A 72,089-nucleotide genomic window follows, 5' to 3' on the forward strand; every position below is an offset into this window, starting at 1 on the left:
ATACTGGGACCCGTGGTGATGGAAAATGGGCACTGGTGGAGGGATGGGTACTCATTCACTGTATAACTGAAACCCAAGCACAAAAATTTGTAAGTCTACAACTGTACCTCGTGGTGTTTCACTAATAAAAATTAAATTAAAAAAAAAAGACACTTTCCATATAAACACCTGAGCAACCCAGGGATGCACGAGAGAACGTGATGCGCTCAGCCCAAGCCTAAGCATACTCCGTGTGTGTGTGTGTGTGTTTGTGTGTGTGTGTGTGTGGTGTCAGCGTTCGAACCTGTCTCATGCATGCAGGGCGGGTGCTTTTCCTTCTGCATCACCTCTCTGGCCTGCTGAAATCACTCTTTGGCCGTGTTGAAGAGTGGGGGAACTGAGGACAGGATCAAACCTGGGACAGTGTTACCAACATCCAGAGAGCAGGGGCAACTTCCTGTTTCCCAAAAAGTGACAAGTTGTCTACCGGTTGGTCACCTACTTCCTGGCCACTGATGTGAAGTAACACTCCAGCTCCTTGTGTTACCTGACCCTGCGTGGGGTAATGTAACACAGAAAAGATGAATGTGCCGAGTACACACATTTGTATGACGATGTCACTGTCACTGTCCTCCCGTTGTTCATCGATTTGCTCGAGTGGGCATCAGTAATGTCTCCGTTGTGACAGTTGTTACTGTGTTTGGCATATCAAATACCTCACGGGGAGCTTGCCAGGCTCTGCTGTGTGGGTGGGATACTCTCGGGAGCTTGCCGGGCTCTCCAAGAGGTGCAGTGTAATGATGTAATAGTTAAAATTCCTATTTCCCCCTTCAGTCCAAACTCTAGTTGTCCCATGGGTGCTGCCTCTCAGATTGGAGTTTGCTGTGGACTCACCATGGCCTCAACTCCAGGGGTTGCTGGTCTGGGCTCTTCCGTGGAACCGGAACCGCTGTGCACTCATGTCTGGCTCTCTCCCTTCCTCTTCTCTTGTTGCTGTGATTTGTTGTGCTAACCAGGGCCTTGCACATCTGGTTGTGATGCCACAGTGCTCAGTGCTCACACTCAGCCACAGTGCTCAGGGGCCACAGACCGTTTAGGTGCCGTCGCCTGCCCCTGTGCTCAATGGGACTCACGTCCACTTCGTGGTGATGCATCACACCCCTTGGTGGTTGAGCTCAACGCTCACTCACTCACGTGCTGCTTACACAGGGCTCCGTGGGTCACCCACTGGCTGCCGTCCTGGTCCTTCTAGTTTGGTCTCAGTGCTTGTGACCCTTTAGGGTCACACATAGGTGCCTGAGCGCTGGAGCATGCACGCTCAGGGAACCCCAGACTGCCAGGGCCACACTCACATGTGGACAGCACCAAGGATTGAACTTGTGGCCTCATGCTTGCAAGGTAGACACTGCTTGACTCTGAGCAATCCCCCCACTTCTCTTTGCCAACTCTTTTTAAAAACTGAATCACCGAGAGATATGGTTACAAAGCTTTCATGTTTGAGTTTCAGTCATACAATGATCGAACACCCATCCCTCCACCAGTGCACATTCTCCACCACCAATGTCCCCAGTATAACCCTCCCCTCAATCCCACCCTTCCCCCTGCCTCTGTGGCAGACAATTTCCCCCATACTCTCTCTCTACTTTGGGGCATTGTGGTTTGCAATACAGGTACTGAGAGGTTATCACGTTTGGTCCCTTATCTACTTTCAGCACACATCTCCCATCCTGAGCGATCCCTCCTGCCATCATTGACTTGGTGATCCCTTCTCTATCCCAGCTGCCTTTTCCCCCAGCTCATGAGGCAGGCTTCCAATTATGGCGTAATATTCCTGGCCCTTGTATCTAGTGTCCTTGGGTGTCAGGCTCAGATTATGTTCTTTTATATTCTTTTATATTACAAGTGAGTGCAGTCCTTCTATGTCTGTCTCTCTCTTTCTGACTCATTTCACTTAGCATGATACTCTCCATGACCATTCACTAATACGCAAATTTCATAACTTCATCTTTTTTTTTTTTTTGCTTTTTGGGTCACATCCGGCAACGCACAGAGGGTACTCCTGGTTTTGCATTCACGTATTATTCCTAGCGGTGCTTGGGGGACCATATGGGATGCTGGGAATCGAACTTGGGTCGCCTGTGTGCAAGGCAAATGCCCTACCTGCTCTACTATCACTCCAGCCCCCATAACTTTATCTTTTTCTAACAACTGTGTAGTATTCCATTGTATAGATATACCGAAGTTTCTTTAACCAGTCATCCGTTCTCAGGCACTTGCATTGTTTCCAGATTCTGGTTAGCCAACTCTTTTTTTGTGAGGAGGTGGGGCCATGCCTGGTGGTGCTCAGGGCTTATGTCTAACTCTGTGCTCAGGGATCAGTCCTGGGCTTGCACAGAGGACCATATCTGGTGCTGGGGATTGACTTCGGGCCAGCTGCATGCAAGTAACTTCCCTACTGTGCTACCCCTCCAGCCCATCTTTCCCTACTTTTCAAAACAGTCTACCTGGTAGTAGTCTTAGTATATTTGTTCTAAATTCTCAGTTTTAACCTTTTTGAGCTTCTGTTCCATATTTTCGTCCTCTGCCTTGCTGAGCACTGCAGGAAGCAAAAGCTCCAAGCTCTAGGTCCTTGTGTTGGCTGTTAGCTTCTTGGTTGGGAGTATTCTCCCTCTAGACTCCTGCATAGCTAGCTTCTTCATTTCCTTGAGATCCTGATCCCAATATCTCCTTTTCAGCCCTGAAAATCATCCTGCTCGACAGCATCTGTATTTTCTTTTCCTGGGTTACTTTTTGTTTCTTGTTAGCGCATAATACACCAAACCTGTAATAGGTTTTACATATCTGACTTTTCCCTTTCTAAATTACAAGTTTCACAAGGACTGATATTTTAGTTTATTTGGTTGAGAAGTGTTTCCCCAGTGCTTAGCACACAGTAGGTATCCAATAAATATTTAACAAATCAAGGAATAAATAGATAGCAAAATTAAATAAACACAGTAGAAGTGAATCACAGCATATAGGCCTTGGATCCAAGCCTAGAAGTGATGTCAAGGGAAATGAAGGATTCTCTCCAACATGTGTAGGAGAGAACAAGCTAAATTAATTCACATTTACCTGGGCCTGTTATGTTTATAGAAAGTCTACTAATTGCTTTATTAATGTTTATTATATTGAAAAAATAAAGAATGAGCATATAAAGATTTCCAAACTGTTCCCACAGATCAAAAAGAAACATAGGCTTTTGCCTCCCGGATTGCCAGAGAAATGATTATGCTTCTCAGACATCTGTTCAGGTCGTCATTTTTTGTTTCCCCCTGTGGTTTGTACAATTGAGCCCATTGGTACATATTTGTTTACATAATAACGGCATATGGTATTGGTCAGCTCTGACCACAGAAATGTCCCGAAGATTTGTGGTGGTACTAGGCCTTGCAGTGTGGTTTTGTTACTAAAAAAAAAAAAAATTAAAAAAAATATTCTGGAAAACCAGTACAGAACATATTTTCAGGAATTTTGAATAAGCATATTTAGAATTCTTCCCCTGCTGTAAAATAGTGAGTTTCAAGACTTAGTGAGCGCCGAGAAGATTTAGTGAGTTCCCTGGAGATTTAGTGAATTCATACTAAATGAGCCCCTTTGCCAGTTGAAGGTAAGCTTAGATCTGGGCACGTCTGGGGAAATTGATATGCCAGGATAAAACTTGGAAAATATGGAGAATTTTAGCAGAACTTACAAAAAATAAAACCATTTCACTATTAACCGAGTGCAAGTATTTCTCAGAATGCATTGCTCTTGTGAAGTTTTTGAAATGTTATCTCAGAGGAAAGAAAAAAGATAGATGAAATAGGAATACACATTTCTTCAGAACCGTTGACAGTTTTGCTTCTGAAGTACAAAGGCTTTTAAAAAATAATCCTCATCTTTTTAAACAGGTCATTCCTCCTCTCTATAATAAAGGATTTTGGTTTTGTCAAATTGGAAAAAAAAAAACCTGTAAGTGACTGTTGTGGAGGTGAGGGTTGCTGCCTCAGGGAGACTCTGGGCCTGTGGGGTCTTGTCAGGGGCCCCAAGGGGGTCTTGATCTGTTTGTTTGCTTGTGTAATATCAGGGGTGAATAAGGCTAACAAGAAGTCGGTGGGGACAGTGGAACGATAGTAATGATGCCTGTGGGGTCCCCGGTGACCTGTGTGCAGTGGGGCAGAGAGAGGCAGCAGCCCCGAGCGGGGACTCTCCGGCTTTCTCTCTATCCACTTGGCCTCATGGAACAGCTGGGGAAATCCAGGACTGTGCTCCTTGCAGGAAAGAAAAGTTAGTCCTAGGCCTTCCCCAGGCCTTTAGTGGGTCTCTGCCTTTCCCGCACAGAAAAGAATTCCGAGAGGAGACAAGCAGTGAAGGATAACAGGTTGGATTTGGAAGTTTTGAGAAAAGGGGGTGCGGGTGGGTGGGAGAGTGATATATGTGTGTGTGTGTGTGTGTGTGTGTGTGTGTGTGTGTGTGTATCTATATATCAGGGAGAGAGGGAGGGAGAGAGAGAGCAAAGAGTGCTGGAGGGAGAGGGGGAGGGAGGGAAGGAGGAAGGGAGAGAGAGAGAGAGAGAGAGAGTGCTTAGGCTTCCCAAGGTGGAGAAGGAGCCCAGGTCCACAGCTCAGAATTAGAGATGAAAGTGTGAAAGTCCCCATCTCAAGAGGGGACATGCAGGTGACACATGTGCTCGGGCACCGTATGTGCTCGGGCAGCAACACATGGGCACAGGCAACACAGGGGCTGGGACAGCAAATGCACGTTTCCTTTGTTCGAGTTGGCTTTTAGAGGGTTTCTCCCAAGCTGCCCCACCTGGGCCATCTACCTAGGTGAGAGTCTGTTGCTAGGGTGGTTGCCAAGGGAGTAGAGTCGGAAGCAGCTGATGGTCTTCTTTGATACTCCTTTCCTGGCCTTTGTTCCAGCTGGAGCTTCTCTGGGAGGGAGTGGTGGTGGTGGGTGGGGGTGTTCTAGACTTCTCTGGTCTGTGCAGGGGTGGGGGTGGGGTCAGGGAACGGTCTGATCAGGCCTTTGTTCCTGTGTCTCCACAAGGTGGGGTTTTAACAACCTCAGGGCTAGTTGGTTTTATTACTTCCCAAGAACTCAGTGCTATAGGGGGGGACCTTTCCCTATCTGCCTGCCTACCTCAGTAGTCGTGACGGCAGCGTGTTTCTGGAGGACGCAGAATCAGAGCTGCATGCTGTCTCGTGGTGACGCAGAGGAAGATTTCCTTAGCGTTTGTGTATCAAGCAGTCTGTTCCGATTGATTTAAGGGATTTAGATATTTATATATGAGTAGAGATTGGCCTTATCGTGGGCAAACTAGAGGTGCATCTAAAGTCTTTTTTTCTTGGGTCATAGCCAGTGATGCATAGGTCTTTGCACTCAGGAATTACTCCTGGTGGTGCTTGGGGCACCCTATGTGGTATTAGGGATTGAACCCAGATCTGCCACATGCAGGCAAGTATCCTGCGCTTGGACTGTCTCTTCTACCTGTGGTTGCTAATTTTTTGACATTTAAATTTTCATTTCTTGTTCCTTTTTGTTCTCTCTCTACTTTGGGCATTATGGTTTGCAATGCTGAGAGACCACCCATCATGTTTGGCCCTTTGTCTATTTGCAGCACACATCTCCTATCCCGAGTGATCCCTCCCACCATCATTGACTTAGTGATTTCTTCTCTATCTCAGCTGCCTTCTCCCTCAGCTTGTGAGGCAGGCTTCCAATCTTCCTGGCCCTTGTCTCTACTCTCCTTGGGTGTTAGTCTGAGATTGTTATTTTATATTCCACAAATGAGTGCAGTCATTCTATGTCTGTCCCTCTCTTATTGACTCATTTCACTCAGCATGATACTCTTCATGTCCATCTACTTATAAGCAAATTTCATGACTTTATCTTTTTAACAGCTGTATAGTATTCCACCAGGTAGATGTACCATTGTTTCATTGTAGTCATCTGTTCTCAGGCACTCTGGTTCTTTTTATATTCTAGCTATTGTGAACAGTGCTGAAATAATACCTGTCATAGAAGCAGGGACTGGGGTTGGATGGGGGGGATATTGGGGCCATTGGTGGTGGAAAATGTACACTGGTGGAGGGATGGGTGTTCTATGATTGTATGACTGAAATTCAATCATGAAAGCTTTGTAACTAAAAAAAGATGTGGTGATTCAATAAAAAAAATTAAAAAATTTTATGTCTTATGTGTTCCTGGGGGAAAGAAGATGGATACACAAATTATCTCATTTAAATAAAAAGCACATTTACAGCTTTACATTTGCAGTAGATATCAAAGAATGTGGTTTACTGGTTTATACTGTAGATGACTTACAGAGGTGATATGTATTTAATTACCATAAATAAGAATTACAGAACATACTTTTTCAGAATGTTAATTAACCGAAATCAGTATTTAAAACTTTGCCCAAAAAAAGAGAATATCCATTCATTGTAAATAGTTTTATTTTTATAAACAACTTAAAGAATATTTCTTAACTGCCTAGGAAATTTCTTTCTACAAAGAATGACATTGCTATGGCAGAATGTTGCATAAGGCTAGATGGAATTTAAGATGAAAAGCTAGACATTTATTTTTGTTGTACTTTCTTTAAAAGGACCATAAAATCCCCCAATTTACACTTAAACTCTTTACAGAAACAACTTGTATTAGATCTGTCAACTTAGACATAAAATGCTCACTTTATTTTTTTCCCTCATAGTCATGTATTTCTATTAAATTCTGGAACCACTTTTGTTTTTTGGGGGTGCAGGGATTGGACCTGGGGGGAGACTTAACATATGCAAGGCAAATGCTTTCCCACTGAGTCACACTCCTGGCTCATTCTATTAAAATCTGATTTTCCTCAAAAGATCTCAGAAAAAAATAAGGAAATGATATGTGAAGAAACTATGTTACATAATTAAACCTCTGAAATTAAAAAAATAGTAATAAAAATAGGATGGTGGTGGGGTCAGTTCCGAGGGACCATCGGGATTGTCGATGCCTGGCTCACTGACTTTCTCTTCCTGGGATTTCTCTTTGAGGAAGCATCTAATATAGTCTGAGTTCTGTCACTCAGCAGCTGCATGACCCAGGCACCTAAGTCCTATATAGGGTTGTCTAACTTTAGATACTTAAAAAAAATCAATTTCTCTATGACTTATTTTTAGTAAATATTCTATTTATGGGCCGGAGCAATAGCATAGCAGGTAGGGCGTTTGCATTGCACGCGGCCAACCTGGGTTTGATTCCTTCACTCCTCTCAGCTACCAAGAGTATCTTGCCCGCCCAGCAGAGCCTGGCAAGCTCCCCGTGATGTATTCGATATGCCAAAAAACAGTAACAACAAATCTCACAATGAGACCTTACTGGTGCCTGCTTGAGCAAATTGAAGAACAATGGGAGGACAGTGCTACAGTGCCATTCTATTTATATGCCTATTTTTATATTTTTATTTAGAGTCTCCTGCCCCCACGCCTGGCTGTCCTCACCGGGGCCCCTTGGAGGGGAGTGGGTTGAGTTTTCCTTCTCGCCCCAACCAGGGCTCTGGCAGCCGAAGACCTCCAGAACCAGCCACCACTATGCTGAGACCACTCTTCGCACACATGAAGGTACTGGCAGAGGAACAAAGGCCTGCGGGTCCCAGGGCTGAGATCTCCAAGCCTACTCGGATTGGGGCTGAGCATCCTCCACCCAGATCCTCCGAATTCCAGTAGGCGGGGGTCACACCCACCAACTGGCCCCCTGGTGCCGTGTAATCCCATCAACGGCCAAGACTCAGAGACTATAAAACCCAGGTCCTCGAAGCGCGGCCGCGCAACATCTTATTATCTCATTCCTACTTTAGACAAACTGGCAGGCTACCGAATGTAGCCTGCCCACATGGCAGAGTCTGGCAAACTCCCCGTGGCGTACCCAATATGCCAAATACCAGTAACAATGATGGGTCTCATTCTCCTAAAGAGCCTTGAATATGGCACTTTCTCAAAAATCTCAGGGCTAGGATGAAGGAGACGTTACTGGGACCTGCTCGAGGCAATTGACGAATAACAGGATGGTTGTGATTCATGATACACACTTGGCCCTCCAAAAAACATTGTCACAAAAAGAAATGCAGTTTCAGAAGCCTTTTTCAGAAACCCTGATATGTTCTCTGGCCTTCAGTGTCCTCTTCTGTTTGTTGCTATCTGGGCTGTAAGGAGTAGTTCAACTTAAGAAGTTTATTGCAGGGGCTGGAGTGATAGCACAGCGGGTAGGGCGTTTGCTTTGCACGCAGCCAACATGGCCAACAAAGGTTCAATTCCCAGCACCCCATACGGTTCCCTTAGCACCGCCAGGAGCAACTCCTGAGTGTATGAGCCAGGAGTAACCCCTGAGCATCGCCGGGTGTGACCCAAAAAGCAAAAAAAAAAAAAAAAAAAAAAAGTTTATTGTAGGAGCCAGAAAGATAATACAGCGGGCAGGGAGCTTGCCTTGCATGTGGCAGACCCAGGCTTGATTCCTGGCATCCCATGTGTTGCCTGAGCCCTGCCAGGAGTGATCCCTGAGTGCAGAGCCAGGAGTCAGCCTGAGCACAGATGGGTGAGGCCCTCAAACCAAGTTCATTGCCTTATTGGAAAGCCATAAATTCCTTGAAGTATGAAAGCAATGAAAAAAACACCATGGATCACCCCAAAGATTTCTAGCTCGACAAGACTGGTAAGGGATGAACTACAGCACCCAAAAGGAGAGAGAGAACAAAAGGGAATGCCCTGCCATAGGGGTGGGGTGGGATGGGGGGTTTGGGGGGGTGGGAAGGATGCTGGGAGCATTGGAAATGGGGAATGGGCACAGGTGGAGGGATGGGTACTCCATCATTGTAAAAACTGAAACCCAAGCACAAAAATTTGTAAGTCTACAACTGTACCTCATGGTGTTTTACTAATAAAAATTAAAGAAAAAGAAAGGAAGGTGGGAAAGGAGAGGAAATTCACAGGAAGTAAACAGCACAAGAGAGATTTTATCCCAAGAGAGATAAGTGCAGAGGGAAAAAAATAATTTTTGCCCAAGATTTCTGCATCCTGCATCCTACCTCCTCCTTACCTTTGATGAACGTTTACCCTCGCCAGGTACACTGTGGGGTCTCTGATGCCAAAGAATCCCCTTCCCCCTTTGCTGGTTTTCTTCCCCTCCACTTAGCCTGTCACCGGCTCAGGCACTCGCAGGTTGTTAGAATTCTTTGCACCTGTGGCCTTCCCTGGCTCAGGTCCACGCAGCTGCGGTCCTGCGACGTCCCGTGCAGTTCTCATTTCCGGACGGTAGATGGCACTGTGCCACTTCCAGAAACGCCTCCTGCCCGCGTCCTCCGAGCCACCTTAGTTAGGAATGTTTGATTCTTCACTTATTTAGAACCCGATTCCAGACGGTAATCGCACACATTCGTGCAAGAGACGCAGTGATTCCCCCTTTCTAGATATTTCTGCAGAAGAGTTCTATGTTCAGGGTCTGGAGGGTCACAGTACAGGGGTAGGGCAATTGCCCACCCGGGTTCCATCCCTGGCATCCCATATGGTACCCTGAGCATCTCCAGCATTGATCCCTGAGTGCAAACCAGGAGCAAACCCTGAGCACCTGCAGGCGTGGACCCCAAACTCAGGGCTTATTTCTGGCTCTGCATTCGAGGATGGCTCCTGGCAGACCTGGGGGACCACATGCGGGGCTAGAGGGTGGACCCCAGGTCAGACGTACAAAGTAAACACCCTGCCCTCCGTCCTATCGCCCCGGCCCCTGGAGCACCAGTTTGTAAAAGAAACCTCAAAATTCTATGCTCCATTTGATTTGCACGTCGTTGTATATAATTCTTCGCATTTTCCTCTTTAGGGCGGAGGGATCTTTTAGTCTCAAAGAATGAAGTTCCAAGGATCAATTGACTGCTAAGCTTTGGCCATTTTCTCCCTAAGGTTGGGATTAGTCTCCAGTAAGCCAAAAGGAGCATTATAGAGAATATATATATACATGGGCTGGAGCGATAGCACAGCAGGTAGTGTGTTCGCCTTGCATGCAGCCGACCTGGATTCGATTCCTACCCCACCTTGGAGAGCCCGGCAAGCTATCGAGAGTATCTCGTCCGCACTGCAGAGCCTGGCAAGCTCCCCATGATGTATTCCATATACCAAAAACAGTAACAAGAAATCTCACAATTTGTTGTGAGACATTACTGGTGCCCGCTCGAGCAAATCAATGAACAACAGGAGGGCAGTGCTACAGTGCAGTGCTATACACATACATGTATATATATCCATGATAGACAAAATATTCCGCCATCAGAATGATCAACCTAGCTTGATCATTCCTTCCCCCCACCCCCTTTTTGGTTGACCACTTTATTTTTATTTATTTATTTTAATCAAATTATTTTTATTTATTTATTTATTTATTTGCTTTTTGGATCACACCCAGCGTTACACAGGGGTCACTGCTGGCTCATGCACTCAGGAATTACTCCTGGCGGTGCTCGAGGGAACCATATGGAATGCTGGGAATCCAACCCGGGTTGGCCGCGTGCAGGACAAATGCCCTACCCACTGTGCTATCACTCCAGCCTCCTAGTTGACCACTTTAGAAAAAATACATTAAGTATAAAGGACAATGTAAAGGGTTTTAACTTTCATCAAAATGTTCTTTGAAACTCAGAGATTTTCACAAAGCCTTGTATTATATTGACTTTATTGAAAAACAGTTATTTAGTGAAAAACAAATCCAATTTTGGTTCCATTGTTTAAGAAGATAAATACATTTTTGAGAGGAGCAAAATTTTTGATGAGCAATGAAGACCCTTAAATCCGCTCTTCAATTTGGTGATCTCCCATGGTCTCTTAAATTTGGTGATCTTGAGCCAGATGTAATCTAAAAATGATCTTTGGCATATTTTCTCTAACATTGGGGTAACCTTATTTCATTATTTAGCCTTCCTCGTCTCCAATTACCTAAGGCCTACACACTGCACACAGCGCCCCTCTAACTTGATGATGGATTTCTGTAGCTGTCAATTCTAGATTTATTGCTTAGTTGGAGAACAAGCTGTTCCAATAACACATGCCCTGCAGATCTCCCAGAACTAGCAGAAACTGTTCATCTGCAGCAAAATAGTAGTCTGCACCTCACATGCCTGTGATTCTTAGATTATGTATGGTTTTTTTCCTTTTCCTTTTTTTTGGTCTCCCTGAATGAAGTTAGAAGTGACAACAAAAATTTCTGAACTTCATCTTAACTCTGTGATTTGCTGTCTGGCAACTGGTACAGAAAAGCCCAAGGATTTAAATTTCAAACTTAGTAAGTGAGAAACCATCCCAGAGAGTCAGAACACACAATGCAGCAGTTGCAACAATACCCTCCCCGACACATGTTAGAAAGAACATCACAAACACATTGCTTAGATTATTAATTTCTGAAAGAAAAACACACGATGCAAGTGTTCTTGTAGAACTAATGCAGCACATGACTTGAAAATTGCTTTAACTAGCAATAATGGATAGTTGCTGAATTATCCGTTCAAGACACTGGAATGCTGGGTAATTTATCCTTTCACTGTGTCATGGCTAAGCATACATAGAAAACTATCTTTTAAAGTTGCAGTTCAGGAAGCTCAGAAAATTTTCTGGACTCGAGCTTGGGTCATTAAAACTAAAAACCTAAGGCAGGTCAAGAGGCAGATTCTATTTTCTCTCTCTGCTCCAATATGTCTCTCATAGCTAGACATGATTTGGAGAAGTGGTTTTGCTTTTGAGTTTCCTCTTCACGTTCACATTCCAGTTCTAAATGGATTGTGTGTAGTATTTTTTTGTTTGTTTGTTTGTTTCTGTTTTTGGGCCACAAAAACAGAACTGTTCTCGGCAGTGTTCAGGGTTTACTCCTGGCTCTGCACTCAGTGATAAGTCCTGGCGTGCTCTGGACACCATGCGGGGTGCTGGGGATGAATTCTGGCTTGGTCTTGTGCAAGGCAAATGACCTACCTGCTGTGATATCTGTCCAGCCCCTAACTGTAGTATTTTTTTTGTTGTTGTTGAATCACTGTGAGATACAGTTACAAAGCTTTCATGTTTGAGTTTCAATCATACAATGATCGATCACCCATCCCTCCACCAATGCACATCTTCCATCACCAATGTCCCCTCTATACTCCTCCTTTCCTACCCTCCCCTTGCCTCTCTCTCTACTTTTGGGCATTATGGTTTGCAATACAGATACTGAGAGGCTATCACGTTTGATCCTTTATCTACTTAAAGTACACATCTCCCATCCCAAACGATCCCTCCAACCATCCTTGACTTAGTGATCCCTTCTCTACCCCAGCTGCCTTCTCCCCCAGCTCAGGAGGCAGGCTTCCAGCTATGGGGCAATATTCCTGGCCCTTGAGTCTACTGTCCCTGGGTGTCAGTCTCATAACACTGTAGTATTTTTAAATCTCTTCCTTCTCTGTCTTTGGGCGCCTCCTTCAAATGCAAATGTTCTTTGGCCTCTCATCTCCCTCCTCCTTCTTCCCATCAACCCTGTGGTCACTGGGTTCTTTGGGAACGTTTTCTCTCTGCTGCAATTAGAGCAGACTTTCCACTCTTTCCCCTTCGTATCTGATTTTGACAGGTTAAAATGCAAATCAGTCTATTTAAAACCTTAAAAAGAAATATTTTCCCATCATCTTTTCCAGACTTTGAGCTCAGACACAGCTGTGGTTAGGAGCAGACACAGACTTTTCTGGTAGATTAAGAAAAATCCTCATCCAGTTGGAGGGTGCGATCCTGTTCTTGCCCGGTGACAAGGCCATTTCTGGGCCAGCACCTTCTTGCCACCTCTGCATGCCTGTCCTTGGTCAGTGGACCTCTTGGCCTCTATCCACACCGTCTCTGTGGCAGTCCAGTCTTGCTCCTTGGGGGTCACATCTTGGCTGTGGTTTCTCCTTGGCACTCTGACCCTGCTGGAGTTCTTGGCTGGCTCTGCGATCCTATATCCTGTGACTTTACGATTTTGTACTCGTGTGAATGTGGCTGCATCTACCAGAATATCTCAAACTCCCGATGATCTGTTTCAAATCAGCCTCCAGGTTTGGGGGTGGTTGTTTTTATTGGTGTTAACCTCTTCCTTCAGAATTCTGATGACTGCACCTCCAAGCTGTCTTCACACATGAGACCAAATGTGGCAACTTTTTGGTTTGGGGTTCCCTCCCTTCCTCAGAGGGCCTGGGTTTATGTGAGGCTAACTCAAAAATAAAAAAACTTTATGGGATATATCCACACCATAAAATGTGTGGTTTCCTTCCTTCCTTCCTTCCTTCCTTCCTTCCTTCCTTCCTTCCTTCCTTCCTTCCTTCCTTCCTTCCTTCCCCTCCCTCCCACCATTCCATACTCCCTCTTTCCCTTCCTCAAACCCTTGCTGAAGCTCAAATCCAGGACTCTTACACTTGCCCAGTAAGTGCTCTACAACTAATAACCCTCATGTCTTCCTTTGCTCTTCTTAAGCGTTTTCGACATAACAGTGATCTTCTTTTTCTTCTCTTATGCACACTTCATGGTTCTAGGTGGAAAAGCAACTATCTTTCTTCATGTATATATAGAATATAAATTTCTGTGCAAAGCACTTCACATTTTTCTATGTAAACATTCAATTAAAAATGTACAAGAGGGGCTAGAGCGATAGCATAGTCAAGTAGGGCCTTGCATTCCACTGACCCCCGTTTGATCCCTGACATCCCAAATGGTTCCCCAAGCCTGCCAGGAATAATCTCTGAGCCCAGAGCCAGGAGTAAGCCCTGAGAACCATTGGTGTGATCCAAAGACCAAAAAAAAAATGTACAAGAAATTATTATTCCCATTTTATAAGGAGATCGAGCCTCAGAGAGGTTAATTGCCCAGAGTCACACAGCTATGGGTTATAATAACTGTGACTGAAATACACACTTGTTCTCTTTTTTTATTTTTTGCTTGTTGGGTCGAACCCGGCAATGCTCAGGGGTTACTCCTGACTCTGCACTCAAGAATTACTCCTTGCAGTGCTTGGGGGACAATATGGGATGCTGGGAATCGAACCCAGGTCGGCCGCGTGCAAGGTAAACGCCCTACCTGCTGTGCTATCACTCCAGACCCTACTTGTCCTCTTTATTTACCCCACCCTCCAACTACTCTCTGCATCATCCACTGCTAACCAGAGTGAGCTACAGAAAAGGGTAATGCTTTCAATTTATACACAAGTAACTTAAACAAATGTGTGTAAGAAGGCCCGGGGGGGAGTAGCTCAGTGGTAGGGCACATGCTTTGCATGTGTGAGATCCTGGGTTCAATTTCCAGAGCCCCCACCCCCACAGTTAATATGTATAGTTTTGAAGGAAATGTAATGAATAATGCTAACCATTAAACCAAAAACATGTAAGGTTTGTACTGTGAATTGTGGTCTGCTAATTATTAAAAAACACTTGACATGATTTCATTTTCATGCCATTTTATATATGTATAAATATTAAAGTTCAGCTCCTTTGGTTAGAATAATCTGGCTATGCAAACTTGTGTTTTACATGTGTATGTGTATAGTGAATGCTCTATCATTGAATATTCATTCTTAACTGTTAGGCAATTTCCTGTGGGATAAATAGAAGGTTTACACATCTCATAAACTGAATCAAATAGAACGAAGTCTGGGAAATAAAATAGAAGTCCTGCTCTACAGTCTCAGTATTTTCCACCTTGTTTCACTGCTTCTTGGAAAAGCATTCCTGGAAGAAGAAGCCACAAAGTAGGTAAATTGTGATAGCAATGAAGTGGAGAGAGGGTAGCAGTCAAGGATCACTTGAATAGAATCAGGGTAGAAGTCAAAGGGCAGTACCAAATTTGGAGTGGCAGATTAGGTATCTGTGAGGCGAAAGGCAAAATGTTTTAGGGCTCTGAAATGGACATAAGAAAGTGTGGTGAGAGCCTTAATACCTCGACTGCAAACCACAACACCCAAAAGGAGAGAGAGAGCAAAAGGAAATGCCCTGCCACAGAGGTGGAGGGGATGGGATGGGGGTGGTGGGATGGGATGGGGGTGGTGGATGGGATGGGGGTGGTGGATGGGATGGGGGTGGTGGATGGGACGGGGGTGGTGGATGGGATGGGGGTGGTGGATGGGATGCTGGGACCATTGGTGGTGGAGAATGGACACTGGTGGAGGGATGGGTACTCGAACATTGTATGACTGAAACACAAGCATGAAAGTTTGTAAGTCTGTAACTGTACCTCACGGTGATTCACTAATAAAAAATTTTAAAAATGATCACTTAATATCCCATTACTCATTGATTTGCTTGAGAGGGCATCAGTAACATCTCCATTCATCCCTGTTGCGTGCTAGCATAGCCCAATGGCATCTGCTCGGTCTAGGAACACGAAGAGCCTCAAACCAATTGTTCAGGGTCTTGATGAAGTCTGACCATCTGGTAGGTGGGAGGCCACGTGATCTTTTGACGTCCCATGGAATCAAGTCGGTAATGGCTCTAGTCCAGTGGTCGTCTCTAAATCTCATTATGTGTCCAGCCCATTGATTTTTGATGCCTTGGCAAAAGAGACAGCGTCCCTGATTCTTGAGTGTTGACAGAGGAGGGAACTCCAGATTCTTTCTCTTATTTGAGTGAAGCGTGATTCTCCAAGCATAGCTCTTTCGATTCCTCTTTGAGAGATCCGAATAGTGTTCTTATCTGTTTTCGTAGGGCCCAGGTCTCTGAGGCATATGTTAATGCAGGAAGAACAGTGGAATCGAAGAGATGTGCTCGGAGCTGGAGGTTCTTCTTCCTCTTAGTTATTTCTTCGATGCTCTTGAAGGCATTCCAAGCTGCTCTCTTCCTCCTGCACAACTCAAGTGCCAGGTCATTCGTCATGTTGACTTCTCGACCTAGGTACACATAACTGTTGCATTCAGAGATGGTCGTTCTGTTGAGAGTGAATGGAATGTCAGGAACAAGACTGTTTCTCATGAACATTGTCTTTGTGAGATTCAGCTGTAATCCAACCTTTCCACACTCATGGTCGAAGTCGGTTAGCATCTGTGCCGCTTGACTGATGTTTGGTGTTATTAGAACGATGTCATCAGTAAAGCAGAGGTGGTGTGGTTGCCGACCATCTGTCTTCACTCCCATTCCTTCCCATTTCAGTTGTTGCATGACGTTCTTGAGGGTGGCACTGAAGAGTTTTGGTGAAATAGTATCACCCTGCCGAACCCCTCTCTTGACATGGATGATCACTTTTTTGTAGAATAATGAAATCCTGGTAGTGAATCCGTAATACAGCTCACGGAGGATCCTGATGTATTGAGTTTGAATGCCCTGATTGGCTAGGGCTTCGATGACCGCTTCCATCTCAACAGAATCAAAGTCCTTCTTTAAATCAATGAATGTTAGACAGAGAGGCATCTTGAACTCCCGAGAAACCTCAATGAGCTTGGTTATCATATGGATATTGCCGATCGATGGTGCTGAATCCTTTGTGGAACCCGGCTTGCTTGCATGGTTGTCCTTCATCTAGTGTTCTGCCAACCCTATTCAGGATGACTCAGGTGAACAGCTTGTAGATGACAGACAATAGGCAGATTGGGTGATAGTTGCCAAAGTCATGAATGTCTCCCTTCTTGTACAGTAGTACAGTCCTGTTGGTTTTCCATTGGGACGGAACCTTGCATTCAGACAGGTAGCGTGTGAAGAGCCGAGCCAGCGTATTGATGAGTACTGATGGCAGGTTCTTCAGGTGTTCAGGTCTGACCTTGTCTGGGCCAGGTGCTCTTTGTGTCTTTACCGACGAGATGGTGTGTTGGATTTCAGAAGAGGGAACATTGGGAACGACATATCCATCCTGTGGAATTTGGTATGTGGGCAAGTGGACGTGGCTATTAAAGAGATCTGAGTAGAAGTCATGGATAGTCTTCTCCATTGCCCTTCTGGAAGATGTGATAGATCCATCAGGATGTCGGAGGGCAGTCATCTTGGTCCCGTAGTTGGCGAAGGACAGGCGGGCGTTACGAATGCTTTTCCTGGCTTCTGCTGCCTCTATCAGCACTTCTGCTCTTCTCTCTTTAAGATCTTCCTTGATCACTTCTCTGCACTGTTTTGGGAGCTCGGACATTCGTTTGTGGTTGCCTGAGGCATGCACCAAGCTACGTTGGCGAATAAGCTCAAGAGTTTTCGAAGACAGACTTTTTTTGTGGTTATCTCTCTCTTGGCGTTCCTCGCACAATCATGGAGGTGCTGAACCAGTCGATCGTATTCCTCATCAATGTTGTCAATGGTGGCATCTTCTCATGTTGCCGCAACGGAGCCAAAGAGCTCCCAGTTGGTGGTCGTTTTGGGAGTTCTCTTCTTAAACTTTGCAGCCCTTTCTCCCCACTCTGTGAAGTAGAATGAAGTAGAATTTCGCACGAAGGAGACGGTGGTCCAGTCCCGTTTGGAATTTTGGGACAACAGCGACATCAGTCAGGCAAAACCGTGGATTGAATATGATGTGGTCAATTTTTTTTATGGAACTGTCCACCAGGAGACTCCCATGTCCAATGTTCGGTCTTCTAGAACTGTGAGTTACCATGGATGGTCTTGGTCGACATGATGAACTCAGATAGTCTGCCACCCTGTTCGTTCCATTCTAGGCCATGGGTCCCAATGTGGAGTTCTTTGGCTGATCCTCACAGTCCTATCTTGGCATTAAAATCACCCACAATGATCTTGTGGAAGGTGTGGTCTTCTTTATAGAACTTCTCCAGCTCCATATAGAACTTCTTAATTTCTTCTTCACCATAATTGGATGTTGGTGCACAGACAATGAAGATAGAAACTGCCAGCAGTGAGCCACGTCTATTCAAGTGTAATCATTCGATTTGGGTTGTTAGGCATTCGAATGAATCAATGCTCATGGCCAAGTTCATGTTGATAAGGACACTGACACCTCTGACACCTCTTTTGTTGCATGTTTTGAGGAACAGTTCTTCAGTGTCGAAAATGGCGTGATGTGATTGATACCTTCTCATCTTGGTCAGACCAATGATGTCGTACTTGTTTTTCGTGCTTATACCATCAGGTCCTCAATGGATGCATCAGATGTCAGCATATGTGCACTGAAAGTACAGACAGTCATTTTTGTCTTTCTTCATTTTGGCAGCTTAGTTCGGCCTTGAGATTTTATCAGCCTCTCCTTGCACATCCTTCTCAATGCTGCTGTATTCAGGGTCAGGGGAATGAGACCCATTGTATTTACGGAATTTGGCATATCGAATACACTATTGATAGCTTGCCAGGCTCTGCCATGTGGGTGAGATATTCTTGGTAGTCTGAAAACACAAATAAACTTTACAGGTGTTCCTATTCAGGCATATGTGCTGGTATGATACTCTCAGTAGCCTGCCGGGTTCTCCGAGAGCAAGAACTAGAGAATAAGAAGTCGCGTGGTCTCGTGCTTCTGGGAGCTTGGTGTTATAGTCTCTGGATCCTAGCCATTGATGGGGTTCCACGGCAGTTGGTGGGTGTAATTGTCTAGCTACTGAAAGGCCCAGTCCCAAACCAACCAGGCTTGGAGATCTCAGCCCCGGGTCCTGCATATTTTTATGATAATAATAATAAAAAAAAGAAAGTGTGGTGAGGGCAGCCAAAGATACACTGCATTTCACTGAGCAGTTGTTGCAGATTTTGTGACTTTTTTGGAGGGGAGGGGAGAACATAAAAGTAGAGTTGAGGCCATCATGTGAATCTTAAAAGAATTATGACAATATTACTTAAAAGCAGGGTACGAGAATTAGTTGGTAAAATATGGTAGCCTGTTTAACTCCCAATTTTGGAAGTAAATTAGCTATGAGAGGACATATTTTTGTAATTACTATCATCACTGTGAACTGGGAAAAATTATGAATGGAGGAGTTTTTATTCTTCAAATATTTTTTTTCCCAAAACATCACAAAAAGAAAAGAGAGGAAAAAAACAGAGAAAAAGGAGTAGAGAATATATAGATAAATAAAGAGGAATGGTTAGAAATAATTACTGGGTTTGTCAGTAGGAAGTTTTCTCTACAAAAATCAGAACCTCTTGCAGAAATTATTTCTTTCAAATACACTTTTGGAGATATGATTATACACATGCTTGAAGTTACTTTTTAAGAAAATTCATTTGACTTGACTTTAACTTCAATAGTTAGAAGACCTATCATCATCATCATCATCATCATTTTTTTTACACTTAGTGACTGTTTTGAGGTTCCATTTTCTCAATATTTGACCAAATTGTTGAAACCTAAGTGGAAAACATAGATTTCTCTGAGTAGAGTGAGGACTCCTTTATGATTTGGTTGGCATCTAGAGGTGACAGAATACCTTTTAATTTTGTTTGTGGTCCCTAAGTGTAGATGTTTAGTCTTGAGTGCCACTTAAAAAAGTCATTATATCACTCGCTTCTAGAATAAGTAAACAATTTGAAAACAATAAACCAGATTCTCTCTCTCTCTCTGCTCTGATATCCTGTTAAAAACTAGCTGGTAGATGAGATTCTTTGCATGTGAAATCAGATTTCAAATAATTATTTCAATTTGAAAAAATAGAAATGTACTGATACATTGTGTCATAGAAGGTTGTACAGAGGGGGCGGAGAGATAGTCCAGTGGTGAGTATGGCACTTGCCTTGCTTGTTTGATCCCCAGCACCCCATATAGTCCCTGTAGCAAGCCAGGAGTGATCCCGGAGCAAAGAGCCAGGAATCAGCCCTGAGAACCGTCATTTGTGGTCCACCTCCCAAACTACCCCATAAGTTGCATAGAAGCATTAACATTGCAGCGTGAAACACGAAGTACAATTCAAATCTAAATTTGTATGCTGTATGAAACTTACATGTAAGTGTTTGAGTTCTTATACATACACGTCTATTCTTTTTTTTTTGTTTTCTTTTGCTTTTTGGGTCACACCCGGCAATGCACAGGGGTTACTCCTGGCTCTGCACTCAGGAATTACTCCTGGCAGTGCTCAGGGGACCTTATGGGATGCTGGGAATCCAACCCTGGTTGACTACATGCAAGGCAAACGCCCTACCCGCTGTGCTATTGCTCCAGCCCCAACATGCACATATATTGTTATAAATCCATGCCTATTCTTAGGGGGAAATAAATACACATATATTCTTACATGTACATGTAAACTCACATGTAAAGAGTATATGAATAATGTGTACAGGTATAAAGAATATACAAGTATGTTTATAAATTACACTCATTTCACATAGCTGTACTTTTAGCTAAATATTTTTTTCCTTCTTATATTTATTTATTGAATCACTGTGGGAAAAGCTACTAAGCTTTCAGTTTTAAGTCTCGGTTATACAATGATCAAACACCTCTCTCTTCACCAGCACTCATTTTTTACCACCAAAATTAGCTAAATATTTATATAAAAGAGTATATTTAAAATATTTTATTTTAAACAAGACAAAAAAATAAAGACTCAGAAGAAAGAACAATGGGTAGAATGAACTTCCTTTGACCTGGGATAAATGGCAAAGTGATTTCTACCAAAAATAATGTTTCTCCCTGCAGAGTCAGAAGGTGATATATATAGATACCTTTGCAGGATCCAGATGTGTCATTTCAGGATGCTACCAGATGCTCTATGTGCTCCAGGAGACTAGACAGAATTGGGTAGAAGTGTGACATGTGCTTCCTGAGTCACACACAGGGCAGAGCCTGGGCCTAGAAGGAAAGATTTCTGCAGAAGTCATAACCCCTGGAAAGTGCTCTGAAGGAGCCCAGACACAGAGACTCCTTTAGTCCCACACACGGGAGGCCAGGCTGCAGGTTCCGAGAGGCCGAATGCACTCTTGAGCTGCCTTCAAGGAAGTATTTCAGATTATGCAGAATTCACTTCAAGTTCAATTTTAGACCAATGGACTGATCCATCCTTCCTTCCTTCCTTCCTTCCTTCCTTCCTTCCTTCCTTCCTTCCTTCCTTCCTCCCTCCCTCCCTCCCTCCCTCCCTTCCTCTCTTCCTTCCTCCCTCCCTCCCTCCCTCCCTCCCTCCCTCCCTCCCTCCCTTTCTTCCTTCCTCCCTCCCTCCCTCTCTTCCTTCCTTCTTGCCTCCCCCCTCTCTCCCTTCATCTCTCCCTCCCTCTATCTCTCCCTCCCTTCCTCTCTTCCTCCCTCCCTTCCTCCCTCCCTTCCTTCCAAACTTTGGACTTGGAAGTAAACAGTGAAATATCTGGGGTCTATATGAGAGTCAGTCATTTCATGAATTCTAATAGGGTGTAGAAAGGATGTGTGAGACTTTCTCAGACTTCTGCGGGGCCAGTGCATGAGAAGGGGCAGAGGGGAATTGGACAGGCACTGATGACAGGGACATTACTTCATGCCGGTCTCAATGGATGAAGCAAACAGACTGCGGGTTGTAGTGGGACTTGAAGAAATGATTTCTCCAAATACCCTTTCTAGGAGAAATAGGACCTGTTTGAATGGGACTGTGACTCAGAGAAATTCTGAACTAGTTTGTAGACTGGTGTAATTAATATGCTCTCTGCTCCTTTACACATACTTTTTGGAGCACCCATAAGAGAATTTATATACAACATATCTTTTTTTTTGCCATACCTGGTTGTGCTCAGGGCTTACGCCTGGCTCCACACTCAGGGTGGTGCTCAGGGGACCATATGCAGTGCTCGGGAGTAAACAGGGTCTGTGAGTGTGTGTGTGAGGCAGGTGTCCTACCTGCTGTACTGTTTGTTTTGGCTCTATACATTATCTTTTTTAAAAATTAATTAATTTATTTTGAATACCCATTTCTCCACCAGTGACCATTTCCCACCACCACGGATCCCAGTATCCCTCTCCCACCCCCATCCCACCCTCTCTCTGTGGCAGGGCATTCCCTTTTGTTCTCTTTCTCCTATTGGGTGTGGTGGTTTGTATAAGAGTTAAGCCTGATTTTCAGGGAGAAACGTTGGATGATTTACTTTCCATTGAACACTTTGTATATAAGGAGATGTTGTGAGGCCGTGTAAATGGCCGCACGGTTTGGAGTAAAAGTACTGGTTCCCGCATACTAGAGCTATGCTTGTAAAGGCTCATGGTCACTGAGGTTCCATCTGGAGGAGGCGGGATGCGGCACCTACCCCATCTGGGACTTCCCGGTGATCTTGGCTCTTTTTGGGACCTGGTGCATTCTCCGGGAGCTGTGGAGACGCCCAGCGGCCTTTCTTCTCTGCGTCCTTGTGCTGTAAAGATGGCACTGGGGGGCGGGTTGTGGGCATGACTTCCGGAATCAGAGGTTACCTGGGAGCTGGGGCGGTCCTGGCAGTTTGGAGTAAAAGTCCAAGTCTATACATTATATCTTTTAAGAAAAAAAGAAAAGCTTAACACTATGTATTCTAATCCTAGGTGGAGCAAGTCTTGTAAGAATTTTCTGGCGATGACAATTTTCCAGAAATAGATTCATCTGAGTGCTTCATTTTGAGATTCAATGATTTTTTTTATTAATATGTGCAATTAATTTCTTTAGACATTTTAATAGGTATATTATGTTTTGTAGTTCAGAAAATACCAGAAGATCTTATTAGAAAATAGAGAGCATACAGGATGGCTTGCTTTAAAAATTTTTCTTTCTTTCTTTCTTTCTTTCTTTCTTTCTTTCTTTCTTAATAGTGAGGCACCATGAGGTACAGTTGTAGACTTACACATTTTGGTGCTTGGGTTTCGATTATACAATGATCAAACACCCATCCCTCCACCAGTGCGCATTTCCCACCACCACGGATCCCAGCATCCCCTCCCCCCCAGCCCCCATCCCACCCTGCCTCTGTGGCAGGGCATTTCCCTCTCTCTCCTTTTGAGTGCCATGGTCTGCAAAAGAGGCATTGAGTGGCAATCATGCTTGGTCGACAGTCTACCCTCAGCATGCTCTCCCATCGTGGGCAGATCCTCCCAACACCCTTTATTTGGTGTTCCCTTCTCTTTCTGAGCTCCCCCTTCCCCTAACATGTGTGGTTGTCCTCCGGGTCATTGAGTAAAATTCCTGGTACTAATCTCTGCCAGACTTGGGTGTTAGTTTCCTATTTTGTTACTTTATGTTCCCCAGATGAATGCAATCTTTCTATGTCTATCCCTTTCTTTCTGAGTCATTTCGCTTAACATGATACTTTCCATGTAGTACCACTTGTATGTAAACTTCATGACTTCGTCTTTTCTAACAGCTACATAGTACTCCATTGTGTAAATGTGCTAGAGTTTCTTCAACCAGTCATCTGTTCTCGGGCACTCAGGTTTTGCTTTAAAAATTAAAAAAAAATTTTTATAAAGTACTTCACAATATTTGATCACATTTAATATTTGAACACCAATCCCACCCCCCATTACACCTCCCCACCATCGTATTTTGGATGTTTCCACCTTGAATCAAAACCCCTGCCCCAAAGCAGAGTCAAAATAATATATTTTGTATTGTTTCTTATGAAAAATCACTGAAAATGCTACAAAAAAAAGTTTACTTAGAGGAAAGAGTGTGAAGATTGTTCAATTTCACCCAGGGGCCATTAAGCTGTTCTATAAGAGATCACCAACATGTTGTTAAAGGTTGAACCTTGTGTGCTTATCTATCTATCTATCTATCTATCTATCTATCAATCTCTGTAAAAATACATACATTTCCCTCTAGGATTGGTACCTTCCCACTTTGAACCCCATCCAATGTGGTGTGCTGCTCTTGGAGTATGGGTGGTGTGAGGTATGAGATGCCCAGGGGTGGGTTCACTCGTGGGTGAGGCTCGGCCCAAGCATGTGGAGAGAGGCCATGAGCAGATGGCTTCCTTTTAAGGCCAGCTCTTACCTTCTTGTGGCCATGGGCAGGCCACTTCACTTTTCTGGTCTTCATTTACCTCAGGACAAGGGACCTGGCTAAGGGACGTGATAGTGGTCCTTGGAATTTGATGAATGCTTGTAAGACGCACAAGGCTGTTTGTTTGTCAAAATGCTGCTAATACGCATAGACCATTGCTTGTCTCTTCCACTCATCACTCGGAGGGGAGGAGCAAATTGGACCATGGAGTAAGGTTGAGGACCCACATAAGGCAGGAGAGAGAAGTTCTGTGGGTTGTTGACAATCACCTCAAGAACCGGGGATTTCTATAAAGCAGCTCTCTGCACCCATGGCCCACAATTTAAAGGGAAAAGAACAAACTGGACCAAGCATGCAGTTCACCAATCTGTTTAATCTCATCAACTTGCAATATTTCATAAAATTGGTGCTTGCAAAATGACAAATCACATTTAGCAAGGACATTAAAAATGTAGTGTAACCTATTACTTTCAAATATATAAAATGTAGCGCCCGTATTACCAGGAAAAAATAAACAGAGTTCTTTGTATTCAGCAAGTATGTCTTTTAAAAAACTCATTCCATTTTCCTTGTTCAGCTCACTTACAATGGAATTGGAAAACTCAGAGAAATTCCGAACTAGTTTGTAGACTGGTGTAATTAATATGCTCTCTGTTCCTTTACAAATGCTCTTTTGAGGATCCCTCGGTGAATTGAAATACAGCATATCTAGCTGCATCTTGGGTGGTTACAGAGCCTAGGATCGGCATTTGGAAACTAGAATTTATTTGGTGATTCTTTTTTAAAAAATTTATTTATTGAATCACCGTGAGAACAGTTACAAAGCTTTCAGGTTTAAGTCTCAGTCATACAATGACCAAACACCCATCCCTTCACCAGTGCATATTTTCCACCACCAAGAACCCCAGTATACCCCCCATCCCACCCCTCCCCATGCCTGTGAGGCAGATGATTTCCACTTAACTCTCTCTCCCTACTTTGATTATGTTCATTATTTTGACAAAAGATGCACCATTGTTATTTCTTTTTTAAAAAAAATTTTTATTAGTGAAACACCATGAGGTACAGTTGTAGACTTACAAATTTTTGTGCTTGGGTTTCAATTATACAAAGATCGAGTACCCATCCCTCCACCAGTGCCCATTCTTCACCACCACCGATCCCAGTATCCCTCCCACCCCCCATCCCCCCATCTCACCCTGCCTCTGTGGCAGGGCATTCCCTTTTGTTCTCTCTCTCATTTTGAGTGCTGTGGTTTGAAAAAGAGGCATTGAGTGGCAATCATGTTCGGTCTATAGTCTACTTTCAGCATGCATATCCCATCCTGGGAGGATTCTCCCAATACCCTTTATTTGGTGCTCCCTTCTCTATCTGAGCTGCCTTTTCCTCTAGTATGTGCTGCTGGCCTCCAAGCTGTGGAGTGAACCTCCTGGTACTTATCTCAGCCACTCTTGGGTGTTAGTCTCCTATTTTGTTACGTTATGTTCCCCAGATGAATGCAATCTTTCTATGTCTGTCCCTCTCTTTCTAACTCATTTTGCTTAGCATGATACTTTCCATGTTGTACCACTTGTATGAAATTTTCATGACTTCATCTTTTCTAACAGCTACATAGTACTCCATTGTGTAGATAGATGTACCAAAGTTTCTTTAACCAGTTATCTGTTCTCGGGCACTCGGGTTTTTTTCCAGATTCTGGCTATTGTAAAGAGTGCTGCAATGAACAAACAAGTGCAGATATCACTTAGACTATACTTTTTTGCCTCTCTGGGATATATTCCCAGGAGTGGTACTCCTGGGTCAAATGGGAGCTCAATTTCTAATTTTTTGATAATCGACCATATTGTTTTCCAAAAGGGCTGAACCAGTCGGCATTCCCACCAACAGTGAAGGAGGGTCCCTTTCTCACCACATCTGCGCCAACACCAGCTGCTTTTGATCTTTTGGATGTGGGTCAGTCTCTGTGGTGTGAGATGATATCTCATTGTTGTTTTGATCTGAAGATGCACCATTATTATTATTACTTTTTATGTAGGAGTACTGCTATTTATTCAGCCACTGATTAGCTGATTGAATTGAAAGATGCACCATTATTATTTGGAATTTTCTCCCAACAATCAAACCTGCAGAATAGGCATCATGAAATAATTTGTTTTCTGTTGCTGGATGTTGTGTGGCCCCGATAGGGGCCGTGTGATTTTGGATTTCTGATAGTTTTACTAATTAAGTCTGGAGGAATTTCTGCCAAAAGCTGCATAGTTCCGAGATTGGTTTGTGTGCCTCTGGGTCCATGGCCATGCTGGAGAGCCTCTCATGGGGGTACAACTCGTGGTCTCGGCAGGGAAAGAAGGACGTGCTGGTTCTGCCCACCATCCCAAGAGGCTGCAGTTACCCTGTCACCACTGGCTCATACCTGGCTGTCCAATAAGCTCTGAGGCGGCGGCCACCATGCCCTGGCGGGGGTGGGGGGAGGCAGAAAAGACAGACACCCTTTCCCTCCTGGGGCGGGGGCACAGCACCATAGCTTAATGCCTATTTGGTGATTCTTATTTGTCTTATATATTTTTTTTTTGAGAAAACTGTTGGATGCCTGCTCTCGTGTTCTTGTTTAAAATCTCAAGAGTGTAACGCCCAGTGGAGCTAGAAATGTGGGGACCAGACGGGGAGCTCATTGCCTCCTTGGGAGTCAGGAGAGCTGCTGTGTCCTGGCGGGGGCAGGTTGGGTGGGGGTGCCTGGAATCTCCGTCCCCCTGCTGGGATGAGCATCCTCAGATCGAGTTTTACAATTAGAATGGGATGACTAACATAAATAAACTGATGCTGATTTACCTTTTTTTTTATTTTTTAAATTTCATTTCCTGGAGTTTTATGAGTTGCGTTTTGTAAAAATCTCTACTATTAGTCAGCGGGAAGTCAACCTATCTAAAATTATTTGTTGATTGTCTGAGAAATAATTTCTCCCCAAGGAAGTCCAGCGTTGATATAGCACTGATTTAATTGTCAACAGAGATTTCTTATTTTTCCGTAGCCTTTTGACCGTGTGTATGTATAGCCTTTAGGTATTCATTTTTTTCAAAAGCCATTTCTATTGAGGTACCGGGGTTGACAATTCTGTTAATTATATTTTTCTGTGTGTACCACTCTAACATCACACCCATCACCCTAGAGTCTGCTTCCTTCCAGCAGCGTCTAAAGGACCGCCTCCACCCCACCCCACGCCCTGTAAGCTCAGGGCTACAGACAACATTTACAGTTCCTATGATTTTGACCATTTACTGTTCTCTTCCTTCCTCCCTTCCTCCCTCCCTTCCTTCCTTCCTTCCTTCCTTCCTTCCTTCCTTCCTTCCTTCCTTCCTTCCTTCCTCCCTCTCTCCCCCCTCCCTCCCTCCCTTTCCCCTCCTCCTCCTCCTCCTCCTCCTCCTCCTCCTCCTCCTCCTCCTCCTCCTCCTCCTCCTCCTCCTCCTCCTCCTCCTCCTCCTCCTTCTTCTTCTTCTTCTTCTTCTTCTTCTTCTTCTTCTTCTTCTTCTTCTTCCTTTATTTCTTAATTTTGGTCCATGCTCAGCAGTGCTTAGGGCTTACTCCTGGCTCTGTGCTCAGGGATCTCTCATGGTGGGCTTGGGAGACCATATGCTGTGGATCAAATCTGGGACAGCTGTGTGCAAGGCAAGGGCCTTATCCATCGTACTGTTGCTAGAGTTTCTTACTATTTTACTTTATATCCCCCACACAGAAGATCTCTCTCTCTCTCTCTCTCTCTCTCTCTCTCTCTCTCTCTCTCTCTCTCACCTTCTCTCATTGTTTTGGTGTGAAGGTGGTCACCCCTTCACACATATAGATGGATACAGCTAATCTGACATTGCACAGAATTGTACATCAAAAAATTTTTTTGGAAGATAAAAAATTTTGTTTTAAAAGAATATTGTGGATGATTCTGTAGAGTTGTAGAGTATATGTAGAGTTTACATGAAATAGGTACATTCTACAAATATAAAATTTAGTGAGAGTGAAGAGAATTAAGAAAATTTATTTATTTGTTTATTTATTGCTTTCTGGGTCACTCCCAGCAATGCTCAGGGGTTACTCCTGGCTCTGCACTTATGAATTACTCCTGGTAGTACTCGGAGGACTATTTGGGATGCTGGAGATTGAACTGGGTTGGCTGCATGCAAGGCATATGCCCTACCTGCTGTACTATCACTCCAGTTCCAAGAATTAAGAAAATTTCACTGTATCACTGTCATCCTATTGTTCATTGATTTACTCGAGTGGGCACCACTAATGTCTCCATTTGTCCCAGCCCTGAGATTTTAGCAGCCTCTCCTTACTTATCCTTCCCAACGGTGCCATATTGGAGGCTCTTTCAGGGTCAGGGAATGAGACTTTATTATAGTTACTATTTTTGGCATATCGAATACTCCACGGGGAGCTTGCGAGGCTCTGCCATGTGGATGGAATATTCTCGGCAACTTGCCGGGCTCTCCGAGGGGGATAGAGAATGTAATAAGTGAATACAAGCAAGTATGTTAAAATGAAACACATGTGTGCTGCTTTAGGTACATCAATGGTCTAGACTATAAGAGGTGGTGTGGCCACAAATGTCGCTGCGTACTTCCGGGATATTTGTTTTATTTATTTATTTATTTATTGCTTTTTGGGTCACATCTGGCGATGCACAGGGGTTACTCCTGGCTCACGCACTCAGAAATCACTCCTGGCGGTGCTCGGGGGACCATATGGGATGCTGGGAATCAAACCTGGGTTGCCTGCGTGCAAGGCAAATGCCCTACCCTCTGTACTCTGGCTCCAGTCCCGCTTTGTTTTATAGTCTCTGGATCTTGGTAGTTGACTGGATTACATGGTGCGAAGGGCTGTTTGTGGGTGTGACTGCCAAGATACTGGAAAATGGGGGAATCTGGGTGGAGGGGGCCCAGTCCCGATCCGAGCAGACTGGGAGAGCTCAGCCCCGGGTCCCGCATACCTGGGCTCCTCTGCTGGTTCTGTTTCTTCATGCTTGAGGCTTGTCTGAGCGTGTGGAGAGTGGCCTTGAGTGTGGCTGTGGCTGGGTTCTGGAGGTTTCGGCTGCTGGGGCTCTGCTTGGGGCGGGGAGGGAAACTCAACCCGCCCCCCCCCTCCAAAAATTTAAGAAAATTTAAGGAAGAAAATCTGAATATGCCTTTAAAGTGTGACATTTGTGGAAGAAGCTGTAAGGTGAGAGAGTTTGCCTTTAAGTGTGAGAGCCTTATTTCTTAGGGTTTAGTGATCCCTTTTGTGATTGGATGCTGAAAATTATCCCGCCATCTCCTTGAGACAGAGGGAAGCACATTCTTTAGCTCTGTTATAAACTCTGCTATTACTGGGTTGACCACCAGTGTATATTTGAGTGTGAGCTTGCTAGTTGAAGGATTTTTGGTGGTATAATAATCAACACCCCATAGCGAAAAATCGTTAGCATTTGGGGATTCTCTAAGCTTTGGCCTTTTTCTAGTTACTCCATTTTGTTAGGAAAGAGGCTAAAGTCAGTTTTGTCCCAAGGGCATTGCCACAGTGGGAGACCGTGACTAAGGACATATTCCCTTGTGACACAGGGACGGATATGCAGGTTAGCTCTCCCCGGAAGAGCGATGCTGAATACTTGATCACTTGATGACTTGATCTCATTCCCCTGACCGGAAAGAGCTGAATACACTCAATTGGAAATTTTATCTTTTCTTCTCTGACTGTAAAACTGAGTTTGGTATCTTTTTTTCTTTCAAGATTCTGTTTTGGTAATAAGATAGATTGTTACAAAAACAACCTCTATTGGGGTTGGCTTGAGAGTACAGATGGGGCACTGTACTCTTAAGCTGACAGCACATGTGGTCCCCCAAACCCTTCAGGAGTGGTTTTTGACCTCAGAGCCAGAGTATAGCTGGGTGTGACTGAAAGAATAAAAAGAAAAATAGCCCATGTTTTGTGAAGGCAAAGTCCTTAAAAAAAAAAAAAGAAAGAAAGAAAACATGGATAAGTGCCTGTTAAAGGCTGAAAAAGGTGAAGCCCAGACATGATGTGCCAGTTAGGTTAGCCAGCCTGCCTCTTCATTCTTCCTCCTTCCTACTTCCTCCTTCCCTTCTTCCTGGGTACCAGTACCACACCCGTTAAAGGTCTTCACTTCCCTGGAAACCAGGACCCTGCCCATTTAAGGTCTTCACTTTTCTCTTCTAGGTTTCAATCAATGAAAGCAAATAATTCCAACCATCCACAAAATCTTTTTTAGCCCATTAAAAATCATCTATGATCTCGCCTTTCACATGTAATTATTTAGTGGAGGAGTTTCCCCTCACCCCACCCCAATATTTTTCCCTTTCTATCAGGCTTTTTTTTTTTGCCAGAACCCTGGCTGGATTCTTCTTGCTTGCCTTCTCCAACTCAGTTCCTTAGCCCTCCTCATCCACTCTACATATGTATTTTTGGTATTACTCTATCACCCCCCTTATTTGGGGGGTCACACCCAGCAATGCTCAGGGGTTATGGCAATGCTCAGGGGTCACTCTTGGCTCTGCACTTAGGAATTACTCCTGGTGGTGCTCAGGGGACCATATGGGATGCCTGGGATCAAACCTGGGTCAGTTGCATGCAAGGCAGACACCCTCCCCACAGACCCTCAATTCCCTTTCACATCACCAGTATCCACTGCCCTGTGTCCAACTCCACTCAGACTTCTCTGGGCTTCATCTACTTCATATGCATTTATTGCAGACTGCCAGTGCATCAGGCATGCTGCAAGATTCTGCATCTGAGAAATACATCCTAGGAACACGTTTGATGAACATCGATTCTTACTGTGGAGAAATAGATCATGTAGGAAGAAGTGTCAGAGTAAGGGAAGACTTGACAAAGCAGGTGACCTTGGAATGTAGTGTCCAGGGAATTAAACCCATCAAACTAAAAGAATTTCCAAGGAGACAGAGTATGTGAAGAGAGAGCAAAGGGCACTTGCGTGAGAGATGAATTCAGAATTTTGTTCCAAGTGGCATGAGGTTGGGTGCTAGCAAGAGAGGGTGGGTGCTGGCAAGGCATGAGAGTGAGATTGGGTGTGGAAGGCAAGTGCCCTATCCTCTGTACTGTTGCATTGATGGAAGCAGGGCCCCCGTACTGTTTGCAGTGACTGAGGCAGGACCCCCGTACTGTTGCAGTGAAGGAAGCAGGGCCCCCTGTACTGTTGCAGTGACGGAAGCAGGGCCCCCGTACTGTTGCAGTGATGGAAGCAGGGCCCCCTGTACTGTTGCAGTGACTGAGGCAGGGACCCCGTACTATTGCAGTGATGGAAGCAGGGCCCCCTGTACTGTTGCAGTGACTGAGGCAGGGACCCCGTACTATTGCAGTGATGGAAGCAGGACCCCCGTACTGTTGCAGTGATGGAAGTAGGGCCCCCATACTATTGCCGTGACTGAAGCTGGGCCCCCGTACTGTTGCAGTGATGGAAGCAGGGCGTCCGTACTGTTGCAGTGACAAAAGCAGGGCCCCCATACTATTGCAGTGAGTGAAGCAGGGTCCCCGTACTCTTGCAGTGACTGAAGCAGGGCCCCTCACTGTAGTTCCTCCTCTTCTCAAGAGATCCTCCACTCTATCAGCCCTGCTTCTGTCATCTTGCTTTTTTTCCCCACTAGGTTCTGTCTCACATAATTCTCTCCTTTGGAACATATACAATTCTTATTTAAAAAAGTCTATTCATTTTTAAATTAAAGAACTATGATTTATGAAGTGACTGATAGTTGAGTTTTAGGCATTTAATATTTCAATGGGCTGGAGCGATAGCACAGCGGGTAGGGCGTTTGCCTTGCATGCGGTTGACCCGGGTTCGATTCCTTAAATCCCTCTCGGAGAGCCCCATATTTGATATGCCAAAAATAGTAACAACAAGTCTCACAATGGAGACATTACTGGAGCCTACTTGAGCAGATCGATGAACAATGGGAGGACAGTGCTACAGAGCAACATTTCAATACCAATCCCAGCACCAGTGTCATCATCCCTCAATCAGTGTGCCCCTATTCCTCACCCCCAAACCTTGCCCCATCCCCACGTATTATTGATTTGCTTGAGCAGGTGCCAGTAATGTCTCCATTCGTCCCAGCCCTGAGATTTTAGCAGCCTCTCCTTACTCGTCTTTCCCAACGATTGGAGACTCTTTCAGGGTTAGGGGAATGAGATCTGTTATTGTTACTGTTTTTGGCATATTGAATACACCACTGGGAGCTTGCCAGGCTCTGCCCGAGCAGGTGGGATACTCTCAGTAGCTTGCCAGGCTCTCTGTAGCACTGTAGCACTGTCCTCCCGTTGTTCATCGATTTGCTTGAGTGGGCCCAGTAACGTCTCCATCGTGAGGCTTGTTGTTACTGTGTTTGGCATATCGAATACGTCACAGGTAGCTCGCCAAGCTTTTCCGTGCGGGCGAGATACTCTCGGTAGCTTGCCGGGCTCTCGGAGAGGGACAGAGGAATCAAGCTCGGGTCGGCCTGGTTGGCCATGTGCAAGGCAAAAGCCCTACCTGCTGTGCTGTTGCTCCAGCCGTAATCTTAGTCATTTACGACGTGCAGGTGTGAATTGCTGATGTAAATCCCACTGCCTTGTCACGGGCTGTCCTCCTCCAGTACACCTTTCGAGGACCACTAAGGGATTATTTCATAGAAGCAGTGTGAAGAGGCTGGAGGGCAGCTCAATAGGCTTGGCAATTGGAGGCCCGTTTCCACCCTTGGCACCAGATAGTCACCCCAGGACAGAACTGACAGAAGCCCCTGAGCACCACTGGGTGTGGCCCAAAACTAAAGGAAAAAAGGGAAGTGTGTTAAGGGGAAAAGAAGGGTGAGCGAGAGAATATTACAGCAGGAGGGCGGTGGCCTTCCATGAGGCCCGCCTGGTTTCGACTCCTGGTATCCCATACGGTTCCCCAAACACTGCCCAGGGTAATTCCTGAGCATTGCTGGGTGTGGCACTCCAAAAACCAAACAAACAAAAGATAGAAAAAACAGTGGTTGTAGAGATGGGTCAGTGACAAAGTGCCTGCCTTTAAGTATAAAGCTTTGCAAAAAAAAAAAAAACACAGTAAAAAAATTAAATTAAATTTCACTTTATAGTCATCCCCAAACTTGAATGATCTTTTCTTGCATATTTCCTTTGCAATGTGAATTTTTTACATTAAATGTGAAATCAGCAGTTGAACCCTCGTGAATAAATGATATTTTTTCAAATTAAAAAAAAGTATAAGGCTTTGCTCTTTTTTTTTTTTTGCTTTTTTGGGTCATATCCAGTGATGCACAGGGGTCCCTTTATTCTCTTCCCTTCCCTTCTTTCCCTTTTTTGTCCCTTTTTGGGTCACACCTAGCAATGCTCAGGGGTTACTCCTGGCTCTGCACTCAGGAATCACTCTTGGCAGTGTTGGGAGACAATAGGTGATGCCAGGAATCGAACCCGGGTTGGCTGCTGGGCTCTCTGAGAGTACACATACATATGTATATATATACATTTCTCTCTATGATTTGTTGTCTCATGCATGAGGCTCGGCCCGAGCGTGTGGAAAGCAGCATGGACCCTGTTGGGTAGTGGAGGTCAGCTGCCAGGGCTGGGTCCCTTGGGGTGGGGAGGGCTCTCACCCACCCCCCCCTCTGGGGCACCCTGAGTCAAAACAGCCTGGTGTAGAGTCTAGGCTGTTTTAATAATAAAAAGTAATAATCATCATCATCATCAATAATTTTATTTAATAATAAAATAAAAATTTATTATTTTTAATTAATCACTGTGAGATACACAATTACAAAGTTGTTCATGATCGGGTTTAGGTCATTCAATGTTTCAACAACTGTCCCTTCACCAGTGTCCATTTCCCACCACCAGTGTCCCTACCCTCTCTTCTGCAAACCCTTCTTCGGCCCAGCCTGCCTTTGTGGCAGGGGCTTTTCTTCTTTCTCTCTGTCTCTGTCTCTGTCTTTGTCTCTGTCTCTGTCTCTCTCTCTTCCTTCTGGGCATTATGATTTGCAATTCAGGTACTGAAAGCTTGTCCTGTATAGCCCTTTACCTAATTTAGGCACTCAGTTCTTTCTTTTTTTTTTTTTTCCTTTATGGGTCACACCCGCAATGCACGGGGGTTACTCCTGACTCATGCACTCAGGAATTACCGCTGGCGGTGCTGGGATGAGCATATGGGATGCTGGGAATTGAACCGCGGTCAGCTGCGTGCAAGGCAAATGCCCTCCCCGCTGTGCTATCACTCCAGCCCGGGTACTCGTGTCTTGTCCAGAGGGATCAGTTCCAACTATCGCTGTCGTAATGGTCCCTTCTCTATCCCAACTGCACTCTCCCCACCCTCCTACTTGTGGAAAGCTTCCAACCACGGACCAGTCGTTCTTCTTAGGAGGCGCATCTGTTGTTTTTTATAAACTGCATGTTTTTAGCCTTTGATCATGGTGTGTTTGAGTGTAAGAGCCAAACACTTTTCTAAGGTTCAGGAAGGGGTAGCTTAGAGCAATAATGGGGTGCTCTGTTTTCCCAGATGGGTTTGTATTTATACATTTTCTATCTAATAAAGTCTATATTCTCTTAAAAATGTATTTTAAGTTTTCAATTTGGGTGAGATTGAGTCACACCCGGAGGTACACAGGCATTATTTCTTGCTCTTTGTTCAGGGATCGCTAATACTAGTGGTACTTGGGAGATCATATGTGGTGCTGGGGATTGAACTGGATTCAGCTGTGTGCATGGCGGATGCCTTAGACCAGTAGCTATCTTTCTGGCCAGAGAGAATACGTATTATTCCTATTTACCAGATGAGGAAATGGAGGTCCCAAGAAGTTCTGTAATTTACCCAAAGGTATATAGCAAATCAAGAGGTATATCTTATTAATTCTCAATGCAAGTCAGACAGATTCTATCTTTTGTTGTGGTTGTTTTGAGCTATACCTGGCAATGCTCAGGGTTTACTTCTGGCTCTGCACTCAGGAATTATTTCTGGTAGTGTTCCGGGGACCAAGTAGTGTAGGATAACACTGGTTTGTCCTTTCTGCCTTGCTGCAGGGAGCTTAGGTTTATCGGGTTACTCTCATCACAGCGCTCACATTCCTTTGTGTTTATTTGTAACTTCTTTCTTTGTGACTTCCAGCTGAAATCAGTTTGGTGATGGGTTGGGGCTGGAATTTGAAGGATTATGAGACAAATCAGGTGGATGAATTCGACTCCTGATGAGACCTAAGGGGACCCAAAGTTTCTCAATGGGGTTATAATCTGTTGAAACAAAAGCATAGCCTTTTCCTCAAATGACGAGTTTCCCTGATACCCATTCTTTGTCAAATCCAAATAGAAGAACTAATAGTTTCCCTAGTCTGTGCACCTTCCTGAAAATGCCTCTCAGACACTGTGTAGGGCTCTCCTTGAGGTAAATTAAAAAAATTTAAAGTAAACAATGTCAAGGACAAGGAATCAAGCAGAGGCAGCCGAGAATCAAACCCGGGCTGGCCGCATGCAAGGTAAGTGGTAGTATCTCTCTGGCCCCAAGATCTTATCATCTTTCTTTAATCAAATGAGAAAAGGGTTGTTCTGAGAAGGTAAGTGGCGTATCAGGAACAACCCAGGAAAGAAGCAGCAGAGTTGAATGCAAGTCTGGTTTCACTGACTCCACTTCCCATCTTCTGGTCTCTGAAGTGTGTTTTAATTGAATTAATTAGTTAATTATTTCACCAGATTGTATATTCTTGAAACATTCTTTTGATTGTTGTTTCTTTCTAAGCCCAAAGTCCTCACGAAATAGTTGGTTTCTCAGTGTTCTGCTAAAATTGGATGATTATACCGGATTCAAGGAGAGGACCTCCTAGTTGACCGGAATCTTGAGGAATGTAAAAACAGAAATGGGAAGGAGCCGTTTAAAAGAATACTTTAACAAAGAAATGAGTGCTCCTGGGTTATTGTTTTTCCTAATCTTTAAGTGTGTCATAATACAAGAAATGCAGTGTTAAATATGCTGCATCCCAGGAGGGGGAAAAAGTCATTGATTATTCACAAGAGTTACACTGCTCTTGTGAATTATTAAAATTTGCTAATGAGATGAGAAACATCCCCAAGTCCCATCAGACTGTGGTTTCTGCTCGTGCCGTGGAGGGGCCTTTTTGGCGAAGAGGAGGAAGAAGGGGGGGTTAGCCAGCTGGGAGGGGATGGCTGACAAGGGGCGTCAGTGTGAGGATGAATGGGCCCACTGGGAGGAGGGCACGCGTGAATTGAGGAGTAGGATCCATCCATTATATAAAAATAAACAATAAGCAACTTTTGATTCGTGGCGCTGTGTTTCCTTCTGGGATTCAAATGACTACACAAACCACTTGAGCTTCATTTTTATGGTTTATGAAGCTCAGGGGAATTATCTGGTCATAATTTATAGTTGCTGGTTGCACGTGGTGTTTGTAGCTCTGTATACGATGTATGATGATAGTGTGTGCATGCCTGTACACGGGGTTTAATTAATGACCTAACGATTATCCTTGGGTTGACTTCAGGATGTCTGTGTTGGAACACATGTGCTTCCATGCTGAAGAAGAAGAGCAGGTTATGCCCAAGAGCCTTGGAATTTGATGTGAAATTTCACGTTACTTCAAGGATCATACCAGTTGTAAATTTTGTCTTTGGAATCATGCGTGTTCTAGCTCATCCTATGCGCTTTGACAATAAATGAAGCAATTGAAAGTTAAATTAGACTCTGAGTCCCTTTGAGTCAAATTTTCCCCCCTATATTAGAAGAGTGCAATGGGCATTGGGTTTTGATTATACAATGTGCTTGGGTTTCGATTATACAATGATCAAATACCCATCCCTCCACCAGTGCCCATTTTCCACCACCATGGATAATATCCCCCTCACCCCCATCCCCCCCATCCCACCCTGCCTCTGTGGCAGGGCAATCCCTTGTGTTCTCTCTCTTCTTTTGGGTGTTGTGGTCTGCAAAAGAGGCATTGAATGGCAAACATGTTCAGTTCATAGTCTACTTTCGACATGCATCTCCCCTCCTGGGAGGATCCTCCAAACACCCTTTATTTGGTGCTCCCTTCTCTATCTGAGCTTCCCTTTCCCCTAGAATGCCCGGCTGGCCTCTAAGCTATGGAGTAATTCTCCTGGTGCTGATCTCAGCTATTCTTGGGTATTAATCTCATAATATATATATATATATTTTAAATTATTCTTCCTTTGAAAAACAGTGTTCTGCCCACATGGCAGAGCCTGGCAAGCTTCCTGTGGAGTATTCAATATGCCAAAAACAGTAACAACAAATCTCACAATGGAGATGTTACTGGTGTCTGCTGGAGCAAATCGATGAACAACAGGAGGACAGTGATACAGTGCAGTGCAGTGAAAAACAGTGTACCTTCCCCATTTCCTGCAGTTGAGGAGTAAGGGGTGGTGGCAAGGGGTGATGAGTCCTGTAATGGACCCAGGTGTGAAAACCAGTGATTTTTATTTTTTTGACCCCCAAAATGAAGAGCAGTGGGAAGATTGGAGGTGCAGGCTGTGATTTGATCCACTAATTCTTTCAGAGTAGCTCTTGCCAAAGGTAGAACATTGAAGTGACTTAATTAGACTAAGTTTGGTGGTGTCCTTTTAAACTTCCATGCAGACTTTTTTATTTTCAAGGAAAAGTATACAGAGAAAGCAACAGGTAAAATAGTGTCTTTGGCTATAGTGTGGTACAGTGGTTAAAGGGTGAAAGGACCAAATAGGATGACCTCTCAGTAACTGTATTGCAAACCATAATGCCCATAAGGAGAGAGAGAGAGTAAGAGGGAAATTGTCTACAACAGAGGCAGGAGAAGGGGTGGGATGGGGGGGGGTAGGGATACTGGGATCACTGGTTGTGGAAAATGTGGACTGGTGGAGGGATGGGTGTTCGATCATTGTGTGACTGAAACTCAAACATGAAAGCTTTGTAACTGTAGCTCACAGTGATTTTCACTAAAAAAAAGTTTTTAAAAAAAGGTCTAGTGGGCTGGAGTGATAACAGCGGGTAGGGCATTTGCCTTGCATGCGGCAGACCCAGGTTTGATTCCCAGCAACCCATATGGTCCCCTGAGCACCGCCAGGAGTAACTCCTGAGTGCAGAGCCAGGAGGAACCCCTGTGCATTGCCGGTGTGACCCAAAAAGCAAAAATAAATAAAATTTTTTATTTTGGGGGGCTGGAGCAATAGCACAGCGGGTAGGGCGTTTGCCTTGCATGCGGCCAACCCAGGTTCGATTTCCAGCATCCCATATGGTCCCCTGAGCACTGACAGGGATGATTCTTGAGTGCAGAGCCAGGAGTAACCCCTGTCCATTGCTGGGTGTGACCCAAAAAGAAAGAAAGAAAAAAGAAAGGTCTAGACTACATTTGAGAACCACGTTTTCCTATTTACTTTTGTGGGTAAGTTACTCAGTCCTTGTGCTTCAGTGTTTGCAGCTATATAGGGGATTCTAGGCAACCAAGCCTCCGAGGCTTACGATGATTAAAGACAAGGAGGTGATCCACATTAAGTGCTCCAAACACTCCTCTGCATGCGGCATTTCTCATCAGTCACCGTGACGATCATTTATCCTGCCCAGTGACCCAGGGTAGGAGCTTGAAGTCCTTGGATCTATTCAGAGTTTTATGGAACGCTGTGGGCTGGAGCGATAGCACAGCGGGTAGGGTGTTTGCCTTGCATGTGGCTGACATGGCGGACCTGAGTTCGATTTCTCCGCCCCTCTGAGAGCCCGGCAAGCTACCAAGAGTATCTCGCCCGCGCCGCAAAGCCTGGCAAGCTACCCGTGACGTATTCGATATGCCAAACACAGTAACAATTGTCACAATGGAATGGGTGGACAGTGACAGTGACAGTGATGGAACGCTGCCTATCACGGCTAGTTAGGATTGTTTCAGAGTCTTGTCTTCTAGCGCATTGAGTTCCTCTGCTCGGAGGTCTGATGACTCCCCCACCCCCACTCCCCCTCCCCCACTGTGTCCTCTCTGCCCAGGCCCAGTGGTCCTTTGCATGTCCCTCCTCTATTCCCCCCCCACCCCCACCCCACGTCAGCTGGCACTGCCCTTCATCTGGCACTATTGGCATGACTCGTTGCTGTAGACCCCTGTTTGCGCTGGTTTCACTCTGCTGTGGTCCCCTGGGGAGATGGTAGTAAACTGAATAAAGTCTCTTTTTTCTTCTGGGCTAGCCCAGGATTCGGCTTCTCTGGAGGGCAAGGCAGCGTTTTAGACTAGGCCTCGCTGTAGCACTGGAGTGGCCTGCCCCTGGCAAGGTGTGGAAACGGAAATGTTTGAGCTACAAAAGCAGGAAGCCCCGGACGTGACCCCAAGGCAGAGTTTTGCCTTTTCACGCTTGGGTTTGAATCTTCCCTTTAAAAAACAAAAACAGCAGTGGAGGCCCAGGTCACAAAGCCGAGTCCTGAGCTCCAGGCTTCAAGCGTCAAGATGGAAAGATCCGAGGACTGGATTCAAAAAAGACTTCAGGGAAAGGGGAAGGAAGGCAGAGAAAAACAGAGAAGCTCCCAGAATATGGGGCTTCCAGAGAAGGGCAGGGCCTTTTATACCCTTTTATTTTTTATTTTTTTAATATAGGAGTACTGCTATTTATTCAGCCACTGATTAGCTGATTGAATTGGGCATGAACTCCATGTTTACACCCTTTTAGCAAAGAGAGGTGGGCAGACTTTTTTGTTATATCCAAAGAATGTGAGCCATCAGACAGGGGACAGGCTACTGAGGTGGTTCTCTCTGGTTCCGGATCCACAGGGTCCAGGTCATCCAGGCTATCCACCAGCATCTCGGCCACCCTGGTGACATTTCCTATCAGCTGATTCTCTTGCTCTGTGGCTGCTTCCTTAACCTCAGCCAACCTCCCCTCTTTCCTCTCTGACACACTGGGTTGGTCAGCTGTGGACTGCATACACACTGGCCATCTCAGGGGATTAAACTTTATAGCTTTGGTGTAGAATAGATCGCCATCATTTACGTTTGTGTAATTTTATGACATCCACACAGTGACAAAGTTACCCAGGGATGTACTGTTTAAACATGTCCCAATGTTTAAACATGTGTCCCATCATTAAGTGATATGTGAACATAGAGGCTAAATTAATGCCTGAAGCCTGTTTTAGATAGCTTGTGTGAGCCACAGGACTGGAAGCTAAAAGACAGCAGGTGTGGCATCAGGGGCTGACTTTGGACGCAGGAGTGCCATTCTACACAGGTGCCACAAAGACAGTGGGCGGCCAGCATGTCGGTGTAGCTCTGCCCAGCTACGGGACCTGAAAGGTTTTCACCTCTCCATAACTCCTTGTAAACACACAGACATCCTAATGTAGGCCCATAACAACACAAAAACACACCAGAAACAACTCCAAACTGCCAAGGTCACAAGGGTAAAGCAACGCAGAAACCCACTAGGGTTAGTGATTGGAGAAGCTAGCCTACGTGACTGAACCAGTAATAGTGAGCTACATATCTTCCCTGATAAGATTTAGGATGGAACTGCTCAAGATGCTTAAGGAGCTCAAAGAAATAATGGAATACACTGTCAAAAAAATACTAGAGGATATGAGACCATAAATGAGGAAAATACAAATGAAAATACAAGATGAAATGACAGATTTGAATAACCAGGAAGGTGAAATAAAAAACGCAGTGGAAGGCCTCAGCAGCAGAGTAAACAGCTGCTGAGGACAGAATCAGTGAGCTCCAAGATGAGGTGCAGAGAGTTTCCAGACAACAGCAGAAGATTGAAAAGAGCCTCAAAATAGGTCAGATAAACTAATAGCTATTTTTTTTTTATCGCATGATACTTCAGGTGCACTAATTTTGTGAGGACGCAACCTTTTCTCCTCCAGTTTTCTACAAGCTGCAGAGTCAGCTGGAAGAAAAAGGAGAGCTAGGAGTCTTAACAGAATATCCCATTTTCTGTTTGTTTTTGGAAACCATGCATTTACTCATCTGCAAATGACTATCAGGTGCCTTCAACAGAATGATTTTAAGACACAGGTGGCATCAGTCAGCAAATCAAAGATCCCTGTCCTTTTTGAACTTACATTCTTTTTTTGTCTTTTCGAGTCACACCCGGTGAGCCTCAGGGGTTATTCCTGGCTCTGCACCCAGAAATTACTCCTGGCGGTGCTCAGGGGACCCTAGGGGATGCTGGGAATCAAATCTGGGTTGGCCAGGTGCAAGGCAAATGCCCTACCTGCAGTGCTATCACTTCAGTCTCTTATCTCTTTTTTTTTTGGTTTTGCTTTTGGGCCACACATAGTGGTCCTTGAGGGCTGCTCTGGACTTAGTGCTCAGGGGATAATCCTTGCAGTGCTTAGGAACCTTTTTGGTGCTGGAGATTAAATCTGGGCTTCTCCCCTGCAAAGTATGTGCTTAGCTACTGAGATATCTCCCCAGCCCACCTCTTTTTTATTTTTATTTTATTTTTGCCTTTTTGGGTCACACCTAGAGGTGCTCAGGAGTTAGTCTTAGTTCTGCACTCAGAAATTATTTCTGTTATTGCTTGGGGGACCATATGGGATACCAGTGATTGAACCCTTGTCAGCTGTGTGCAAGACAAATGCCCTACCCATTGCACTATCACTCCAGCTCCGTCTTTTTAATTCTCTGTTTTGTAACTGCTTGTTTACTATTGATGGTCCCCCCACTCCCCAAGGTAGCTCTTGGAGGATTCCTAGCATAATTCTCTTTTAATAGATACTTAATAAATTAGAAGGAAAAGGAATTAAAATTTTTTTCTTGAGTTTATTGTATCAAGAAATTGACGATTAAAAAAATGTTGTCCTTTCTCTCCAATTTACAGCCAAATTTAAAAAAAAATCTCATTTTTGTTCTTTCAAAAGTTTTCTTTTTTTAACACAAACTTTCCCTTTGTTGCTTTTCTTTCCTTTTTTCTCTGCATATAGGAGTTTCCCTTGGATTTGCTTCGTATTCTCTATTTTAGGAGCTTCCCTAGAGCCCGCCACACGAGAGGGAAGTATCTTTTGATTTTCCTTTTAAATTACATCCATTAAACACTAACAGATCAGGTAGTAAGGCATTTGATATTTTAAATCCTTCTTTTTACTTTCTTTTGGTTCCTCAATACGTCTCTTGGGGGGCATATAAGTTCAGAGCATCTTGAAATCCTGCCAGAAACGTGGCCCAGTTGCAGCGTGTGTCTGATGCCTGAACGTGTGAGGCACAGCTGGCACACGTCGTGCTTCACCCAGGCCCAGGCTTCGGCGCATCTGTCTGAGCTCAGTCCTCTCTTCTGCCGTTACTCTTAGTTGAGCATGTGCTATAAAAACCACCAGATGTCAACAATCCAGACAACCAGGCTCCGAGTCCCTAGGATGAAGGTGCACCTGCTGTAAGCATCTTCCTCAACAGTCAGCGTCAGGGAAGCTGCACATTCACATCCTCCTTTGCTCTGAGCTAAATTTGACTCCAAAAGGACAGGATTAGATAACACAGTGAATAAAATACCTGTGACTTCCTGTTTTTGGATGGGGGGGGGGAGGAAGAGCACACGCAGCTATGCTCAGGGTTTACTCCTGGCTCTGTGCTCAGGAGTCTCTTTGGGGTATCATTTGCGGTATCATTCAGTGCCGGCAATCGAATCAGAGGTGACTCCTGGTAGACTTGGGCAACCATATGGGATGTTGGGGATCAAATCTGGGTTGGCTGCATGTAAGGCAAATGTCTTACCCACTGTACTATCTCTGAGGTCTCCACCTGTTACTTCTGTGACCTGAAAGATAACTACTTTTTTGGGGGGAGGGACACCTGGTGATGCTTGGAGGCTACTTCTGGCTCTATGGTCAGGCGTCTCTTTGGGGTATCATTTGGGGTATCATTCAGCGCCAGCAACCGAACCTCGACCTCTGGCTTGCAAATCATGCACTCAACCCATTGACCTTTAACTCTGGCCCCAAAAGATAATTTTATTCCTTTTAATTAGCTTGCATAAATTTTGAAAGGTATGATTTCATTTTTTATTTATTATTTTTACCATTTAATTAGGTAGCACTGCACTGCAGCACTGTCCTCCTGTTGTTCATCAATTTGCTCAAGCAGGCACCAGTAACGTCTCCACTGTGAGATTTGTTGTGACTGTTTTTGGCATATTGAATACGCCACGGGGAGCTTGCCAGGCTCTGCCACTTTAATTATGGTAGTAGGATTTACAATACTGTTAATAATATTTTTCATGCATATGTTATTCCAACACCACACCCATCACCAGAAAGCCGGTTTCCCTCCAAGTCACCCACACTTCACATGTAAGCTCATTTTGATCTCCAGTTCTGATAAATTTGGCTATTTTTTTGGTCCCCTTACTATGTTTATTTATATCCCACATATAAGTCATTTTAAAAAGCTTTTTTTTTGTGGAGGCATTCATCTCTCTCTATAAATGAATAATGATAAACTCTAGAAATTTCAAAAATTTGTAAATCAGTAAGTTGTTAATTTTTTCAAAACCTGCACATATTTCTCTTTTTACAAGTATAAATTAAAAAGTTAATATCATGGATAATTCTGTGCTTATACATTTTAAGTATATAGTTTACTAAATATGAGAGGAGAATTAAGAACATTTTGAGGGTAAATCTGAATAGATGTATAAAAGTGGAAGAGTGAATTTTTTATAGAGGCTTTTGGTACAAAATATTATAGTATAGATAATGCTTATGTATTCTTATTAATAAGTAAAAGGTTATAATCTCTCTCTATATAGATATAAAAACATCATAGCCATAGCACATTCAATATAAGTACACATTAACTCATTATTGAAAGAGTATAAAAGGTAAGAATAAGCTAGGACCAGACAGACCTTTCTTAATCTGGTAGGGGGTGACCCCAAGTCAGATGAGTGAGTGCCGTACTCAGTGGCGAAGTGCTGGAAAGCTTGTCTTGTCTTTTTTTTTTTAATTTTATTGAATCACCGTGAGATAATTGCAAGCTTTGATGTTTGGGTTACAATCACACAATGACCAAACGCCCATCTCTCCACCAGTGCACATTCCCCACCACCAATGTCTCCAGTATCCCCTCTCATCCCAGCCCTCCCCCTGGCTCTGTGGCAGACATTTCCCCCCATACTCTCTCTCTACTTTTCGACATTATGGTTTGCAATACAGACACTGAGAGGTTATCATGTTTGGTCCTTTATCCACTTTCTGCACACATCTCCCATCCCGACCGATTCCTCCAGCCACCTTTTTCTTAGTGATCCCTTCTCTATTCCAGCTGCCTTCTCCCCTTTGCTCATGAGGCAGGCTTCCAGCTATGGAGCTGTCCCATGTATCTGTCCCGTGTATCTACTGTCCTTAGGAGTCAGCCTCATGTTATGTTGTTTTAAACTCCACAAATGAGTGCAGTCCTTCTGTGTCTGTCCCTCTCTTTCTGACTCACTTTACTTAGCATGATGGTCTCCATGTCTATCCACTTATAAGCAAAGTTCATGTCTTATAAAGAAGCTCCTTTAACACTTGTTGTAATATGGGGTATGAACTTCGATTTTTCCCCCTATTTTCTGTTTTTTTTTTTAAAGATTTCCTGCAACTCATCTAGCTCCCTGATCTTTTCCTCTTGCTGCTGCTGTTCTGCTCTTCAGCCTTTCTACTGAGTTTTCTGTACCATCCTTCGTTTCTGTCACTTATGATTATAGTTTTCTCACTTCCGTTCTCATAATTTCTTGTGCGTTGCTGACTCCCGGTGCCATCATTTCTTTGAGCTCATCGAACATCCTCACCATCATGTCGTTAAAGTCACACAGAGCTTGCTGCTGGTGGGATAGCTTTCCATGTCATTATTTTCATGGAAGCGTGTGGGATTCGACACACCTTCCCCTTTGTGTTTGCTGTGATCACTGTGCAGAGGACGAATCTTTGTAGTTATCTCCCTTCTCACCCACCAAGCCCTGGAATTATGAGAAATTGTCTTGGTGTTGCTATTTTCTCTCCCTATCTGTCTTACCCAGTGACAAGAGGCGTACGTGTGACCAGTGTGAGGTGTGATGAGCAGGGCAGTTGTGCAGCTATGTTAATAAGTGTCCTTGTGATTCAGGAGATCTGGAGATGGCCTGCCAAGATGCTGAGAGCCAGTTGGGAGAGGGATCCTGTCCCCGTTCCAAAAAGTTCCCAAGGCTGTCAGCCCTGAGGTTAACTTCACTGGGAAGGGTGAGGAGCAAGCTGAGGTCTGAGGTTCTCTCCTGCATAAGTTTTGTTTTGCTTTGCTTATGGGGCCACACCCAGCGATGCTCAGGGGTTACTCGTGGCTCTGTGCTCAGGATGACTCCTGACAGGCTCTGGGGGTCATCTGGGATTCCAGGGAAGGGCAGATGTCCACAGGCTATACTATTGCTCCAGCCCTTGCTATTTTTGTGAGGAATGTGTGTGTCTTTTTATTATCATAAGAAGGACTGTGACAGGCACTATACTATTGGTTGCCATATTTTTGACTTTACTACTCACTGATTATAATCTTATTAATGTCAATTCAATGATAAAATAATAGGCAATATTTATGATTGGGCTGAGTGTTCTACATGCATTCTTGAATTTTCATAAGCCTAAGGCAAGTACTATTGCTGTTATTCCCATTTTACAGATGTTAAAACCAGTTAAATGACTGGCCCTGTGACAGCATCTTTGATCATTATAACCAAATTGTATTTGCAAATATACACGCAGGCAGTTGGTTTTATGCTAGTTTATTTATTGAGTTTTTAAACTCAAATATTTTATTCTTTTATATTTTGGTCTTTTAGGGTCATACCCCATAATGCTAAGGGGTTACTCTTGGCTCTGCACTCAGGAATTTCTGCTGGCGGTGCTCAGGGGATCATATGGGATGCTGGGAATCAAACCCGGGTCGGCCACATGCAAGGCAAATGCCCTATCTGCTGTACTATTGCTCTGGCCCCAAACTGAAATATTTTAAATTATGATCATCTTAGAGTTAAGTAACCTTAAAGTTAATTTGTGTTTCACTTGATATTTTATAAAAATTTGCAATATTTATATACATCTGTAGTACTTGCATAGTACTTATACAAATAATATCTTATTAATTTTAGTGATCTGTGGATTGTCAATCTTTTCTTTTAGTATTAGAGTCATATTGGCTTTTTAAAATGCAGAACAAAGATTTCCTGTCTGTTTTCTTTTCTTTTTTTCTTTTTGGGTCACACCTGGCAGAGCACAGGGGTTACTCCTGGCTCTGTACTCAGGAGTTACTCCTGGCAGTGCTCAGGGGACCATATGGGATGCTGGGAATCGAACCCGGGTCGGCCGCATGCAAGGCAAATGCCCTACCCACTGTGCTATCACTCCAGCCCCTGTTTTCTTTTGGAATTCCTCAACTCCCTCAATTATGTTTTTATACTCTTTTAAGTATTTTTTTATGTTTTATCTCATTTAATTATCAAACAGTCCTCTGAGCTAGATATTATTCTTCCTATTTGGCTTCTGACAAAACTGAGACTTAGAGAAGTGAGCTGATGATTGAAAAGAAAAGGCAGAGGAAATACAGACATATTAGAAATGTAAGAAGGAATCAGCCCACCAATACTGACTTTGAAGATGAAGGGCTACAGCTAAGGACTATGGACACATTTGTGATCAGAACCGACATCTGGTAAAAAAATGCAGGGACCTTAGGGGCCAGGAGATAACTAAATGGATTGTGTGTGCGCTTCTCATGCAAAATCACTACCTGGTGCCCCACAAACCCTGAGCAGAGAGCTTGCAGTAGCCCCTGAATATGGTTGGGATTGGCCCCCAAACAAACACACAAAAAGTGGGGATATTGATCTAATCTCATGAAATTGATGTGTCAATAACTAAAATGAACTTGAAAATGTAGATTCCCCAGTATGAATCCGAATGCTTCCAGAAAAGAATGCGTCATGTCAACACCTGCATGTTAGCTCATGGAGACTTACCAGAGAACCGAATAAGCCCTGTGTCATCCAGATTCCTGGTTCTTGCAAGGCATGGTCTAATAAGTCACTAAGTTTGTGGTGGTCTCTTACAGTAATTTAAGGGTGATCCTAGCAATCACAAATTCCCCACTGTTGTATACATATCTACTGCGATCAAGAAAAAAAAGATAATCTCTAAAGTTTACTGTTTATTGTGGGTGTTACATCAACATCACGATCACGATCATCCTGTTGTTCATCGATTGCCTCGAGTAGGCACCAGTAACGTCTGCTTCATCCTAGCCCTGAGATTTTAAAAAGTGCCATATTCAAGGCTCTTTCAGGGTTAGGAGAATGAGACCCATCATTGTTACTGGTATTTGGCATATTGGGTATGTCACGGGGAGTTTGCCAGACTCTGCCGTGTGGGCAGGTTACATTTGGTAGCCTGCCAGGTTGTCCAAAGTAAGAATGAGATATTAAGATGTCGCTTCCGGGAGCTGGGTTTTATAGTCTCTGGGTCTTGGCCATTGATGGGATTACACGGCACTGGGGGTCAGTTGGTGGGTGTGACCACCATTAACATAATATATAGTAAATTTACATAGATTATGTGACGTGTTCAACTATTTTTTTACATATAGAACTGAGAGGCTTCTCGGCCATTGAACAGTTCTAGTGAAAGGAGACTTCATTGTGAGGAAGCTCTAGTAGGAACCTCAGTGTGTTTGGATTTGGTGGCTCTCAATTTGATTTCCAGCTATGGTGAAAATTAGCCCTGCAGCTCCAACTAAGTCCTTTATCACTTCTGTCTTGCATGTACTAATGGAATGAAGTTTATGTCCTGAATGCTCCCCTAAGTTTTCTTGTTGTCTTGTCAGCCACCTCGCCTGTATTTTGGTAGGGGGAAGGAAAAGAAACTAAGACAAAGATTTAGGTTGTCAATTGTTTGACACATACATGAATTATGAATAGATAATACACCCCCCCCGAACAAAAGACAACAGAAGAAATGCCTGACAACAAAAGAATGGTGGTTAACAGTGGAAAGTGGGATGCAGGAAGCTATGAGTAGGGGGGTCTTTCTGGTGCTGGGATGGCATTTAACTTTGGCAATGGATGTGATAAATATTGTGCCTCCAAAAAAGTGAGACGCTGAACCTCTGAAACTCTATAGTGTCATAAACCAATGATTATAAAAGGACAGAAAGGATGGTTGAGACCATTGGAAAACTCTGACATGGAGTCTGTATTTGTTTTACTTGACGAATATTAAATATCTTTCTGTGATAATAAGATTGTGCAAATATAGGTGAATGTTCATTTCCCCCCCCCCCCTTTTTCTTGGGTCGGGGGGAGAGCACACATCTAGCTGTACTCAGGGCTTACTCCTGGCTCTGCACTTAGGGATCACTCCTGACAGTCTCTGGACTCAGAGAACCAAATTAGGTGTTGGGATTTGAACCCTGATTAGCCATATGCAAGGCAAGTGAGGGCACCTGCTGTTCCCGAGGACACCCTAGAGTTTTCAGCCTAGGGGATCGGTGTGCCCATGAATTCCAGCTGTTTGATTCGCATCTCCTCAGAGTGGCTAGGGAGATGGGAGTGGCTGCCAGGGCTTCTGGAAGTTCGGGGTGGGGTGGATCACAACTTTTAGATTCTCCTACAGCTTCTCTTTCCTTAAGGGGTTTCCCTTCTCTGGGTGTTGCCTCAGTTTCTGTGTCTCCAAAGAGTTCTGCCCAAGAATCAGAAGTGTATGTGGTGGCAGTGACTGTGTGCTGTCTCCAGGTATGTCACTGGAGCTGGAACCGGGATGGGGGTGGGAAGGAAGCTCCCGTTATGGGGTTGCTCAGAATCCCTGTCAGGGTCGAGAGTGACAGTTGCAGCCCTCACCAGGACCATTAATTTCTCTTTTCCATTCTGCACTGTTTAAATATTTTATTGCCACCAACTCTTTCATCAAGCCCCTGAGAATTTGCAAAACTCCTGAGGGGTCTCTTAGATAACCTCTGTATCAACAAACTGGCAAACACCATGTTTATGACCTTTGGGTTCCAAACACACAATTAGTAGGCATTAGATCTTTTTTTTTTCCTTCCAACTGTGAGAAATAATTTTATTTGAGTAGCAATATGGTACATCATTTTAAAATATTTAACCTGGATCGAATATGTATCCTGGCAAGAAATACTAATTTGTCCTTTTAACCAATTCATTAATCTTTTATGGGTCACACCTGGCGATGCACAGGGGTTTCTCCTGGCTCTGCACTCAGGAATGACTCCTGGCGGTGCTCAGGGGACCACATGGGATGCTGGGAATCGAACCCGGGTCGGCCGAGTGCAAGGCAAACGCCCTCCCCGCTGTGCTATTGCTCTAGCCCCGCAATTCATTAATCTTCCATTAGAATTTTTGAAAATTTACTTAACACAGTTATATTAGCATGTAACTTTAGCATAATCTTATTTATTGCATAAATATTTGTAAGCTATATTTACCACTATTATAACTACACCGCAAGAGTTAGGATATTTTCCTTCTTTAAAATTAATGTTTATGTTTAAAATTAATGTTTATTGTGCCACAGTGATACAGCATTTGCCTTGCATATGGATGACTGGGCTCAATCCAGGAACCCCAAATAGTCCCAAGGGTGATCATCTGAGTGTAGATCCTGGAGTAAACCCTGAGCACCACCAACGGGCCCAAATAATAGATGAATAAAATTTATGTGGAATGAAAAAAACTTTAATATTTTGAATTTTTTGGTTTTGGCATATTGAATATGCTACGGATAGCTTGCAGGCTCTGCCGTGTCGGTGAGATACTCTCAGCAGCTTGTCAGGCTCTCTGAGAGGGATAGAGGTTTTTAGGGCGGTCTCTAATTGCCCTTGCAGGTGTTCCCACGGTTCAAACCATATTTGAACCCTGTCAAATATGGTGCGGCAATCCTGGAAGATGGGTATAGCGTTTTATGATGTGTCGTGTGGCATCTTTGCAGCCGTGTGGTCTGGAAAGTGTCCTAGAGCGTGGCGGCGGCTGGGTACTGGAGGTAGTAGGTAGTAGGTAGTAGGTAGTGGAGTTCTGCCGGTGAGTTATTTACCTGGTACCTGTAGGGTGGGTCTTCTGTGTGTAAACTCTGGATCGCCAGTGGTTGGTGGAAGCAGGCAGGGTAGGATGGGGCTCCTGGTTTTAATCCCTTGGTCACCTGTGGTTGGTGGGAGCAGGCAGAGAATCTCTGTTCCTGGGTCCATTGAGTCTGGAGTCCAAGGTGGCGTATTCGATATGCCAAAACCAGTAAATACAGTGGGTCTCATTCCCCTGACCCTGAAAGAGCCACCAATACGGCAGCGTTAAGAAGGATGAGGAAGGAGAGGCTGGTAACATCTCAAGGCTGAACTAGGCTGCCAAAACGAAGAAGGACTTTGCATTCAGGAGTCTCTTCTGGCAATGCTCAGGGCACCAAATGGGATGCTGGGGATTGAACCCGGATTGACTGTGCAAAGCTAGTGATACTTTGCTTTAACTTACTTTCAGTACTATCTCTTTGACCCCTGAAACTATTTTTATAATACTAATTGTTCATTAGGCACTGTTCTAACAATGTTACAAAATCTTGCTTCATTAAATCCCCTGCAGTAGCTACTATTTTCATCACTTTTATTTTGCAGATAAGAAAACTGAAGTACGCACAGGCTAAGTCTGCTGTAACACAGCAAGTAACTCCTCATGGTCTGACTCCTCCCTACTCAACCCTAATTAATTCTTTTGACTATTCCTTTCTGATCATCCTTGTTTCTCATGGTCTTTTCCCAATCATACCGAACAGAAATATTCTTCTCTATTCTTTACTCAGTGTCGGGTGGAGGAGGGATCGCTTGGGATGGGAGATGCGTGCTAAAAGTAGACTAAGGACCAAACATCATGGCCTCTCAGTATCTGTAGTGGAAACCATGATGCCCCGGGGTGGGGGGGGAGAGAGAAGGGGGGGGGGGAGAGAGAGAGAGAGAGAGAGAGAGACTGCCATAGAGGCAGGGGGCGAGGTGGGGGGCGGGGGGATACTGAGGACATTGGTGATGGGAAATGCGCACCGGTGGAGGGATGGGTGTTTGATCTTTGTCTGACTGAAACTCAATCATGAAAGCTTTGTAATTGTATCTCACAGTGATTCAATAAACAATAAAATTAAAAAAGTCACAAAAATAAAAAAAGAAATGCACTTACGAGTGGAACAATTCTAATAGTCACAAAACTCTTGATGGAGGGGAATGATGAACCTAAATCCAAGGTCAAAGGAGTTTATTTCTCTATGCTACATCTGAGCTTCTCTCTCTCTCTCTCTCTCTCTCTCTCTCTCCCTCTTTGGAGAACCACTATCAATTTTTGTTCTTTCTTTTTCGTCCTCTGTTGGGGGACCGTGGCTCATTCATGCAACTAGTCGCCTTCATAGAGCTTCTATTGACTGATCTTTTGCTCCCATAGCTCATATCTCATCCTCAATGGATATTTCCACATTTTTAATTTCCATCCCATTCTGAAAATAACCATGTCTCTTTTCTACCACTATAAGGGTAGTCTATCTACTATTTTCTCTTGCCTTGACCATTTTATTTATTTATTTATTTTTTATTTTTTGCTTTTTGGGTCACACCTGGCGATGCACAGTAACTCCTGGCTCTGCACTCAGGAGTTACTCCTGGCAGTGCTCAGGGGACCATATGGGATGCTGGGAATTGAACTTGGGTCGGCCACGTGCAAGGCAAATGCCCTACCCGTTGTGCTATCTCTCCAGCCCCTGCCTTGACCATTTTAAGAGTTTTGTCTTGGTAATTTGGCTTGTCTTTTGTCCCTTACATTATTTATCTGCAGGCAGTCAGTGATATGTCTTCTGTGCACTCATCCCAGTGGCTTTCTGTCCTATTCAGGAGTCAATGAAGTGTCTAACCAGGGTCTATGGCACTCACGGCTACCTATTCATCTTTGTTTCCTTCATCCCTCTTCCCGGGGGGCCCTATCCAGGTTGCTTGGCTTCCTTCTTTTTTACTTTGGGAACATTACAAATGGCCTTTCACCCCGACATTCCTTCCTTCTCTCTGGAACACACTTCTCCCAACCTACCTCGAGGTTGCTCCTCTTTAGTCTTCATATATCTGCTCAAATTTTATTTTCTCCATGGAAAGGATTGTTCTCTACCCTTAAGAATAAAATGAAATCTTATTCATTTTCCTTCATGGCACGTGACTTTTTAAATTTACTTTCCTGTTGTTTCTAGGGGGCTGGAGCGATAGCACAGTGGGTAAGGCGTTTGCCTTGCAATCGGCCAATATGGCAGACCCGAGTTCGATTCCTCCGCCCCTCTCGGAGAGCCCGGCAAGCTACCGAGAGTATCTTGCCCTCACGGCAAAGCCTGGCAAGCTCCCCGTGACGTATTCAATATGCCAAACACAGTAACAACAAGTCTCACGATGGAGATGTTACTGGGCCTGCTCGAGCAAATCGATGAATAATGGGAGGACCATTACCGTGACCGTTGTTTCTAGAATTTACATGAATGTGGGTCCGCAAAAGTACATTGTCTATGGCCATACCACCTTGTGTGCGCCCAGTCCCATTTGATCTTGGAATAATACATGCCACACAGGGCGGGAGCAATATTACAGCAGACAAGGGACTTGCCTTGAATGCAGCTGACCTAGGTTCGCTCCCTGGCATCCCATGTCACTCCCGAGCACAGCTAAGAGTAATTTCTGAGCACAGAGCCAGGAGTGACCCCTGAGCATCTCTGGGTGTAGCCCAATCCCTTCCCCCTAATATACGGCACATATAAAAATGCTTATCAATTGAATTTGTTGGGATAAATGGATGAATGAATTATTGATGGATTCAGTGGAAAGTGAAGAGAGTTGAAATATTTCTGCTGAGAGAAGCAAGGAAACTAGATAATGAATCTATGGAGGAGCAATTCCCTCAAGTTCACTGCAAAAGGAAATGTTTCTGCCTTCGGGAAGAAGGTGAGGGAGGACTCCTTCCCCTCCCATCTGCCTTACACACTGGCTGCATGCCTCTGGCTCCTCAGGTGCAGGGGAGCGGAGGGGAGAGCGTCTCTCTCATCACTGAGCCTGGAAGCTCCCTATGTTGCCTCCTCCATGCTGAGGGCTCACTGTTCGGCACACACAGCACAGCGTTATAGGGTCCCAGGGAGCTTCGAGAGGCAGCACGACCCTCGTGGTCCACGTGGGGGTGGGGTCCTTAACAAGAAGCACGGTCCTGTGGCTGAATAGCAGAACCTTTCTCAGGGAAACTCTCCAGCAAGTTCTCTCCAGGCCTCCCAGGGCTCAGCAGTGATTTGTAGCAGTTTAAGGTCTCTTTATATTCCAGTTTCATCTCTCCCCATTGATTTTTCCATTTGCGGCTTATAATGGAAATGAGGCTGGCTGGTGCAGATGGAGCAGTTACTAGATGCTTCTCTCTATTCTGTAGCTGGAGCATCCTGGGGAATCAGCCGAATGACATTTGCTTCCTTAACTCTTCTCTGGGTGTCACCAAGTTGATGGTGCCTGGCAGGTGGTTATCAATCTGTGGATTTGTTCACATTATACAAGGTAAGAAGCAATGAAAGAATAAAGAATTTCCTCTAACATAAAAGCTTAAAGGAGACTATAAATAAGTTGTGACAATTTACACTAATTTTAAGAATGCATTTTATGAAATTGGGTAAAAAATACGTTGTATTATATTACTTCCCTCATTCTAGATAGCAAGAAAATGTTGATTTGACTTTCTCTTCCTCCTCTTCCTCCTCCTCCTCCTCCTCCTCCTCCTTCTCTTCCTCCTCCTCTTCCTCTTCCTCCTCTTCCTTCTCCTTCTCATTAAGTAGTGCTCAGGACTTATTCCTGACTTTGTGCTTAGGGATCACTCCTGGAGGTGCTGAAGGACTGAAATGGTTTGGCTCCTTGCAAAGCAAGTGACTTACCTGCTGTACTATCTCTCTGGCCCAGAAATGTTAATTTTCCTGAAACTTAGTTATTATACTGATTTCATAAGTATAGGTGGGGATTCCTAGAGAGAAAACTCTGAGAGCCCTCCTCACACTCTAGAACTCTGCGTCCCTCAGCCCCTGAAACATTTCCTTCTCACACGTGATCACATGGAACATCTGTTATTTAACAACACACCGAGGTGTAGGACTCAGGAATCTTCTGCTCTGGGCAAACAGATTTTGGTTGTTGAATCCATTGGGCTCTGTCAGTCAGTTTCCAGAAAGTGTTTTGTCCTGCTCAGTTCTGTGATGGGCCTAACAAAAGTTACTGCTTTCCAGTTCATCCAGCTTTTCCTTGTTTTCCTTGAGGATAGGAGGGATAACATGCAAGACTTTTATATGTCGAGGCAGGAATTAAACTCTGACTTACTCTTCATCCTTCATCGTTCACATTTAGGTTTTATTACTTCTGTTTCCAGCATTTCTCTTGAAACATCCCTGGCCTTCACCAAGACGTAATGATTTCTTGCCTGGCTCATTGGGGTCGTCTCCGGATAATTTTCCTCATCTCAAGCAGTACATCCATTCAGTGGATCCTACACTTGCTTTCTCTTTCTCTGATGACTCATCCATCGTTAGAGAGCAGCTGCCTCTAAATGCCTCCAATGCGTCTTCCCTTCCAATTCCTTATAATATAGCAGAAAAGATGGAAGGTTGGGGCCTGGAGAAAAGTATCTGGATGCACTTTTTTAAGGATTTTAAAATCATCTCTTTACTTTCCATCACTTTAGTTAAAGAACTCCTTTAAATTGGTACATGTTCAAATAAGTAAGGAAACATATCAAAGAGAAATAAAAATCAGAAATTGTAATCTATGACCTTCAATTTTTTTTTTGTGTGTGTGGAATGAGTGTTTATGATCACAATTGGGATACCTATAATTTGTACTTGTATAGAGGCAGGAACTTGATTGAAATGATTTTTATTTTGACCCAAAATGCCATAACTGTGATGTGACAAACATTCTGTCCAAACATCCATGAGATTGCACATAGAGAGAATGAGGGCCCCAGGTACAAACATTTGACCTATTTTTGACCCCAGGCACTCTTAATTCACTTCCAAAGATGAAATGAAGTGATAACTATAATGCATCAACAGTCTTGAATGTAGCCAGTCCTGGGGACATTGCACCAGTGTCCTGTGGGTGAGGTTGGAATTAGATAGCGCTCAGGTATACATACACCCAAGAGTAGCCATTACCTGGGGCAGATGTGCACAGCTAACACTGGCAGTAAGATTGCTGCAGGGGGAATTCTTTGATAAAAATGAGTTAAAAAGAGACAATGGATTATCCAGAAGGGTGCTTTTCTACAGACTATACTTTCATTGGTGAAGGCAATCAAAGAAAAAAAATGAAGTCATTAAAAATGAAATCTGCTATAATGTATTTATATAATATCTCTGGGTAGCATGCGACTGTATGCATATATATGAAATTTTTCTTTTTGTCTGAGCAAAATAAAGTAAATACCGCTTCTTTCATCCCAAATAAATGTCGGTAGGAGGCTGGTACATTAAGGTAATGTAGTAACCTAATGTACTGGGGCAGAGGGACTACTTGCAAAAGAGTTAAATCTTTATGCATGTAAGCCAAACTGCCTGTGATCTCATTACACTGAAGAAAGCTCACAAGCATTGCTCCCCAATCACAAAGAAAAATCAGCGCACAAGTGACCTGTGTATTAGCATCTCTGCAAATCTCAGGCAGGAGCTGAGATTTATATATATTTTACACACCCCTGAGGAAATACTCATTTTATGTCACTGATAGGCCAGATGTATTTTCCTCTGTGAAATGTGATCAGAATGTAATTAGAATAAAATACGCGGTGTGTTTAATAAACACAGACCGTATTTGTTAAAACTCATCAGTAATTTATAACAAGCAGGAATATCAAAGTAGAAGAATTGTGTGTAAGGACTGTTATTGAGTGACCAGGCCAATGAAACTACATGTGTGATAGTATTTATTAAATTCTATAATCATTGAACTGAGTTGAAAATTTCACATACCCTAAGAAACTTTGTCTCTAAATATGATTGTTAATATGTCGAAATATCTCATCTTTGATAGTGTGATTCCTTGAAAGAATGCCATTGTGGATTTGAGTCTTCCCTGTGGACCCCAGAACCATTTTTTTTACATGAATGGCAAAACTTAAGGTGACTTTGGGGGAGAAATGCACACATTTCTAATAGAATTTGCCATAGCAGTACACATGCTGCTATTATTCTACTGCATCTGTGCACTGTACTATAACAAAGTGATGAATATGCTTCAGATTTTGAACTTATGGACAAAACTATTTCAGCATATCATCAGTACACCAAAAAAAACAATTTCTATGTAATTCCAAGTACTACAGAATTATGTGTATTTATAATATTTAGGCATTTGAATGGATTGCGTGACATAAGCATGGACAATTATATACAGTAACATGAATAAAACATGTTTGAGTGCATAAACAAAACAGACATTGGCCAAAAGATTTGTATATGTACATGATACATGAGTGTGAAAATTCATCCTTTAATCTCTTCTACACTTTGAATCATAGTATTTTATAGAAAACTGAATACTCTTCCCTGTTATGAAATCTCTGGGGAAAAAGGACTTAATTTATTATCTACGGTACCACATGGATTTCAGTTCCTTGCTTTATGTGAGCAAAAAAGATGAGTGAAATTTGTTAGTGTTTTCAAACCTCTATGAAGACTGTCCAAAGAAAGGAAGGATAACTTGCTATGGAGATAAAGACAGGATTGACAATGGTTGCTTCTGAATCGAGGGTCCTAGGAACCGACTTCACAAAACAGGATGAATATTCTCATAAATGGAATTGGGTATCATCTGGGACTACATATGGATTCCAAGGAACTAGTAACCCATAGTCTTGCTTTGGTATTTGTCAGAACCTTACAAATGTGAAAAATGTCTGGAGAAAAGGAAAGTATGTGGGTGTACATTAAGGATCAAAGTAAGTCATATGGAAGCATAATAAAATCACTGAATTCTTTAAGAGTTTTTACTAAGGGCTGAGGCCATGTTCCTTTCCTTTGAGTTTAGTAGATCTGTGATGACTTTCCCCCATAGGACACAATGGAAATGATGCCATGTCATTCTCATGTTCTAACAGCCAAGGTCATCCTGTTTCCAGCCTCTCCTCTCTAGATGCTCACTTTGGCAGAAATCACCAACCTTTAAAGTTATTCCCTTTCAAAGAAATATGAATGACCAAAAGGCACATGAAAAAATGCTCTTCATAACTAATCATCAGGGAGATGCAGATCACAACAATTATGAGATACCACCTCATACCACAGAGACTGGCACACATCCAAAAGAACAAAAGCAACCGGTGTTGGCGTGGATGTGGGGAGAAAGGGACCCTCCTACACTGCTGGTGGGAATGCTGACTGGTTCAGCCCTTTTGGAAAACAGTATGGATGCTTCTCAAAAAATTAGAAATTGAGCTCCCATTTGACCCAGCAATACCACTTCTGGAAATATATCCCGGAGAGGCAAAAGAGTATAGTCAAAATAACATCTGCATTTGTATGTTTATTGCAGCACTGTTTACAATAGCCAAAATCTGGAAAAAACCCGAGTGCCCAAGAACAGATGACTGGTTAAAGAAACTCTGGTACGTCTACACAATGGAATACTATGTTAGAAAAGGTGAAGTCATGAACTTTGCATATAAGTGGACCAACTTGGAAAGTATCATGCTAAATGAAATGAGTCAGAAAGAGAGGGACAGACATAGAAAGACTGCACTCATCTGGGGAATATAAAGTAACAGAATGGGAGACTAACACCCAAGAATAGTAGAGATAAGTACCAGGAGCTTTTCTCCATGGCTTGGAAGCCAGCCTCACATGGTGGGGGAAAAGGCAGCTCAGATAGTGAAGGGAACACCAAGTAAAGTGTGATTGAAGGACCAGCTTGGGATGGGAGATGTGGACTGAACGTACTCTATAGATTGAATACGATGGCCACTCAATACCTCTTTTGCAAACCACAACACTCAAAAGGAGAGTAAGAACAAAAGGGAATGCCCTGCCACAGAGGTGGGATGGGGTGGGGGGGACAGGATGGGGGGATGGGAGGGATACTGGGATCACCGGTGGTAGAGAATGGGCACTGGTAGAGGGATGGGTACTAGAGCATTGTATAACTCAAACACAAGCACGAAAATATGTAAATCTGTAACTGTACCTCACAGTGATTTACTAATAAAAAATTGAAAAAAAAAAAGGCTATTCCCCCTCCCTGATACTCCTAGGCTGTTGAGAAAACACAAAGGCTCTCTGGTAGACTAGTTGTCAAGCCTTTAGACGTCCTTCAAGTTTTGCTAGGTATTGTACTGAGCTAAACCTCACACCCTTTTCCCTTTTTCAAATCTATGGTCCTTAGGATCCATGGGAATAATACAGCTGTTATTTTATTTCATTTATTTTTTGTTTGCTAATATTTTGTTTTAGCAAGCCAGTATTTCCTGATTTTATCTTTAATCACAATCACTTAGAGAGCAGAGTCCCCTTATTTTATCCCTGGATGTTCTGAGTGAATATACCCAGCCAAGGGTCGGGTTGGAAAAGTCTATTTTAACAAACAGTGTAGAGCGTTAATGGCCATCAAATGAACTCCCAAATACTACACGGTTTGTTGAACAGTGTTAATATAATCTTTTTTATGGCAAGGTTATTTCTTTGATTACTTGAAATGGATTCACATTTCTGAGTCTACCCATCATGTGCTAGGCACGGCGCAACTCACAGACTGACTTTTACCATCTCATTCTCTTTTCCTTGCATCCTCGTCAGAAGCAAAGAGTCAAGGTGTTAATAGTAATAGGACAGCTGGGGCTGGAGCAATAGTACAGTTGGTAGGGCTCTTGCCCTGCATGCAACCAACCTGGGTTTGATCCTTGGCAGCACACACAGTTTCCCAAAGCTCAGCCAGAAGTAATCCTTGAATGCAGAGCCAGGAATAAGCCCTGAGCACTCTGGGTGTGGCTCAAACTCACTAAAAAAATAAAAAACAAAAAACAACCAGTTGTATGTTTCAGGCAACTACTACGTAGTTTACAATGTGCTAGGCACTTTAAAAAATGGGACTTTTTTTTCTTTTTGGGTCACACCTGGCGATGCACAGGGGTCACTCCTGGCTCTGCATTCAGGAGTTACTCCTGGCACTGCTCAGGGAACCATATGGGATGCTGGGAATCTAACCCGGGTCGGCCACGTGCAAGGCAAAGCCCTACCCACTGTGCTATCTCTCCAGGCCCCTAAAAAATGGGATTTTTTTTGGGGGGGGAAGGGAGGCACATATGGCAATGCTCAGGAGTTGTGAGCACTGAGCTCTGCACTCAGGAATCACTTCTGAGTGGGCTCGGAGGACCATCCGGGGTGCCCAGGATCTAATCTGGGTCGGCTGTGTGCAAGGCAAGTGCTCTTCCCGTGGTACCACTCCTGTCCTGGACTCGGCACTTTAAACAGACTATTCTGTTTACTCCTATCCCAGAGTATCTCCATTATCCCCCTTTTTCAGAAGCCAAAACTGACTTGTGAGTTGTGCAAAAGCCAAGGACATGGGGAATGGTGGCCTTTTCTTCTGACTAGAGAAGATGAACTTCAGATCTCGACTCTGAATGTGTTAATACAACTAATAAAGAGAGCAAGCAGCCCGTGACTGACTCCTCCACATGCTGCCCCTGCCTCCAGCACTCTCCTCCTTCCTCCCCAGCTGCTGCCTCCTCACCCCACCCTGGCCTGTCCCCAGGGAGCCCTGCAGTGTGGAGCTGAGGGCTCCTAGTTAGCTAGCTTGCTCTCTCTCATTGCAGTAACTCGGGATTAAAGGCATTCAAATCTGCTCTTTCCTCTAGATGACTGACAGAAAGAGGGAACTGCTCATGACTGTCCTGACCATTCACTATGGCACCCTGGGCCCGACACAGGCTGTGCCAGGCAGATTCCTAGCACATGACAGTGGGCGCATATCGTGGGTACATCCGGGAAAATACACCCTGCACGCAGTGGAGTTGGATGCCACCACTCTGGTGCAAGTAGTATTAGGCACCAAGGAACCAAAGATCAGAAAGTCAAATCCCCAATTTTCTTTTTTGCTTTTTGGGTCACGCCTGGCGATGCACAGGGGTTACTCCTGACTCTGCACTCAGGAATCACTCCTGGCGGTGCTCAGGGGACCATATGGGATGATGGGAATCGAACCCGGGTTAGCTACTTGCAAGGCAAACACCCTACCCACTGTGCTATCGCTTCAGCTCCAAATCTCCTATTTTCATCACGCCCAGTGGTCACTTGGGGAAGACTAAGAATGAAGAAACAGGTACAGAATCTCTGAGTGGTGACTGAGGAGCTGGTGCCAAGACAAGGAGGTGCTTTTAGGAATTGACTAAGTACCTATGGTAGGACAATTCTTTGTCATGGCAAAGCTTGGAAGGGACAGGAGCGAAGGTTCAGGCACATGGAAGAACAAGGCGCGTTCGTGCAGTGCTAAGTAGATTGATGATGCAGGAGGCAAGTGTGCAGGACCACGGAAGGAAATAAAAAATGAGGACTTGAGCAGGTTTGACGCCATTCTTAAGGAATTAGAGAGTCTTGAGCATGACCTTTCCTGTGCAAATTTAAAGAAGATTTTCAGGAGAGTTTTGGGGGGAGGGAGACGTCACACTGATTGACAGCCCCTCTTACATTTGGTGGGGGACAGGAGTGAGGATGCTTCCTACGCTCACTCCATGGAACAATCTCATACAAAAATAGCACGGCAACTCTGGGAAACGGAGCATAATAAGCTCCCTAAAACCCTGAAAGAAAGCTTGCAGATGTTTACAGGGTTCAAGTGGTAAATAATTGTATTATATTGCGAAGAGGAGGAAATAGTTTCTCTTGACTCTCTGGAGTGCCAAATTTTGCAGGGAACAATTTAAGAGTTGATTCGACAGAAACTGAAAACAGAAGCACTTTAACGTTTAGGTATGCTTCTAAAGATATTTGAATCTTCCAGCTTTTACTAGTCTATACATTTTTTTGCTCACATGGTCCTGTAGGTACAAGAACAGATGGTTATTGAGAACTTTTTATTTGTGTGTATAGCACAGTTTTGGGTCTAGAAGGTGTTGTACGAACAAGACCAGGATGAACCCTGTCCTCAAGCAAGACAGAGTTTGGACTCCAAATTTCTAAAGGGTGATAAAGCTTGAGATGACCAAATTGCTACTTTTGCAGCCAAGAATTATTTATGTGGGATCTCTGAAAATATAACTAGGGCTACATTTCTTCATAACTAGACAAGCCCAAAACCCCCAGGGGTGTTTGTACTGTCTGTGCCTTGCAAGAGAGGTAGATGGAGACCCTGTCGTTAAAGGCAATTGCTAACATATACCCAGAGCTATTCGGGGACTAAGAGAATTGAGGATTTATTTAACACTGGAAGAATAGAAGAGTTGGCACCTGTAGGAAATTTTGCCAATGCCATTATCTCAATTGCCATAAACATCCCAGTAATGTCAATTGCTAAATGATACCAGCATTGAACTAATTAGTTGCAAATAACACAAAACCCAAATATTGCCAAGAATTCTTTTAAAGCAAAATTAGTTTTGTTTTCTTTCAGCTTGTTTCCCTATGCCTCTTTATTGGGTTATTCCTGTAGCAATGCAACATATAGGTTGAAGAGAAGAGGATGGCAGTAGTTATTTACTTATTTTTTGTTTGAGTTTTAGGCATCTGGAACTGATGTTTTATTAGGTAACTGTGTGAAAGTCCTGTAGCTTAGTCAAATTGATGTGTAAAGTTAACCAGCACACCTTCAAATGTGTTTTAGCTAGGATATATAAAACTCTAAGGAAAACAATGGTGAGGGGAACCTAGGAAAGTCTGCATGAGCTATTATTTTTTTTTTGAATTTGCGTTGAGAGCATAGGTTTTATTACTATTATTATTTCTTTTGACTAGAATTTTATTTTATTTATTTATTTTTTTAGATTTACAAAGTTTTGTGCTTGGGTTTCGATTATACAATGATCAAGTACCTATCCCTCCACCAGTGCCCATTTTCCACCACCATGGATCCCAGTATCCCTCCCACACCCATCCCCCCATTCCACCCTGCCTCTGTGGCAGGGCATTCCCTTTTGTTCTCTAGAGAGCATAGGTATTATTTTTATTTTACTTTTATTTTTTGGAGGGGTGTTAAACACAGTTGTTTATTTATTTTAAAAAATTTTTATTAGTGAAACACCATGAGGTACAGTTGTAGACTTACAAATTTTTGTGCTTGGGTTTCCATTATACAATGATCAAATACCCATCCCTCCACCTGTGTGGAGGATCCCAGTAACCCTCCCACCCCCATTCCCCCCATCCCACCTTGCCTCTGTGGCAGGTATTCCCTTTTGTTCTCTCTCTCCTTTTGGGTGTTGTGGTCTGCAAAAGAGGCATTGAGTGGCAATCATGTTCGGTCCATAGTCTACTTTCAATTTGCATCTCCCATCCTGGGAGGATCCTCCAAACACCCTTTATTTGGTGCTCCCTTCTCTATCTGAGCTTCCCTTTCCCCTAGAATGCCCGGTTGGCCTCTAAGCCATGGAGTAATCCTCCTGGTACTGATCTCGTCTATTCTTGGTTATTAATCTCCTATTTTGTTACTTTATGTCCCCCAGATGAATGCAATCTTTTTATGCCTATCCCTCTCTTTCTGATTCATTTCGCTTAGCATGATACTTTCCATGTAGTACCACTTGTATGTAAATTTCATGACTTCATCTTTTCTAACAGCTACATAGTACTCCATTGTGTAGATGTACCAAAGTTTCTTTAACCAGTCATCTGTTCTTGGGCACTCAGGTTTTTTCCATATTCTGGCTATTGTAAAGAGTGCTACAATGAACAGACAATTGCAGATGTCACTTCGACTATACATTTTTGCCTCTCTGGGATATATTCCCAGGAGTGGTATTGCTGGGTCAAATGGGAGCTCAATTTCTAATTTTTTGAGAAGCATCCATACTGTTTTCCAAAAGGGCTGAACCAGTCGGCATTCCCACCAGCAACGAAGGAGTGTCCCTTTCTCATCACATCCATGACAGCATCAGTTTCTTTTTTCTTTTGGATGTGAAACACAGCTGTTTAACTTACTCCTGGCTCTGTGCTCAGGGATCACTTCTGGCTGAGTACCAGGGACCATGTGCAATGTGGACCATGTAAAGCAAGTGCATTACCCATTGTACTACTGTCTCTTTAGCGTGAGAGCAGATGCCATATATTATCCTGCTGATGTAATCAGAGTCATTCACACAAGGTCCAATTTAAAGCAAAACTGCCCTGTGGTGGGGTGAAGGTGCACTGGCATTGTACACGGAAAGCAGCAACGTCAACACAGTCGTAATCTTGTTACCTCAACTACAATAGAGAAATCCAAGTGTTATTGAGCACACACAGGAAGCAAAACTGACACTGCTGGGGGCTGTGGGGTCTTGCTCCTCAGCTCGCTGCAGAACCCAACTCTGGACCTCCACCTCCCTGCCATATCTGTGCCTGTCTCAAGACGCCACCAAGTTCTGGACTCAGTGCAGAGACAAAACATCTTTGTCCTCTTAAAGCTTAGAAGTGACTGAGGGCCCTCTACTTTTCTCTTAAAATAGGATGTTGTTATTATCATCTTTCTTTTCTCCCTTTTTAAAAATCGAATTAGCGTACTTTAGAAGACTGTAGCGATAGCACAGCGGGTAGGACATTTGCCTTGCAAGTGGCCATCGTGGCCCACCTGAGTTCGATTCCTCCACCCCCTCAGAGAGCCCGGCAAGCTACCGAGAGTATCTTGCCCACATGGCAAAGCCTGGCAAGCTGCCCATGACATATTCGATATGCCAAACACAGTAAAAGTCTCACAATGGAGACGTTACTGGGCCCACTCAAGCAAATCGATGATCAACAGGAGGACAGTGACAGTGACAGGAGACTGTATATGACTTAGGGATACAAGTTGACACCTCCTCACAGTGTCTATTATTGCACGTTATCCACCACCACGTTCTGACCCCACGCCTGGCTATTCCTCGCCCGGACCCCTTGGAGGGGAGCGGGTTGAGCTTTCCTCCCCGCCCTGGCCAGGGCTCCAGCAGCCGAAGACCTCCAGGACCAGCCACCACCATGCTGAGACCACTCTCCACACACCTGAAGGTACCGGCAGAGGGACAAAGCCACGTGGGTTCCGGGGCCGAGATCTCCAAGCCTACTTGGATTGGAGTTGAGCATCCTCCACCCAGATCCTCCAAATTCCAGTAGGCGGGGGTCACACCCACCAATTAGCCCCCTGGCGCCGTGTAATCCCACGCGGCCGCGCGACATTTTATTATAACCTCTCATTCCTACTTTGACAAACTGGCAGGCTACTGAATGTAACCTGCCCACACGGCAGAGTCTGGCAAACTCCCCGTGGCGTACCCAACATGCCAAATACCAGTAACAACGATGGGTCTCATTCTCCTAAAGAGCCTTGAATATAATCTCAGGGCTAGGATGAAGGAGACGTTACTGGGGCCTGCTCGAGGCAATCGACGAATAACAGGATGATCTGTGATCCACCACCAATTATCCTCAGGATTTTAGTTTTGGTTTTGTTTTCTTTTGGTGGAATTTCAGATAATGCTCTCCTTCATTTGGTGGGCCAGAAGAAAACTAGGATAATTATCTTACCATTAACTTGATAAAAGGGCAGAAGAGACATAGATGAACAGGTCATGGTGACACCTAAAGTCAAAGATGCAAAAACCAAAAGGGCTGAAGATGGGGAAAAGACGCCCCACGGCAAAAGCCAAGAGAACCCAGGTGGAGGGCGTTTCCTGTGGCCGCCGGGTCACTTACTGAATACGAACTGTGTTTTGCCTTTCTTGTGCACAAAGAGGTGACTATTGTTCGGGTTCACTTTTCTTAGGGGAAGTTAGCAGAACTTTTTGGTGAAAGCAGAAACTCGTTGAGGTGCTTATACTAAACTGCCTTGGTGATCAGGAAAGAGAAGGAAGAAGGGATAGAAGAGAGACAGGAGAGAGGACAGTTGCCCTACAGCTGGAAGGTGTCTGAGTGGATACCTGCACTCTGTTCTCTTCTGGGCGAGCCCCAGGTGGCCGGAACTCAGAAGGAAATGGCAAGATGGAAGACTGGACCTGAGACACAGGAGGTGTAGGCAAGACAAAGATTCCACAGCTTTTTGGACTGAGGACCACTGGGCCAATCTTCCTCCCTGGACAATATGAGTCTAAGTCATAAAGGACTAACCATGACTACAGGTAGAGTCATGTAACCATGACTACTGTTGGAGTCTTTCTGGATGTTGTGAGTCTCCTGGGTTTTTCTGATATCATAGAGAGGGAAAGGTATTAAGAAATCTGTGAAGGTTCTGAGTGATTATCCAATTTCAAGCTGATTATTTAACTCTTACTATTTCATGGATTCTGGAAGATCTTTTGTACTCAGGTCAGAGATGAAGGATAGTTTAATACGCATAGTAGTATTTGTGTTCCAAAGGTCACTATATTTGTCTTGAGTCTCTGAGCCTCATTGCCTGTAGGATGATGTGAAGAGAGCCACATTAATCCTGGATATGCGTTAGGGAACTTGGAAATCGGGGAACACCTGATTGTATGATCAGCATGCTTCCCCTTTGCTCTGGAGGGAACACCATTTCTATATTCTAATATATTTATATATTGTTATGTAAATATCTTTAAATAGGTGAGGTGAAACAAAGACAGCCTATACTTCTGCCACCCAGATATGGAGAATGTGAGAGATCCTTGAAAAATTTTCTCCCAAAAGAGAGGATGTTCCATAATGACTGAGATTAAACTTCTAGCATAGGGACTTGATTTAAGGTTGAATTTGGCAAAAAGAAAGATGACATCTTGAAAAAGAGTCTGAAATATACCTTCTGTACTATTATGTGCTAGGTACAACATTTCATGCTTTTTGTGACTTTCTTACTTAAGGACATGGAACCAGAGAGATGTGAGTTAAAATATTATGATCACTACTTCCTGAGAAAATTGTTTAAGCCTCAACCTCAATTTTATCACTAATAAAATACTAATATTACTAATACTGCCAATAACAATTTATGCTTCACCTGTGGTATGAGGGATCAATAAAGTGAGGCCTGAAAAGAAATTAGCATGCTTCTTGGTTTTGAGTGGGTGCCAAATATCCAAGACCTATTTGGGTATAGAGCACACAATGTATTTCTGCCAAATATGTGTGGGAAATAGGAATCTATGGCAGGAAATGATAAAAAGTCTTGCTTTCTAAGCATCATGTTTCATTTCTAGTTTCCCCTTCTGGATTGGAAGGATTTTTTTTGTTTTGTTTTGTTTTGGTTTGGGGGCATATCTGGCGGTGCTCAGGATTTTCTCCTGGCTCTACACCCAGGATCATTACTGGTGGGCCTTGGGGAACAAGATGACAGTCTGGGAACTGAGCATGGGTTTGTCGTGTGGAAGACAACCACCTGACCTGCTGTGCTGTCCCTTTGGCCCTTGGAGGGCTTTTTGAATGAGCAGTAGGTTTGAAGAAAATTTAAATTTTCCATATCTGCATCCTTACTGCTTTGTCTGAGATAATGGTCATATTTAAAGAGAAGAGGCCCCAAGTATTGAGGGATAAAGCATCAATATCTAAAGTGACTGTGAGGCAAACTGTTGGGACAAATGCCCAGGCTAGGTGACTAGAGGCTAGAGCTAAGATCGCCCCAAAGACCGGTATCTTTGCAGACCATGGATGAGGTAACAGTCTGCCCAAAGACTGCTCCTTTCAGCCTGCGTGTGGCTGAAGAAGGGATGGAAGTGGTTGGAGTTTATTCCCTGGACAAGTTGCCTCTGAAAGAACATAAAGTAACCAAATAGGAGACTAACACCCAAGAGTGGCCGGGATTAGTACCAGGATGTTTGCTCCATGGCTTGGAGGCCAGCCACACATGCTAGGGGAAAAGGGAGCTCAGACAGAGAAGGGAGCACCAAATAAAGGGTGTTGGGAGGATCCTCCCAGGATGGGAGAAGCATGCTGAAAGTAGACTATAGACCAAACATGATTGCCACTCATGCCTCTCTTGCAAACCACAGCACCCAAAAGAAAAGAGAGAATAAAAGGGAGTGCCCTGCCACAGAGGCAGGTTGGGGCGGGGGCTGGGAGGCAGGAGGGATACTGGGAGCATTGGAGGTGGAGAATGGGCACTGGTGGAGGGATGGGTATTTGATCATTGTATAATTGAAACTCAAGCACAAAATTTGAAAGTCTACAACTGTACCTCATGGTGTCTCACTAATAAAAATTAAAAAAAAAAACCCAGGAAAAAAAAGAACATATGTAACATACAAGAAGAAATCTCACTGTCTCTGCATGTTGTGGTGTGTTCAGAAGTTGGAAAACACTGATTTAGCGAGCAGTGCATAATGGAAAAGCTTGTCTGTCAGTAAGCTGTGACAGGGGAAAGGTGTTAGTATATGGTTCCCTGAACACCACTAGGAGTGATCCCTGAGCACAGAGCCAGGGGTAAGCCCTGAGCAGCTCTGTGTGTGGCTGTCGCCCTCTAAAAAGAAAAGTTCAAACTAAACTCAGGGAAAGGAAAGGTACTGGAAGGCCAGTAACTTGCCCCAAACTGAGTAGTTGTTGCAGTGCTCTGGATGATGTCCCTAGGACAGGACTCTGAGCAGGGACTCCTAAACGGGAACCAGTTGTCAGTTCTGCAGATCTGAAAGGTTTGGGTAGATACTCAGCTTCTGCCAGTGGGAATGGGTCTGGGTTCTATCTGGCAGGCCTAGAAACTAAGATGTCAATTCCATAGTGAATCATCTGGAAACCAGAATGAGTCACCTTGCAATAACCTCGTCCAGTGGTTCAAGACTCCTCGTGACTTATCAATTTGAGACACTTGGAAACTGAACGTGAAGCAGGGCCAGGCTTTGGCTTTGGGTTTGAATGTTAAGGAGGAAGCCAGGAAGAGAGCCAGCCAGCTCTTATTTTGGACTCATGCAGTGGCAGAGATGTGCAGAGCCGAGTTTGTCTTGTCCAATCTAGAATTAAGCTGACCCCTCCACCCCGCCCTTTTCCCTGCCAGTGGAGAGCTCTATTCCTTGCTAAAGAGAAAGAACAATTTGGTTCTGTTCTGCCGCATGAGATCACAGGAGTATTTTTTCCTCTTTTGAGTGGGTTCAGTAATAAGCTCTGATAGTCATGCTCAGCCCTTGTCGTGGCATTTAAGTCATTTATTAATGCAGGGACATTAATCTGCTTTATTATAAATACAGGATAATTACCCAGATGATGTGTGAAGTTCTTTCTAAATTTCTTTTCTTTATTTAGTCCAACATAAGAGTTATCATATGGTGTCTTCATCACGGTACATGTGGACGAGGTCAGTTATGGAGAAAGCCAAAAAAGCTACTTCTCAGTAGGCGTGGTTCTGGGAATTATCAGTCATTAAGAACATTGAAATCTTTGTGACTAGGACTGGGGTAGGCAGCCACAGAGACAAAAGCTATTAATATCAGGAGCATGTGACTCCAAAGATTTTTAATTTATCATGGTGGAGGCAGGCTGAGCTCTTGGACTGTAGATCAGGGTGTTTTTTTTTTTTTTTTTTTTATATAACCCTGGTATTGGTTTTCTGTTCCTTTGTGACAAAATTTCCCCAAATTTATCAGTTTGAAACAATAGCATTTTGCCTCACATTTTGGTGTCAGGAATCTTGGAGCTGGTAGCTCTGTATTCAGGATCTCTCTTGAGGACACAATCAAGCTGTTGACTGGGACTCTGATCACCTGAGAAACTGGAGGCGCCATTAATTAGCCTATTCAGTCACGGTTGGGCAGACCGTAACAGTTGGTTGCATGTTGACCACACGGAACTCTGATGGCTGTGTGTTCTCGACCCTTCAAGGGATGTGTGTCCTCAACCCTTAATGATTAACTTTCTCCCCCGGAGCTGGAGAGTGAGGTCAATCCGGCAACCACAGAGTTTTCTGTAGCCTGACATTTATAATTCTTTTTTTTTTATAATTTATTTATTTATTGAATCACTGTGGGAAAAGTTACAAAGCTTTCAGGTTTAGGTCTCAGTCATGCAAATATCAAACACATTTCCCTTTACCAATACTTATTTTTTACCACGAACCCCCAAAAAACCCCACCCCCCTCCCCTCCCAATGCCTGTGAGGCAGATGAATTCTAGTTAACACTCTATCTGCTTTGACTAGATTCATTGTTTTGATAAAAGATGCACCATTATTATTTAGAGTTTACTCCCCCCCACCCCCCGCCCAATCAGACATGCTGAAAAAGCGTTGTGAAATAATTTGCTTTCTACAGCTGGGTTCAAGAATTAAATGATGTCTGGTTTTGGATTTCTGCTATTTTACTTATTAACCCTGGAAGTATTTCTACTGAAAGTCAGATAATTAAGAGATTGGTTTCTGTGCTCTGGAGTCGTGGCTGTGCCGGAGAGCCGCTTGTGGGGGGCAACTGGTGACCTTGGTAGGGCATGAAGGACGGGCCGGAACGCCCCCCTTCCCATGAGGATTTAGTCGCCCCCACACCCCCGGCTCATACCTGCTGTCCACAAGGCTCCCATGCGGCCGCCATCTTTCTTTCCAGTATAATTTTTTTTTTAAAAAATTTAAACATCATGATTTACAAAGCTGTTCATAAGATGATGGTTTCAGGTCCTCCGTGTTCTAACAGTATCATCAGCAGCACGGCTTTCCCTCCACTACTGCCCCCAGTTTCCTACTTAGCCATGAAGACTTCCCCCTAGTATATTGCTTGTTACAACAAAACGGCAAACTAAATTATCCAAAGATAAATCAATATAAGTTATTTGCGATCATTGGTCTATCTCACTTTGGTGTTGCTAAAGGCCTTGTCTGAGGGTTTCCTGGGCTGGTTGGTGCTTGCTGGTTGAGCCTTCTGTGTTATTATTTTCACTCATTCAGCTTGGTGGGCTCTTTGGCAAAGTAAATTTCTCATAAAATTTACTGTGCTCCTGATGGACTGTCTGTACTGTGAAATTTGGAGTGTTGCCCAATGAGGTATGTGACTGCACATTCCAGGAGCTGTAGAGCTGGGACTGTTTGGGGCTTGGAGGCTTGAGATTCATTTGTGGAGCTGGGTCATTCTTATGCTAGAGGATGGTTGGGGCTGGAGGAAGATCTGCCCTCCCCCATTCCAAGAAGGTCTCCAACCAAATAAAACCCAGAGATTGATCTATGTGCAAACATCCACCAGATTTTTATGTTTTAATGGTCACGTAGAGCCATTTGGTGACAATAGTTGAGGACACTCCATAGGAGTCACTATTATTAGGACCAGCTTGGAGGAGGATGAACAGTTGCACTTGATTTCAGCCTAGAATTTATCTTTATACTATTCTATATTTATTATTTTATTGTTCCTTTGTTTGCTTAGAGCTTGTTGATCCTTCCCCCCTAGCATGGAAGCTGTACTAGAGTAGGGACACTTAACTGACCTCCACAAGAAGGTAAAAGAATGACCGTGTGTGAACCACACATATAGGAGGTCACTAACCAATAGCAATTTCCTTTCAATTTTTTAATTAATTAATTTTTTCTTTTTGGGTCACACCCAGCGATGCTCAGGGGTTACTCCTGGCTCTGCACTCAGGAATTACTCCTGGTGGTGCTTGGAGGACCATATGGGGTGCCGGAGTTTGAACCCGGGTCAGCCGCATGCAAGGCGAATGAATGCCCTACTTGCTTTACTATCAATCCGGCCCCTCATTTTATTTTTGTCACATTAGTTTGTGGTTTTTCAGAAAAAGATGGATTTAGAAAAATCACTGGCTAGACAAAGAAATAGGAGAGTTCAGCAGATATCCACTTAAAAAAAAAGCAAACCTTGGGTAATGATTTAATGGAATTAGCTATATTTGTGGTATTTATTTTGTACACTGTCACAACATGTTCTAATAATTAAAATAGTTTGGTAGCATACATCATGATTGTAAAATTGCTTTTGCCTTCTATATTTAATTTGATCTTCACAGCGCCGTATTTAAATTTATGGAGGTAATATTTATGGGTGAGGTTTGGAGAGAATGAGACTCACCTGGGGGATAAGGGGGGAGTTGGTACCTAGGCAAGCCTCCACTCTAGATCAAGGGCCCTGCTTCTGGGTGCTGATTGCCTTTGTTTAAGGCTTACCGAATGCTGCTCTCAGGATAATTTTTAATAGTTTTATAAAATTATATTCTCAGACAATTTCATCTTAGAATAGCTTAATTTCTTTCAGAAGTGCATAAACCTTTTCATACACATCAGGGTGCTTGTATTAACTTACCATTATGGCACAGTTCTGAATTGTTTGTTTAGTTTAATTTTGTTATCATTTTTGACTTCCTGCTGTGTGTACCAGAACTGCGCTAGGTCTTGCATATAAAAAAGGTGACTAGGATATATGTCTTGATTTTAAAGAATGACATTTTTTACATTTTAGGCTCACCATTCTAAAAGAAAATAAGGCGGTTTTTTCAGAACTTTTGAAAAAAAATACAGAGATGTATAAGATAGAAAGAAAATCACCTACCAACACACTTGCAAATATTTACGAATCTCAACATTTTTGGAGTATTTACTCCAATGAGTTGTGTGTGTGTATGTGTGTGTGTGTGTGTGTGTGTGTGTGTCTGTGTGTGCATGTGTGAAGGCCTGCATGCATGATCGCTGCAATATAATACTTATAAGCAAGAAGAAACCAGAATGGTTCTGAACACAAAATTGATATCCATCTTTTTAACTTGATGCCTATTATGAACACATTCTACAAAAATTTTTGTAAGAAACAGGTTTCTTCATAATGCCTCAAAGTAGAGAGAGAGAGAGTATAGGGGAAATTGTCTGCCATAGAGGCAGGGGGAGGTTTGGGATGGGGGAGGGATACTGGGGACATTGGTGGTGGGGAATGTGCACTGGTAGACGGGTGGGTGTTCCATCATTGTATGACGGAAACTCTAACATGAAAGCTTTGTAAGTGTATCTCACAGTGATTCAATAAAACAACAAATAAAAAAGAAATAGGTTTCTTTTTTTAATGTTATAAATAGTTATAAAAATCAATATTTTTCCACCATAAATCTTGTTCAAAGCTTTATGATCAATTCTTCTAGAATGCATGATGGATTGATGCTCATAAAGAGTTCACATATGTTTTAGGGAGAAGAATGGAACAGAGAGACAATGAGAGAAATAATTTTC

The sequence above is a fragment of the Sorex fumeus genome, unplaced genomic scaffold (genome assembly GCF_029834395.1).
Source record: "Sorex fumeus unplaced genomic scaffold, SorFum_2.1 ptg000002l, whole genome shotgun sequence".
NCBI classification, from domain to species: Eukaryota; Metazoa; Chordata; class Mammalia; order Eulipotyphla; family Soricidae; genus Sorex; species Sorex fumeus.